We start from the raw sequence: 72,089 nt of genomic DNA, 5'->3' as shown, positions 1-72,089 counted from the left end.
ATCTCTGTTTCTAGTATAACACAGGTCACATAGCAGGTATTCATTAAGAGTTTGACTACTTTAGATCTGGTGGTTAAGGCAGCTTCTTACTCCACACATTTACATTTATTTTTATTCTTCCTCAGGAATGAGTAAGCTCTTGATGAAAAAGTCAAATGTTTTAATGAAGTTTCTAAAGCACAATAAAATAGGATGTTTCCGTGGTCTCTTCCAGGCCATCCTGAGACTCAGGAGCCATTGTGCTCCTCTGAGGGATAACTAAGAATTGAGTGCACACAGAAAAGCATTTCTTTCGCATGGCGGAGTACACTGGAAGGAATGAGGCAGAGTGGATTGGCTACCAAATCGTAGAGCACAATCAACTTGAAGTAGCAAGATGGCTGCAGAGTGGCTGGAGGTTATATGCCCTTGCTCTCCCCGGGGACTGGATTTACAGCTAAAATACTGTGCAATCAACTCGAAAAACGAAGTGAAGTGTAGCTGATTGGAAATATTATATTGAAGGAGCACTAAAGAAGCCACAGAGAGACTGGTAAGAGGAGGGGCGTCTCGGAAAGAGTGAGCCCTACTTGAACAGGTGCGATGGCTGAAAAGCCCAAGGGATATTGGCTGCAAAACTCCCATCCCCTGGGAAGAGGGGGTCATAACCACAGGCAGGGATCCGAAACCCAGAGTGGCAGAGACAGGAAAGAGAGCTCGCATAGTATCGGGCAGAGGGACACAGGGGTGCACTGTCTGCTGGGAGACTCCAACCACACCTTCCCAGTGAAGGAGCACTCCTAGCGTTAGCAGCCCAAGTCCTGGGCTCTGACTGTGGGAGAAGCTGTGCTGCTGTGATTGGGTCCAGCAGAGGGGTCTGCTGGCTGCACCCAGCAGTGACTTTGCAGGACCTCTTCTTTCTTACAAGGCATTGTACGGAGCCCCAGGAATGACTGAACTGCTTAGCTTGGGGAAAGGTTTCTCCCACCTCACGCACAGGGTCAGAACCCTCCCCCCACCTATGTAGCATCCTAGACTGCTCTATCAACCTTGCTGGGTTGATGGTCTAGGGGAATAGGGCAGGCCAGGAATTTTCAGACCACACTGCAGAGTTGAGAACTGGATCAGAGCTGGGAATTTCAGCCCCCACTTTACTGAGACCAGCTGTGGAGAGATTGGAGACCTGCTTGGAGCTGATTTCTACCCCCTCTTGCTTGGACTGGGGGCATGAGGGTGCTGGTTCCACTCAGAGCTGAGATTTTAGACTCTGCTCCCTGGGGAGGCTTCTGTCAGGGAGACAGACAGGTGAGTGCTGGGCTCTGGGACTGCATGGTAGGGAAGTTTACCTGAGATCCCTGAGAGTTCAACCAGGCAACCCCAGGAAGCAGAGGTAGAGCCAGTGCCTGCCTCCTACAGGCTGTGAACACCATCCCCAACAGGAGACTACTTGGTTCAGTCCTGAGAAGTCTCAGATCCCCTGCTGGGCACACTTCGTTGGGGGATAGGAGAGTGGCTCAGAGTAGAATACAAATGTGAGACCTTCGGTGGCTACTGTCTAGGGCTGGGAAGAAGTGCTTAACCCCCTTCTACAGGCTGGGCCAGCAACATCCTCAATTGGAGACTCTTGATCAACTCACCTGAGCCCAGGGTGGCTGAAACTGCTCCTTCAGAGGAGGCTGCAGGCTGTACCCAACCTGAACCTGCAGCAAGCCCTCTTAAGGGGGAATAGAGTTGGAGTCTCTGGTGGAGGTTGAAGAGTCTGGCTTTGGAGCAGAGACTAATTTCTGTTCATTGAGTGCCTGACTGTGCAATCTCTAAACAGGGGGCCCATGAGCCAGAGCTAGACTAGCTTGGGTCCATCCTACTTCAGAAGTCTCTGGAGGACCATGCAACCTCAGAGGGGAGGCAGAGTAGCTGACAGGTGGAAGCTGACCTCATGGAATCTCGTTCTGACCACAGACCTGCTCCCAGCTCTAAGCTAAAAGAAGCCGACCCATTTACAGAGATTGGTCCCTCTCATGTACACACTGGTCTAGTAGATGCAGTCCAAACAACGAACAGAGTGGTAACTACACACAGGTAGCCAAAGGCCAGTTACACACACGTCTGACAGCGGCCTACATCTGAAATCCACCCAAAAAGACACAGAACCAATACAACTAGTAGTGGGCCTCAGACCACACCAGATTTCAGTCCAACTGGACACACAAACAGCACACACGAAGGTGGATCCCAGCAGGATCCAGACCTGCTGGAACAACCCCACCTTGGGGGACAGCCTCTGTACAACATCTCATACATGGTTTACTACATAAACACATAGCCTGAAGGGTTAATTATTGTGCCACCACGCCCATCAAGTCATCTCAAGACTGCACCTGCACAGCATTTTGCACGCCATGGTTGGAGTTGAGCCTCATAGTCAACCAGCCTAAAAGTTGATCTCAACCATGAAAGTGCCATCAGCAATCATGACACTATAACAAGAGGGTCCAAGCAACTCAGACAGGAGATATTCCTAGAGAACCCAGCTCAGGAGATCAAGGAGACTGCACCACTGGCAACCACAGGACACCTACAATAGAAGGCCACACCACCAAGACTGAGAGTCCTATCTCAGTCTTGGGACTCCTTATAGTAGTCCTATCTAATACATAGAAACAAACACAAAGAGATAGCCAAAATTGAAAGGAAAAGGAACAGCAGGGGACTCCAGAAACAGAGCTAAATTAAGTGGAGGCAAGAAATTTATCAGATAGAGAGTTCAGAGTAATGGCTATAAGGATGCTCAGGGAATTTAGTGAGAATAACAAAGCATGAAGAAGGATATAGAAACCATGAAAAATAATAAGCCAGAAATGAAAAATGCCATATCTGAAATACAGAATACATTGGAATGAGTAGCCAGTAGGCTGGATGAAGCAGAGGACTGAATACAAAATTTAAAAATCACTCAATCAGAACATCAAAAATAAAGTAAATAATAAAAAAGCAAGAGGATGGGACTTGAGAACCAAGATGGCAGCATAGGCAAATGTGGTACTTGCCGCCTCCCACAACCAAATTAAAATTACAACTAAAATACAGAACAACCATCATTCAGAACCACCTGAAATCTGGCTGAATAGAAGTCCTACAACTAGAGAAGTAAAGAAGAAAGTACATTGAGACTGGTAGGAAGGGCAGAAGCACAGAATAACTGGTCCAACACCCATGTGCAATGTGTTTTTAATTTGGAGGGATATCTCAGCTGAGGATGCCTCCTGTGAGGAGCAAGGGGTCTAAGCCCCACACCAGCCACCTCAGCCTAGGCTTCCAGTGCCTGGAAGAGAAGTCCCTGTAACTTCAGACTGTAAAAATCATTGGGGATTGTGGCTGAGTGACACGGAGACTGCTGGACACCCAGGCAGTTCCCTTTAAAGGGTTGGTAGACACACTTGGACTCGCACCTCTGATCTTCAGTGCCGGAGCAACAGCTTGGGGGGATCCAGGGACATACCATGAGAAACTGGATTGTCTGACAATGGAACAAGAACTTTGGAGCAGCTTTCTCCCAGACAGGGGTGGTCACAGCATTCACTGTTCCTATGTTGAGATCTCCCCTATCAGAGCTGACTGGCAGCCATATCTGAGTCTCCATCAATCTGGCTAACACTGTTTTCACCACCATGGTGATTCCCTGAGATCCCTTCAGATCCAATTTGCAGCCACACCCAAGCTGTTTGGAGCAGCCTTCCCATATGAATGACCTGCCCTAGCTTTAGATTTGCATAAATTTCTCAAACAAGCATCAGCTAGTATCAGTGTGCCCCATAACTATCAATAAGTGGCCCAGGACCTGACACTAGCAGCAGTCTGACTTGCTCCATAACTTGGCTTCACCTGCGCAATTCTAAGCCCAACACAAGTAGCAGCCATCTGCAGATCACTCTGTAGCTCCTGCAAGGCAGACTCAGGCAGTGGTTGACTTTGCTCCTCCTGGGAGACCCCAGAGCCAGTGCACCTGATGGGCAGCTTCAGACCATACCAGATTACAACTTTACACATCCAAAAGTGACACAATCAAGGAACAGACTCAGGGAGCACCAAAGCCCCACTGAAGTGAGTTCTGCTCCATAGGGTGGTCTCCTGCATGGCAACTCTTCCACTATACTTGCATATGACCCTCACAACCAAATAGCTTGGAGGTCAATTCCTCCCAGTGATGCCAACAGCAATCAAGGCTCAACTACAACAAGACTGTGTGCATAGCCCACACAGGGGTGTACCTAGAATGCCCAGCTCAGGTGACTGGGGAGATTGAGCCACTGGGCCTAACAGGACACCTAATACACAAGGCCACTCTACCAATTCCAGAATACGCAACAGTTTTACCTAATACATAGAAGCAAACACAGGGAAGCAGCCAAAATGCAGAGACAAAGAAACATATTGCAAATAAAAAATAAACAAAAACAAACAAACAAAAACAAAACAGAGGAAATATCCAGAAAAAGAACTAAGTGAAATGGAAAGAAACAAACTACTAGATACAGATGTAAAACAATGGTCATAAGGATCATCAAAAGATCTTAATGAGAGCTTCAAGAGACATAGTGAGAATTTCAAGGATCTTAGTTAAAATTTCAAGAACCTTAGTGAGAACATCGAAGACAAGAAAAAGGACCATTCAGAAATGAAGGTTACACTAACTGAAATAAAGAATAATTTAGCAGGATTCAACAGTAGAGTAGAGAATGATGAGAATCAAATCAGTGATTTGGAATATGAGGAAGCAAAAAACACAATCAGAAGAGCAAAAAGAAAAACTAATCCAAAAATATGAAGATAGTGTAAGGAGCCTCTGGCACAACTTCAAGCATACCAACATTTGCATTATGGGGGTGCCAGAGAGAGGAGAGAAGAACAAGATATTGAAAACCTATTTGAAGAAATAATGACAGAAAACTTCCCCTACCTGGTGAAAGAAATGTAATTACAAGTCCGGGAAGTGCAGAGATCTCAAACAAAAGGAATCCAAAGAGGCCCACACCAAGACACATCAAGGATTAAAAACAAAGAGAAAATCTTAAAAGCAGCAAGAGAAAAGCAGTTAGTTATCTACAACAGCTGATTTCTCAACAGAAACTTCCAGGCAGAAGGGAGTGGTAAGAAATATTCAAAGTGATGAATAATAAGGACCTACAACCAAGATCATTCTGCCCAGCAAAGCTATCATTTAGATTTGAAAATCAGATAAAAAGCTTCACATACAAGAAAAAGCTAAAGGAGCTCATCACCATCAAACCAGTATTATGTGAAATGTTGAAGGGTATTCTTTTTTTTTTTTTTTTAATATATTTTATTGATTTTTTACAGAGAGGAAGGGAGAGGGATAGAGAGTTAGAAACATCAATGAGAGAGAAACATCGATCAGCTGCCTCCTGCACACCTCCTACCGGGGATGTGCCCGCAACCAAGGTACATGCCCTCGACTGGAATCGAACCCGGGACCTTTCAGTCCGCAAGCCGACGCTCTATCCACTGAGCCAAACCGGTCAGGGCTTGAAGGGTATTCTTTAAGAAGAGAAGAAGAAGGAGAAGGAGAAGAAAGAAGAAGGAGAAGACAGAAGAAGAAGAAGAAGAAGAAGAAGAAGAAGAAGAAGAAGAAGAAGAAGAAGAAGAAGAAGAAGAAGAAATATGAGCAATAAAATGGCAATAAATACATATCTATCAACATTTGAATCTAAAAATCAAAATAAATGAATAAGGAATCTACTGAATGAAATAAATGGATGAATAAAATAGAACCAGAGGCATGGAAATATGGGATTGAATGATAAATCTCAGAGGGAAGGGGTGGGAAGAGATTAATCAAAATATTTATATGCATATATGAATAATTTAAGGATACAGACAATAGGGTGGTAAAGGCCTGAGGTTGGGTGGGAACTGGGTGGAAGTGGGCAATTTAGAGAAAGAGGAGGGGCATCTCTAATACTTTCAATAATAAAGATTTTTAAAAAGCAGGAGGATAGTTTAAGACAACATAAAATATATGAACTTCCACATTACAGGGGTACCAGAAGAAAAAGAATATGAGCAAGGGATAGACAACTTGTTTAAAGAAATAATGACAGAAAACTTCCCTAGCCTGGTGAAAGAAAATGCCACATAAGTTCAGGAAGCAGAGAAAGTCCCAATCAAGAAAAACCAAAGAGAAGGACACCACGACACATATGTTTAAAATGACCAAGATTAAAGGCAAATAGAGATTCTTAAAGGCAGTCAAAGATAAGGAAAGTAACCATAAAGTCGTCAGCTGATTTTTGCAACAGAAACAATTCAGGTCATAAGAGATTTGAATGAAATATACAAAGAAATGAAAAGCAAGAACCTACAATCAAGGTTGCTCTATCAAGCATGGCTATAATTTAAAATAAAAGGCAAAATAAAAAGTTTATCAGGCAAAAGAAGACTAAAGAAGGTCATTACTAACAAACCAGCATTGCAAGAAATGCTATAGGGACTGCTTTAAGAAGAAGAAAGAGAAAAAGAGGAAAAGATGAAAATAGGCATAAAAATGGCAATAAATCTCTATCAATTATAATCTTAAATGTAAATGGATTAAATGCTCCAATCAAAAGATATTGAAAGATGAATGAATAAGAAAATAGGACCCATATATATGCTGCCTACAATAGACCCATCTCAGAGCAAAAGATACATAGAGGCTGAAAGTAAAGGGATGGAAAAAACATTCAATGTAAATGAAAGCAAAAATCAGCTGGGGTTGCAATACTTCATATCTAACAAAATAGACTTCAAAATAAAGGTCATAAAAGAGACAAAGATGGTCACTACATAATAATAAAGGTATTGGTGCAACAAGAAGATATAACCCTTATAAACATATATGCACCCAATACAGGAGCATCTAAATATATAAAGAAAATAAAGGTGGACTTTAAGGGAGAGATCAATAGTAGTACAGTAATAGTAGGGAACTTTAAAAACCGACTGTGAGTACTGGATAGAACTTCCAAACAAAAAATCAACCAGGAAACAAGGACCTTAAACAACACACCAGATCTCATGAATTTAATTAATATTTACAGAATATTTCATCCCAAATAAGCAGAATATACATTTTTGTCAAGTGCACATGGAACAATCTAAAAGATAGACCACACCTTAGGACACAAAATGAGGCTTAACAAATTCAATAAGATTGAAATATCAGCCATAACCGGGTTGGCTCAGTGGATAGAGCGTCGGCCTACGGGCTGAAGGGTTCCAGGTTCGATTCTGGTCAAGGGTATGTACCTTGTTTGCAGGCACATTCCCAGTAAGGGGGTGTGCAGGAGGTAGCTGATCAATGTTTCTAACTCTCTCTTCCTTCCTCTCTGTAAAAAAAAAATCAATAAAATATATACATATATTTTAAAAAGATTGAAATATCAAGCATCTTCTTGGACCAAATGGCATGAAACTAGAAATCAAGCATGTTAAAAACATAAAAGCTCAAAAATATTCAAACACATGGAGGCTAAGATAATGTTATTTACCCATGAATGGGTTACCAATGATATCAAGGAGGATGTCAAAAATTACCTGGAAACAAACAAAAATGAACATACAAACACCCAAAATCTATGAGTCACTGTGAAAGCAGCCCTGAGAGGGAAGTTCATAGCTTTACAGGCCTACCTCAAGAAGCAAGAAAAATCTCTAGTAAACAACCTAGCCCTACACCAAAAAAAGAAAAAAAAAAAAAAAAAAGGAAAAGAACAACAGAAAAGCTGAGAGTAAGTAGAAGGGAGGAAATCATAAAGATCAGAGCAGAAATATATTACATATAAATTAAAAAAAAATCAATGAAACCAAAAGCTGGTTCTTTGAAAAAATGAATAACATTGATAAACCTTTAACTGGACTTCATCAAAAACAAAGAAAGGACCCAAATAAATAAAATCAGAAATAAAAGAGGAGAGGTAACAACTAGAAAGTTTGTAAGAAAATGTTACAAAATATCATATGACAACAAAAATAGAAGACCTGGGTAAAAGCATCAAATTCCTAGAAAAACACAGTCTTCCAAAACTGAATCAGGAAGAAGCAGACAATGTAAGTAGACCAATAACAACTAATGAAATTGAAGCAATAATCAAACAACACCCAGCAAACAACAGTCCTAGAAGTGATGGCTTCACAGGTGAATTTTATCAAACATTCAAAGAAGAACTGACAGTTATCTTCCTCAAACTATTCCAAAAAACTCAAGAGGTGAGAAGATTTTTTATGAAGCCAATGTTATCCTAATGCCAAAACCAGATAAAGACACTTCAAAGAAAGAAAAATTATAGATCAATATCCTTGATGAATATAGATGATGCAAAAATCCTTAACGAAATATCTGATTCAGCAATACCTTAAAAAGATCATACAACATGACCAAGTTGAATTTATTCTGGATATATAAGGCTGGTATAATATTTGCAAATCATAAAAGGTGATATATCACATAAACAAAATGAAAGATAGAAATCACATGATCATATCAATAGGTGCAAAAAAAGCATTTGCTAAAATCCAGCACCCATTTGTGATAAAAACTCTCAGCAATGTGGAGATAGAAGGGTCATATTTCAATTAGTAAAGGCCATATATGAAAAACTGACAGGCAACATCATATTCAGTGGGCAAAAACTATAATTGCTTCCCTTAAGATCATGAATTGGATGGGGATATCCACTTTTACCACTCTTATTCAACATAGTGCTGAAAGTTCTACTCACAGCAATCAGACAAGAAGAAGAAATAAAAGGCATCCAAGTTGGAAAGGAGGAAGTAAAACTGTCTTTATTTGCAGATGACATGATATTGTACATAGAAAACCCTAAAGACTCCACCAAAAAACTACTATATTTAATAAATTAATTTGGCAAAGTAGCAGGATACAAAAATCAATATCCAGAAATCAATGGTATATATATATATATATATATATTTTTTTTTTTTTTTATTTTTTTTTTACAGAGAGGAAGGGAGAGGGATAGAGAGTTAGAAACATTGATGGGAAAGAAACATCAATCAGCTGCCTCCTGCACACCTTCTACTGGGGATGTGCCCACAACCAAGGTACATGTCCTTGACCAGAATCAAACCTGGGACCCTTCAGTCAGCAGGCCAATGCTCTATCCACCAAGCCAAACCGGTTAGGGCCAATAGTATTTTTATATACCAATAATAAACGATCAGAAAGAGAAACTAAATAAGGTACTATAGCAACCAAAAAATAAGGTACCTAGGAATAAATTTACCCAAGGAGATAAAAGACCTGTACTCAGAAAACTATAGGACATTGAAAAAGGAAATAAAGGAAGATACAAACAAATAAAAGAATATGCCATGTTCATGGATTGAAAGTATTAACATTAGACTGTCCATATTACCCAAAGCAATCTATAGATTCAATGCACCTCCTATTAAAATACCAATGCCATATTTCACAGATATAGAAAAAATATTACCAAAATATATATAGAACCAAAGACCCTGAATAGCCTCAGCAATCTTAAGAAAGAAGTACAAATTGGGGGTTTCAAAATACTAGATATCAAATTATACTACAAGGTCAATCTGGGATTGCTGGCTCCTAACCACTCATCTGCCTGCCTCTAACCCCTTTGCCTGCCTGCCTGATCACCCCTAACTGCTCCCCTACCAGCCTGATTGCCCCTAACTGCTCCCCTGCTGGCCTGATTGCCCCTAACCACATCTGCCTCACCCCACACCTGGGACCCAGGATGGATTCCCTCCTCCGGCTGGTCGCAGGCACCCGGGACCTGGGCTTCCCTCCCTCTGGCTGGCCACAGGCATCCAAGACCAGGCTAGCTTTGCCAGGGACAGCTGCAGCCGCAGGGGACCGTGGGTGGGTGGCTTTCCCCTCTCCTGGGCCGCAGCTCCAGCCGCTGGCACCTGCGACCATAGAGCGGATGGCTTGTCCCTCTCCTGGGCTGCAGCCTGGCTGGTCCCCATTCCTCTCTCGCGAGCTCATTTGTGACTGGCTGGTCCACATTCCTCTCTCCCCAGTGTTGAGTGTCTGAACTGTTACAGTGTGATGGTATGAGGGCGTGACTACTATTTGCATATTAGCTCTTTATTATATAGGACTAGAGTCCTGGTGCTTGAAATATGTGCTAAGGTAGGGTCCCTAGGTCTGGCCTGAGATCAGGGCCTGCCAGGGCCTTCCTTTGTTCCATGCCACCCCCTGGTGGTCAGTGCATGTCATAACGAGCAGTTGAACTCCCGGTTGGTCGAACTCCCAGTTGGTCAAATTCCCGAGGGGACAATTTGCATATTACCCTTTTATTATATAGGATTGTTTCCCAGATTTCTGACTTTCTGAAAAATTGAAATGTTTTGGGATGTGAATTTCCCTTTCTTCATACTTTTAAAAATCTGTTACATCTTTGGAGTCTTCTTCATCATTTCCCAAAAATCTATTTTTATTATATTATCACTTGGTTCCTTTCTCTTTATTTTTTAATCAATTTACTTTTTGTTGTTGTTGACAGTGTTCAGATATACCCCATTTGTGCCCCTCTTTGCCCCACTCCATCCAGCTCTCCCCCATGACCCCAGTCCTTCACCACAATATTTTCTGTGTCCATGTGCTATAATTTATACATATATGTTCTTTGGTTAATCACTTCCAGACACCCACCCGCCTGCCAACTGAGATCTGTGAGTCTGGTTCATGTCTCCATGCTTATGGACCAATTTTTTGGGGTTAGTTTATGTTGTTCATTAGATTCCACCTGTAAGTGAGATCATATGATACTTGACTTTCCCTGACTGGCTTAGCAAAATATTCTCCATGTTATTCAATGCTTTTGCAAAGAGTAAGAGATCCCTCTTTTTTACAGCTGCATATTATTCTATTGTGCAAATGTACCACAGCTTTTTAATTCACTCATCTATTGATGGTCCCTTTCTCTTTAAATTTCATGTTCTCTTTCTCTTCGTGTTCTCTGGAAATCTGAGTAAATACACATTAGACATCATCCCTTTATCTTCAACTTATCTCAATTTTACTTCCACTTTTGTTTTCTCTAAATTCTGTGTTTTGAGTAATTATTCAGATCTTTTTACAGTTCACTAGTTCTCTTCTTAATTACATATAATCTGTTTAATGTATCTGCTGGGATTTTGATATCACAGGTGATATTTTAAATTTCTATAAGATCTATTTAATTGTTTAAAATAATTGTTTGGTGATTTATATAGCTATTTCCCTTGTTTACGCTTTTGATTTAGTCTTTTATGCTTAACTTATTATTAAGTACTTGACTTTTGTTAAAAATAATGTACCTTAATTATAATAGATTCTCTCTCTCTCTCTCTCTTTTTCTCTCTCTCTGCCTCTCCCTCTCTTTTACTCTCTCCAATACACTGAAGTCTTCTGGATTAAAACTGCTTATTTATAACTTTCATTTGACATTCATTTTATTCTTAATTTTTAAATGTATTTTCATTAAAGTATAGTTGACATATAATTTTATATGTGTCCAATGTCCAACATATTGATTAGACATTTATATACCCTACTAGGGGCCCAGTGCACAAATTCATGCACCTTGAAAGGAACTGTGGAACACAAGGCTGTGGTGGGCACAGGGTCAGGTCTCGGCCCATCCTCCGCGCCCCTGCCTAGCCCCTCCCACCGCAGACCGAAATCTCCTCTCTGCCAGGAGCCCTGTTCCCGCTGCAGCCGCTCACACTGCTGATGGTGGGGAGCAATTGGGGCCAGCGTCAGCAGCAGGTGTGAGTGGGGCCGGTGACATCAGTGGGTGTGAGCAGCGGCTGCTGCCTCGATCACCGCTCAGGAGCAGGGGGAGGTGGAGAATCCCTCAGGGAAGATCGGGGCCAGCAGGCATTGCTTGCACCTGCTGACAGCACCAGGCAATCGGGACCGGTGCTGGGCACCGGCTGCAGGTGCGAGCGTGGTTGGCATCGCCAGCAGGTGTGAAGGCTGGGTTGGACCGTGGCATGCGAGAGCAAAGAATTTTCAGTAACAAAATAGAGGCTTGCCCTGATGACAGTGACCAGCACCCCGCCTTGGTCTGGTACCCCTGCTCACCTGCTCCACCATCCCGCTGCAGCCAATGGATGCCATGTTCTGCACTCTGCCACCTGCTGCCAGTGCCCACTATGTTTCGGTTCACGCCCCCTGGTGGTCAGCACATGTCATAGAAACCAGTTGTTTGGTTGTCCAGTTGTCCCACCATTCAGTAATCTTCACCATGTCAGAGTTTCCCTGGGCCCTACCCCAGGCCTCCTGAACATATGCTTTTCTCTAGGACAATGAGGGGCCACACCCCCTAGGCTTTAATCAATCAGGAAGCCTCTCCTCCAGCTAATGGTAGCTCTGGAAGAGAAATTCAGACATCATAAAGCACCATCCTGACACTTTCATGGAGAGTGGTGAGGAGGCTGAGATGCTTTGGTAAGAGAAAGGGGGCATTTCTTTAGCACTCCTAAGCCTTCTCAAACTTATTGACCCCATGTTCAATTCTGATGGGTCACATGGTAGGGAGATGATGCTTCCTCCAAATGCTTCCCTAGGCCACCCATTTCAGTGGTTCATTGTTCTTTCTCATCCTTCACCATTAGCTAGATTTCATAAGATTTACCCCAAATCTTTTCAAGGTAATGTGACTGTCTCTGTGGAGATGTGAATCATCCTGCTTCCCTAGTACAGGTTGCTCTTATGCACCTTGAAAACCATTCACTTCTTGGCTACTACCAGAGAAATTTTTCATCTCACCCCCCTTTTTCAACTGTGCATGTGGCTCTCCCCAGCTTTCTGTTTTCAAGGTTGAAATCATTGCCTTTAGGCTGTCTTTAATGAATAGAGTTGCTTAGCTTTGTTTAAAATCTTGGGGGTGATCATAGTAGGTATAGTATCTAGATTTGGGGTTTAACAGTATAAGGTGAATGAGGCAGGAATTTAAATTCCCGAGGTTGGATTTCCTGTTTATATGTTGAAAACTGCACCTCCCCCCACCCCACCTACTTAGGGAACTCTGGTAGTCAGATCCTTGGTCTGAGGATTGCAGACTCAGGTTCATAGAGGACAGGAGTCCCAGGCCTGTCAAAGTATGGATCAGAGGGAGGGCTAAAGGACCCTACAGAATCCATCTCAGCCTTCAGGCTTTGGAATTGCTGGGCTTGGTACCACATGGGATGTACACTGACTTCCTGCAGAGGACTCAGGGCAGTGAGGCCTTGATCTGAGGAGTCCGGCCTTGGGTCAACAGAAGGAGGAACCCAGGACCTTCCAGGGCTCAAGGTGAGGAACATGAGGGAGGAGGGAGGGACCTTGGACCCTAGAACAGAATCATCCCAACCAAGGTGGGAAGACGACAACAGGCGATTTCTGCACCTGGGTCTCAGAGACTTGGGGGCTTTGGTATAGGGAGCGGGACCTCAGAAATGCAGAGGACCGGCCCAAGTCCTGCCAGATCCAAGGTGAGGACTCTGAGGAAACACTGAAGGGACTCTGGACACCACAGCAGAAGGGACCCCATGAAGGCCCTCCCCCAGTGTAAGCCCTGGGAGTCCCCAGGGCAGGATGACGACAACAGACGATTTCTGCATCTGGGTCTCAGAGACTCGGGGGCTTTGGTATAGGGAGTGGGACCTCATAAATGCAGAGGACCAGCCCAAGTCTTGCCAGAGTCAAAGTGAGGACCCCAAGGAAACACTGAAGGGACTCTGGACACCACAACAGAGGGGACCCCACCAAGGCCCTCCCTACTGTAAGCCCTGGGACTCCCCAGAGTGGGATGATGGCAATAGATGATTTCTACATCCGGGTCTCAGAGACTCAGGGGGTTTTGGTATGGGGAACAGGACCTCAAATACCCAGAGGACTGGCCCAAATCTTGCCAGAGTCAACATTAGGATGTAGTGACCCTGGATTGCATAACAGAGGGGACCCCACAGAAGCCCACCCTTGCTGTCAGCCCTGGGAATCCCCAGGGCGGGATGACCACATACAGTGTTTCCTGACTTCCTCAAAAGGTTCGAGAGATCCTGGGAACATGGTATCAGGAAAAGGGCTTCTGGTCCACAGAGGGGAGGGCCTGGGTCCTGCTGGAGTCAACCACCAAGGCAGCAGGCCACCCAGGCCTGAGGCTAGCGACCTCGCCACGCCCACCTTGCCCCACCCCGCCAACCCCACCACCTGGCGTTCGGTCTAGCCTTTGGTCATTTTGGACATTACAGACCCTGGCTCTTTATATATATACTAGAGGCCCGGTGCACAAAATTCATGCATAGGGGGTGTGTCCCTCAGCCCAGCCTGCACCTTCTCCAATCTGGGACCCCTCGAGGGATGTCCAATTGCCCGTTTAGGCCCGATCCCGGTAGTATCAGGACTAAACAGGCAGTCGGACATCCCTCTCACAATCCAGGACTGCTGGCTCCCAACTGCTCACCTGCCTGCCTTCCTGATTGTCCCTAACCACTTCTGCCTGCCAGCCTGATCACCCCCAACCACTCCCCTGCCAGCCTGACTGAGGCCTAACTGCTCCCCTGCCAACATGTTTGCCCCTAAATGCCCTCCCATGCAGGCCTGGTCACCCCTAACTGCCCTCCCCTGCAGGCCTGGTTCCCCCCAACTGCCCTTCCCTGCAGGCCCAGTTGCCCCCAACTTCCCTCCTCTGCTGGCTTGGTCACCCCTAACTTCCCTCCCCTGCAGGCTTGATCGCCCCCAACTGCCCTCCCTTGCTGGCCATCTTGTGGTGGCCATCTTGTGTGTTGGAGTGATGGTCAATTTGCATATTACTCTTTTATTAGAGAGGATAGAGGCCTGGTGCACCGGTGGGGGCCGGCTGGTTTGCCCTGAAGGGTGTCCCAGATCAGGGTGGGGGTTCCCTTGGGGCGTAGGGTGGCCTGTGCAAGGGGCCTGTGGTGGTTTGCAGGCTGGCCACGCCCCCTGGCGACCCAAGCGGAGACCCTGGTATCTGGGATTTATTTATCTTCTATAATTGAAACTTTGTAGCCTTGAGCGGAGGCTAAAGCAGGCCAGGGTGTGTGGAAAGCTTGGCTTCCTCCATCGCCGAGGGCAACCCAAGCCTCTTGCTCTCTCCAGCTCCATGGCTGCCACCATTTTTGTTAGGATTTATTTGTCCTCTATAATTGAAACTTTGTAGCCTTGAGTGGAGGCCTGGGCCTGCTAGGGTGTGAGGAAAGCTTGGCTTCCTCCATTGCTGGGGAAACCCAAGCCTCCTGCTCACTCCATAGCCACAGCTATCTTGGTTGGGTTAATTTGCATACTCACTCCCGATTGGCTGGTGGGTGGGGCTTGTGGGTGTAGCAGAGTGATGGTCAATTTGCATATTACTCTTTTATTAGATAGGATAGACTAGAGGCGCAATGCACAAAATTTGTGCAAGGGGGGTGTCTCTCAGCCTGGCCTGCACCCTCTCGCAATCCGGGACCCCTTGGGGGATGTCCGACTACTGGTAGTTGGACATCGCTCTCTCAATCCAGGACTTCTGGCTCCTTACTGCTGGCCTGCCTGCCCACCTGATCGCAACTAACCCACTTGCCTGCCTGCCTGCCTGATTGCCCCTAACCACCTCTGCCTTGGCTCCCACCATTGCGGCTTCATCCGGCAGGACAGCTGGAATGACACCTGGAAGGTCTTTCGCCTGTCTGGTCTAATTAGCATATTACACTGTTATTATTATAGATGATGTGCTCACCACAATAAATCTAGTACCCATCTTCTATCATTCAAAGTTATTATAATACTAGAGGCCTGGTGCATGAAATTCTTGCACTGGGGGGGTATCCCTCAGCCCAACCTGCACCCTCTCCAATCTGGGATCCCTCTCACAATCTAGGACTGCTGGCTCCCAACTGCTTGCCTGCCTGCCTGACTGATTGACCCTAACTGCTCTGCCTGCCAGCCTTATCACCCTCTAACCACTCCCCTGCCAGCCTGATCTATGCCTAACTGCTCCCCTGCCAGCCTGATCACCCCCAACTGCCCTCCCCTGCCAGCCTGGTTGCCCCCAACTGCCCTCCCCTGCATATTCCCTCTTTATTAGGTAGGGTTTTTTTCTTTAACATATTGGACACTGTACCTGCTGTGGTCTTAACAAACCAGTAAAAATGTAAACCCAAACTAAAAGTTTCATAAAATAAACTCCTTAAACAGGAATTTCATGAGACCTTGGAAAGGTGATGTCATATGGTTGTTTCCTCCTTTTTTTCATTCTCTTTCTTTTTCTTGATGTTTCATCTTTTGTCCTTTCTTTCTTTTCTCCTTTTATTCCTTTTCTGTCCTCTCTTTCTCTTAACTTTTCTGTTGGTAGAATCGCCAGTACTTGAATCTGTTTCGCTTCCAGAAGACGAAGAAGAGGGAAACACACCATCATCTGAAGAAAAAGATGATCTATGTTGGGATCGGTGGTGTTTCTGGTTTTGCTCTTTCCCCCATTTGTTTGTCATTACTGCCGCCCCAGCATCTTCAGAACTTGTGTGTGGGCACTTCTTATTCATGTCTACAAAACCTGCCTGCCTTGGTGAAAACTGTAGGAGACAAGGCCTTCCTGATTGGGCTCAAGCCCAGCCCAAGGTGCTGAGGAACCAGGGTGGGGAGTGCCCAACACCGCCACTGTGGAGCCCAACCTCTGGACCACAGGGTACTCTCCAGTAATGTAACTGCAATGTCCCCGTTTGCCTTCAGAAATTAGTTGTAAGTTACTTCTGATGTGAAACCCTACCTCAGACATTTCCTTTGCGGTTTGTAAAGATTTTAAACAAAACCCATTTACCTCCCTAACCCAGTCACAAGTTTCTGCCCAATGGGAGAGGTTTGCTGGGTATCGTGCAGATACCCCCAGCCCCCTCCTTCCCCTCCATCTCCAATCACTCGGCTGGGGGTGAGGGAAGTTCCAAGGCTGACTCCCTGAGGCTGCCGGTGGGGCAGGATCACTTGCCCTGGTCACTGCGCTTCTGAGGCTGAGACCCTGAGGCTGCAGGTGTGTGTGTGGGGAGATAACTCTGTGGGGAGTGAATTTGTTTTTGTTTTTTTATAAAGGGTCAGGAAGGCCTCTGGGCAGCATTCTGAGAGGCCGCTCACACTGCCCGCTCTCAGTGGCTGCCCACCCCCCCAGGATTGGGGGACTCCAGCAGGGCTGAGAGGAATGGGTGCTGCCATCTTGTGGCTATGGATGCCACCATCTTTGTCATGGGGTGATGGTTAATTTGCATATTACTCTTTTATTAGATAGGACTAGGGGCCCAGTGCATGAAATTCGTGCACTGAGGGGGTCCCTAAGACTAGCCTGCCCCCTCTCACATACTGGGAGCCCTGTGGGGAGCGGACCTAAGCCGCAGTCTGGCCTCCCTTTGTGGGAGGTGACGGGGCTGATCAGGGGAAGGCGCCAGCCCCATCACCCCGCTGCTGCAGCCACTGCCAATCACCACAACCACCAACGTGTTTTCCTCAACACTGACTCCATTCCCTTCACCATGAAAAAATAACAACTTTATTTAGGCATTTTCAAGATGTGTCTTTCATAAGATATGACATTTCTTTATTATTTATTTTTATCCTCACCTGCGGATATGTTTCCATTGATTTTTAGAGAATGTGGAAGAGAAAGGGAAAGACAGAGAGAAACAGCAAAGTGAGAGGAACACTTTGATTGGTTGCCTCCTGCATAAGCCCTGACCTGGGCCCCAGCCAGGGAGGAGCCTGCAACCTAGGTACATGCCCTTGATCAGAATCGAACCCGGACCCAGCGGTCAGCAGGCCTAGGCATTATCCACTGAGCCAAACTGGCTAGGGCAGGATATGACATTTCTTAACCCTCCAGCAGTGGACCTTGGGGCCTGGCCAGGGGCCCCCCAGCTTTCTCCCATCGCCGGCTCCACGCCTGCCAAGGCCTAAAGCAGGGGTGGGTAAACTTTTTGACTCGAGGGCCACAATGGGTTCTTAAACTGGACTGGAGGGCCGGAACAAAAGCATGGATGGAGTGTTTGTGTGAACTAATATAAATTCAAAGTAAAGGAGCAGAGGGGAGAGCAAGAGAACTGGATAGAACAGCCGGATCCGGCCCGCGGGCCGTAGTTTGCCCACGGCTGGAAGCCTCAGGGCCTGGGCAGGGGCCGCACCAGTTCCCTTCGATTGCTGGCTCTGCCCCTGTCCAGGCCCCAAGCCTCTGGCAGAGGCTTGGGGCCTGGGCAGGGGCCCCCCAGCTCCCTCCAATCACTGGCTCCACCCCTGCCAAGGCCTAAAGCCTCTGGCCAAGGCTTGGGGCCTGGGCAGGGGCCCTCCAGCTTCCTCCCACCTCCGGCTCCACCCCTGCCAAGGCCTAAAGCCTTGGAGCCTGAGCTGGGGCCCCCCAGTTCCTTCTGATGCCAGCTCTGCCCCTGTCCAGGCCCCAAGTCTCTGGCCAAGGCTTGGGGCCTGGGCAGGGGCCCCCCAGCTTCCTCCCATGGCTGGTTCCACCCCTGCCAAGGCCTAAAGCTTCTGGCCTAGGCTTTAGGCCTGGGCAGGGGTCCCCTTGGCTCTGATCGCAGGCTCGGCCCTGCCCAGGAGCCCCCTGGCTCAGGCCCTACCCAGGTTGCTCAGGACCCACCCGGGGCCTATGATGGAGTTACCTGGGTGCCGAGAACATTCCCGGGACCCAGGCTACTGGGCACCTATATATGCAAATTAACCACCATCTTTGTTAGGTTAATTTGCATATTCACTCTGATTGGCTGTGGGCGTAGCAGAGGTACAGTCAATTTACATGTTTGTCTATTATCAGGTACTAGAGGCCCAGTGCATGAAATTCGTGCATGGGGGGGGTGTGTTTCTCAGCCCAGCCTGCACCCTCTCCAATCTGAAACATCCATCTCACAATCCAGGACTGCTGGCTCCCAACTGCTTGCCTGCCTGCCTTCCTGATTGCCCCTAACCGCTTCTGCCTGCCAGCCTGATCACCCCCTAACCACTCCCCTGCCAGCCTGATTGATGCCTAATTGCTCCCCTGGCAGCCTGTTTGCCCCTAACTGCTCTCCCCTGCAGGCCTGGTAACCCTTAACTGCCCTCCCCTGCAGGCCTGGTCACCCCTAAATGCCCTCCCCTGCAGACCTGATCCCCCCCAATTGCTCTCCCCTGCAGGCCTGGGTCCCCTCCCCAACTGCCCTTCCCTGCAGGCCCAGTTGCCCCCAACTTCCCTCCTCTGCTGGCCTGGTGACCCTTAACTGCCTTCCCCTGCAAGCTTGATCACCCCCAACTGCCCTCCCTTGCAGGCCTGGTCCCTCCCAACTGCCCTCCCCTGCTGGCCATCTTTTGGAGGCCTTCTTGTGTCCACATGGGGCAGTCATCTTTGACCACATGGGGGCAGCCATCTTGTGTGTTGAAATGACAGTCAATTTGCATATTATCCTTTTATTAGATAGGATTAGATAGGCTAGAGGCCTGGTGCATGGGTGGGGGCCGGCTGGTTTGCCCTGAAAGTTGTCCTGGATCAGGGTGGGGGTTCCCTTGGGGTGTGGGGCGGCCTGTGTGAGGGGCCTGTGGTGATTTTCAGGCTGGGCACGTCCCCTGGCGACCCAAGTGGAGGCCCTAGTATCTGGGATTTATTTATCTTCTATAATTGAAACTTTGTAGCCTTGAGCGGAGCCAAGCCTCCTGCTTGCTCCAAGGCCGCAGTCATTTTTGTTGGGATTTATTTATCTTCTATAATTGAAACTTTGTAGCCTCTAGTGGAGGCCTGGGCCTGCCACGGTGTGAGGAAAGCTTGGCTTCCTCCATTGCTGGGGGCAACCCAAGTCTCCTGCTTGCTCTGTGGCCACAGCCATCTTGGTTGGGTTAATTTGCATACTCACTCAATTGGCTGGTGGGCGTGGCTTGTGGGTGTAACAGAGGTATGGTTAATTTGCATATTACTCTTCTATTAGATAGGATGACTAGAGGCCTGGTGCTTGAGATTCATGCACTCAGGGGCGGGGGGTCCCTCAGCTTCTTGCGCCCTCTTGCAGTCTGCGAGCTCTCAAAGGATATCTGACTGACAGCTTAAGCTGTCAGTAGGACATCCATAGTGCTGCTGCAGAGGTGGGAGAGGCTCCAGCCACCGCCATTGCTCTCACCAGCCGTGAGCCAGCTTCTGGCTGAGTAGCACTCCCCCTATGGGAGCGCACTGACTACCAGGGGGCAGCTCCTGCATTGAGCATCTGCCCCGTGGTGGTCAGTGTGTATCATAGCAACCATTGCAACCATTCTGTTGTTCGGTCAATTTACTTATTAGCCTTTTATTATATAGGATTTTTGATGTTTTTTCTCTATTCTATACATTACTGCACAGGACTTATTTATTTTATAACTACATGTCTTTAAAATACTCATTTGTTTAATAAATTACCAGTAAGTGTAAACTTGTTTAGTATTTTATATTGGAAACTAGAGGCCCGTTGCATGAAGAGATTGGTGCAATAGGCCTTCCTTCCCTTGGCTTCCAGCACTGGTTTTCCTCCGGCACCTGGGACCTAGGCCTTCTCTCTGGCCAGAGTCTGCCTTCTTCGTCTTCGCTGCAGACTCCGGAGTCTACAGTCTTGTCTTCGCTGCGGCACTCCGCTCCTGTAGATCCCTTTGTCCCCCACCCTCCCTCTCATAGCAGGTGTCCTGCCCCGCTTGGCCACTCCGCTCCTGGAGCAGGTGGGCGGCCACCATCGTTGGCCTTCTAATTTTCATACTCACTCTGATTGGCTGTGAGCGTAGAGGAGGTATGGTCAATTTACATGTTTGTCTATTATTAGGTAAGATTGCTTTGATTTTGCCCAACATTTTAATGACTGTTGGCCTTGATATATAATTCTAGGTTGACAATTATTTGTTTGTAAGAGCATGGATTCAATTGTTCTATTTTCTTTTGGCATTTATTTGTCTTAATGATAGTACATTCTAATTGTCATTCACTGACAAGTAACATGCCTTTTCTCTATAGAATATTAAATATTTTGGAGGGAGGTTGTAGGTTTTTCTTTAATAGCTTTGATGTCCTGTAGTTTTATTAGCATGTGTTTACTTTAGATTTATTTAGATTTATATGGCTTAACACTCATTGTGTTCTTTCAATATGATTTTTTTTGGATTCTTGTAAATTCCAGAAAACTCAGTCAAATGTCCATTATGAAGATTGATTTTGTTTTCATTTCCTTCCTTGTCAACTTCTGGAATTCTCATTAGGCATATATCAGAGTTTTTAAATCTATCCTACTGTTATTTAACTTTCTTTTTAAAATATATTCCATTGTTTTATCTTTCTGATGTTGTTTCAATACTCCAGACTTTACATAATTTTTAAAGACTTTGTTTTTCTGGTCATATTTTTCTTTTCCAGAGTTCTACTTGGCTGTCTTTCTTCCTTTATTCACGTCATTTATCATGTCACTGTCTCAGTGAGACCTCTTTATAGCACTTTATCTAATAACCCTCTTCATCTCTCTTAATACCATTTTTCTTGCTTTCTTTCTCTTCATAGTTTTTCCTACCACATGAAATCAAATTTTCTTCTTTTCTGTTTTCCTCCTGCCTTCTTTATTTTTTTTTTTCTCTTCCAATTCTTCCTCCCTCACTATCAGTCATTGGTAGCAGACTTATCTTTTTATTCATGGTTAAATTTCTAGCACCTAGAACAGTGCCCTGATAGTAGTTGCTCAATAATCTTTGATGAGTTGGTGGTTCTCTTTTATTTTACCTCTGATGAATCAAATTTGTCATTTGGTTTTTAAATTTATTTTTTATACTAGGGGCCCGATGGTCAAATTCATGCACCTTGAAAGGAACTGTGCCGCAAGGCTGCAGTGAGCACAGGGGTGGGTCTTGGCTCATCCTCTGTGCCCCCAACCTATCCCTCCCACTGAGACCCCTGGTCCCCTGTCTGCTGGCAGCCCCGCTGCTGGTGCCACTGCTCCCACACACTGATGCCACTGACTCTGCTCACACCCACTGATGGTGCAGAGTGAATGGGGCCAGCACCAGCAGCGGGTGCAAGCAGGGCCAGCATCGTCAGTGGGTGCAAGTGGTGGCTGCTGCCTCAATTGCTCCTGAGGAGCAGGGGGAGGTGGAGAAGCCCTCAGGGGCGATCAGGGCTGGCAGCTGTCACTTGTACCTGCTGAAGGTGCCAGTGATAGGGACTGGTGCTGGACACCAGCAGCGAGTGTGAGCAGTGGCTTCGATGCCAGCTGTGGGTGTGAGTGGGGCTGGCACTGGCAATGGGTGCGAGTGGTGGCTCTGGCACTGGCAGGAAGTGCGAGTGGAGCCATTGCTGGCAGCAGGTATGAGAGGTGGATTCTGGCCCCAATTGACCCTCTGGAGCAGGGAAGGTGGAGAAGCCCTGAGGGGCGATTGGGGTCAGCAGCGGGTGTGAGCAGCAGAAGCTGCAGCAGGTGCAAATGGGGCTGGTGCCAGCAATGGGTATGAGAGGGGTCAATGCTGGCAGCAGGTGTGAGTGCCGGGTGGGACCATGACAAATGGAAGCAACGAATTTTCAGTTTCTACCAGAGGCTCCCCTGGATGACAGCGACCGGTGCCCCATCTTAGTCTGGTGCCCCTGTTCAGCTGTTCTACCATCCCACCACAGCCAATGCCTGCCATGTTCCTTGCTCTGCTGCCTGCTGCCGATGCCCACCATGATCCACGCGCACCCCCTGGTGGTCAGCACACATCATAGTGATCAGTTTCTTGGTTGTTCTGCTGTTCTATTTGCATATTAGAGTTTTATATATATTCTAGAGGCCCAGTGCATGAAATTCGTGCACTGGGGAGGGTGTCCCTCAGCTCAGCCTGCACCCTCTCCAATCTGGGACCCCTCGGGGGATGTCTGACTGCAGGTTTAGGCCCATTCCCTGTGGGATCGTGCCTAAACCTGCAGTCGGACATCCCTCTCACAATCCGGGACCGCTGGTTCCTAACCACTCACCTGCCTGCCTGATTGCCCCCTAACTGCTCCCTTGCCAGCCTGATTGACACCTAACTGCTCCTCTGCTGGCCTGATTGCCCCCGAGGTTTTTATTAGTATAGATATGACCCTTCACAGAAAATTTTACTAACCCTGCTTTACAATAAGGGCTTAATGATTGAATCATTGGGACCAGACACCAAGATTTCCTTTCTTTGAATAGTGGAGGGAATAATTATCTTGTCTTTAAGTTACCCTGAAATTAAAATGAGATAATGACTTAGAAAAGTATAAAAGCACCATATAAAGACAACTGTCTTTTTCATGTACTGAAAAGACAATAAAGTGGTAAAATGAAAACCACTATTTTTATTCTCCCCCTTCTTTCCTTTACAGCCTTTATTTAAACTTTGAAATTTATAAAAATATCACTCCAATTTTCATTTCTTTACATTCAATATTATTTTGTATTGGTTTCAGGTTTTATATTAGTTACAGAATAGTGGTTAGACAATCATATACTTTACAAAGTGTTCCTCGATATTCCAGTACCCACCTGGCATCATACCGTCATTACAACACTATTGACTATATTCCCTATTTAAGTGACAATGGGTCTACAGGTTCCTTCCAGTCTTTCTTTTGTGTTGTTGGCCTTTCCTTTTCTTTCTCACTTCTTCCCTCATTTTCCTTATATAGTATCTCAATTGGCCATCAAACTCAGTGAAGGACTGGGACCCATTTAATCCATTTCACAGACCAGGAAACTGAGGCCAATTCCAGTTGGCTGTGGAACTTGATTCAGTGTGCAGGGAGGCCTCAGAGCCATGCTCTCTGCTCTTCCTAAGGGGAAGCCACTGGGCAAACAGAACAAACCTTCCTGGCAGGCTTTCGAGCCTCTTTCTCAAGCACCTCTTCATTGCGGATGCTCCAGATTCTCTCCTCTCCCCGGCCCCCTGCCCCCATTCTTTACTGCCCCACCCTTCTCTGGAGCAGGTGGAAGGCTTCACACTCACTGCCTGGGCATGCTCTGCCGTGGGGCAGGGTGGTGCAGACCTGCTTTTGGGCCAAGGCGAGAGCAGGAGTTGCCACCTCTGAAGTGTGAAGGCCGCCTGGGCGAGGCCAGTTAGCACCGGGAGCTTGTCTGAATCACATCAGTCAGTCCGGTACCCTGCAGTGCAGCACCCCTCCACTGAGGTGGCACCACATCTCAACCCCTGCCTCAGGGCTGCAAGTCCTTGCCCCTCCACCATGGTGTCCTTCCATGCCCCTTGATCCCTGGCCAGGCCCACCTGCATCTTGGGGCCACTGCAGAACCTCTATCTCTCTCTGCAGTTGAGGCAGATTCCTGCCCTTGGTCTCTGTGAAGCTGTGAATCTGTGACCAGAGGCCCGGTCTGGGTCTCAGCAACTCCATGCCTGTGATGTTCTCAGGGCCCCACAGGAGTGGCTAGGTGGGTCCGCTGCCCCTCCTGGGGCCTGTGATGGACCCAGACCCCGTAGGTGGCGTCTGGCACTGCCCACTTTGCCTCCCAGGGCCCTGATGGACTGGTACCTTGTGGGTGGCATCTGGCACTGCCCGCCCAGCCTCCCCTGCCCCCAATGGACCCGGACCCCCAGGAGCAGGCCATGGCACTGCCCGCCCCACCTGCATATGCAAATTAACCACCATCTTTGTTGGGTTAATTTGCATACTCACTCTGATTGGCTATGGGTGTAGTGGAGGTACAGTCAATTTACATGTTTGTCTATTATTAGATAAGACTAGAGGTTTGGTGCATGAAATTTGTGCATGGGAGGGGGTCCCCTCAGCCCAGCCTGCACCCTCTCCAATCCAGGACCCCTCGGGGGATATCTGACTGCCGGTATAGACCGGCAGTCGAACATCCCCCTCACAATCTGGGACCACTGGCTCCTAACTGCTCACCCGCCTGCCTGCCTGATCAGCCCTAACTGACCCCCTCTGCCAGCCTGATCACCCCTAACCGCCTCTGCCTGCTGGCCTGATTGCCCCTAACTGCCCCCCCTGCTGACCTGGTTGCCCCATGCAGCCTGCTGTTCAGTCATTTGGTCATCCCTCACTAACACCCATGACAGCCTTGTCACCCCAGGCAGCCTGCTGGTCATTACTGTTACTGTGACGGCATCCCAGACAATTTGCATATTCCTCTATTATTAGTATAGATATATTATTTTAAAAAATGTTTGAGGATTTTAAAGATATAATTACTCTTTTAGATTATTTTTGCTCTGTTAAATTAATTTACTGACTTTGAATTGGTTGGCTGCCTCCCTTCACCTGACTTTATTGAGATGACTTGGATTCTCAGTTTGTATCTCTCTTTTGAGAAGCATTTCTTTTCTTCTTTCTTCCTTGTGATCCACTCTCTCTGCCTAGTGGTTTAATGATTGAAGACATATTCCCAAATCAGGTGTTAGAGTGGCACTTTAGGCTTCTAACCTCAGTACTATCACAGTTCATTCACTAGTCCTGATGGTGCTTAGTGAGATCCTGATTGTCAAAATTTCTCTGTATCTCACACAACCCTAGTCCTGTAGGTTGACATGAAGCGGCTCTGACAGTAGTAACTGCTTTCCCTTCCTACTTTTTCATGCATGGGAGCCCTGTCTTAGCTCCACTTTAGACAATGAGTCTAGACCTAGTCTTCCCCATGCATGGGAAGATTTTTTCCTTCTGTTATGATAAGAAGAAAATCTCCCAGGTAATTCTACCTATTTGGGGATCAGGAACTCAGAATATCAGTTTGCTGCCTCAGTGCATTTATTGATAACTTTTAATTAAAAACATAAAATGACTGTTTATCAAATGTATGTGCTCAGACTAGAAGGGTAGAAGGGAATTTAAAACAAGAATTTATGCAAAGTTTATCAATGTTAACTCTAATCCAATATCTCAAGAAAGTATACAAATTAGGGAGTTGTTACAATATAAACACCAGAATAAAGATCGACCCTGGCAGGAAATAATATGTTGCCCGCCCCCAACAGCTACTTCTGTGCCCCTTCTCTTTTTATGCATAGCTATAATTTGCTTTTCCTGCTGTAAAATATATTGGGGCAAACTATGACCAATGGGTCAAATCTAACCCACTACTTGTTTTTGCGAATAAAGTTTTTTTGTAACAACCATGCTTTTTAATGTACCTATTGTTTATATCTGCTTTTGTGCTAAAATAGCAGAGTTGACTACTTCCAGCCGAGTATATCCCTGCAGGGGTACACTTAGGAAAGAAACGGTTGCCCTTTGGTACACATACCTTCAATGTTATGAGATAATTAAAATAGTTTTCCAAAGGGACATATCAATTTTCATTTTTATTATCAATTTGTTGAAATTCCTGTTATGCAATATCCTTAGAAACACTTTATATTATCAGACATTTTAAATTTATTCATTTTGATGGGCATGTAGTCTGAATTTGCATTTTTGAATGGCTAATGAAATTGGTCATATTTTAATGGGGTTATTGGTTATTTGGACATTCTCTTTTCCAAAGTCTATATTTCAAATTTCTTACCTGCTTTTCTTCTGGATTATCTCTTTATTTTCAGGATTTACATGTATAAGTTATTTGCTAGTTATATAAATATACACACATATGTACAGGGTGGGCAAAAGTAGGTTTAGAGTTATGAGTACTAGAAACACACAATTTATACTTGTATTACTATTTATTATTGTATTATATATACTTTCCAACAAACAACTCTAAACCTACTTCTGCTCACCCGTATATATACATATATGTGTGTCATGTATATCACAATCACCATATTCCATTATTCTCCTTGGCTTTTCATCTTTAAAAACTTTTTTTGATGGCAAAAAATTCATAATTTTAATATGGTCCAATTTATCAAGATTTATCTCAAAGAATAGTTTCCTATATTATGCTTTAGTTCTTGAAGTGGTACTGCTTCACATCAAAACTTGCCCCTATTGTTTCATATGCCACACATGGCCCTGCTCGCACTCACTGCCAGTGCTGGAGCTGCTGCTCGCACCTGCTGCCGGTGCCCGGCGCCAGTCGTGATTACTTGGTGCTGTCAGTGGGTATGAGCGGCAGCTGCCTTCCCCAACCCCCCTTGAGGGCTTCTCCACTTCCCTTTCCCATCAGCGTGTGGGAGCGGTGGTGGCGGTAGCGGGGCTGCCATCAGACAGGGGACTGGGGGCCACAGTGGGAGGGGCCGAGAGGGGGCATGGAGGATGGGCCATGACCCGTCCCTGTGCCCACTGCAGCCTCGTGGCCCACAGTTTCTTTCAAGGTGCACAAATTCGTGCACTAGGCCCCTAGTATATTTATAAACCGAGTAGGTGTTTCCAGTAGATAAGCCTATGTTGAGTTGAGAGCATTGATGGTTTAGTATATAATATGGAGACAGAGCTTCTTTAAATGCCAATAACAGCATCCCCTGTAGCCTGGAATAATACACTGAGACTTGTATATGAAGTCACAGTTAATTAATTCCTAAATGGATCATGAGTATGTGCCTAAGTCTTTGTATGCTGTCATAGAATTATGCCACCCTGTGGACATGGATTGATGTGAACATGCAGTTTAGACTTGTTTGTTTTTTCATGTGTGTGTGTGTGTGTGTGTGTAATCCTCACAAATAATTCAGTCCTTGGTGAACAATGACCTAGGTATGTGTCTGTTCTCACTAAACAAACAGAAGATATATGCCAGATTAAATTAATGAAGCAAAAGGCAACATATTTGGTAACCACATTAATTTTCAAATATGAACTTAAAACCTTATTTCCATTTATTTTTATCTTCAAATGTATCACTATGATAAAACCTCTGAAAAAGGAAGTTTTTAAGGCACTTTTAAAGTAAACTTTGCTGTATTTGTGTGTCACACGATGGGCATTTTATCATTTAATATTTCACCTCTCTATGCCATCCAGGAGTTAAGCAATGATGCCTATTTTAAAAATTACAGATGTTGAAATCAGCAAATTTAATATAAATTACAAGTCACTGAGCAAGCAGGAGCAGAGTTTAGACTGCAATCCTGGTTTTGGACTTTGGGCGGGGCCTGCAGACCCTTCTTTCCATCATTCACACTGTCAAAGGGACCTTAAAGACGAGGGTGAGGGAGATGGAAACACATCTGTGATCTGAGAAAACCACTTAATTTCTGTGTGGAACAGATAATAATTATTTCTATTCTCTTCACTAAAATGTTATGGCTTAAGTAACATTTGTAAAGATGTTATGGATGAAATCACTGTAATCTCGGACAGGCATTTATGTCCAACAGTCTCTTTGAGATTATGCCTTTTATCTTCTACTCTGATGTATCAACATTACGTGCATTTACAAACACACCTTGGGTTCTTTTCTATCTGGTGTTCAGAACACCTACATCAGAAATTGTCTTCAAGCTGAATAAGGTTTGGCTCTTTGTGGTAGAAAGAATGTGAACTAAATGAGCCAGAGACACCTGGTGTCACCAGAGAGAAGAAGCACAGACCTGCCTGGGCAAATGTATGAGAATCGCTGTCCTGGTTAGGATCGCCAGGGGTATGTTTGGCACATTCAACACCTGAAGAGGGTCATTTTTAACAACCTTCATCTAATATACAAAAACATTATTTTCAGTAATAGTTATTGAGTTACCAGTGAAGATAACTTTTTGATTCATTACTTACTTTTGTTAAAACAACTAACAACTAAATAAGGGTATATCCTGTCTCATAAAGAGGGAATATGCAAATTGACCATCACACTGTCAAAAATATGGCGGCGCCCACAGCAGAGGTGGGGTTTCTGTAACATAAGATGGCTGCACCCACAGTGGAGGTCAAGTTCCCATAATGAGCCTTAATGAGCAATCAGCGGGGACCTGAGGCTGCTTAGCTCTGGGCCGGGGCAGGAGACCTGAGGCTGAGCCCCTTGCCTGGTAGAGCTTGATAGGGGACCTCAGGCCACCCCCACCCTGCCCCGGCACTGGGCCAGGGAACCTCAACCAAGGCCCCCACCTGGCAGGGTTTAATGGGGGACCTCAGGCCGCACCCCCTACCCTGGCATTGGGCTGGGGGACCTGAGGGTGCGCTGGGAGACCTGAGGCTGTGCCCCCCAGCCAGTGCCAGACCAGGGGACCTGAGGCTGAACCCCCCATCTAGTGAGACTTGATGGGGGCCCTGAGGTTGCACCCCATCCTGGCACCAGGCCATGGGACCTGAGGCTGTGCCCCCCCACCCAGCGTGACTTGACAAGGGTGGGGATGGCCAGGTCTGGATCTCACCCAATGTGGGTGGGGCCAACTGGGTCTGGGTCTCGCGCGATTTTGAAGTGCTGCGGGTGGGTGGGACTTGACTCTGAGTCCTGCGGCAGGCCCCAGACTCTGACAGGAGGAAGATTTTCATATACATTTTACTAATTTTCTTTCATCTCTGACACTTCTATTATAGAGAAAGGCAAATAGCAATATTAAAATATTTCCTCTAATTAATCCCCTTTTAATGTGCACAAATTTTGTGCACTGGGCCACTAGTTTAAATATAACATTCATGGAAAATATTGTATGCAAAATTAAAGTTTCTGCTTAAGAAACAAGAATATTACACTTAGCAGTTTGCATTCTGCTTTACTGTGATACATTTCAAACAGAAATAGGGCAAAGAAGTAAGATGTGACAGTCTCATTAATAAATTTTATTTTAAAAATCAAACAGGTATATGTGAAAAACTATCTTTATGGATATGCTTCCTTGAGCAAGGAAAACAAAAATATAAGTTACTACATCAAATTAAAAATAAAAGTTCTGCACAGTAAAATAAACCATCAACAAAACAAGAAGACAACCTACTGAATGGGAGGAGATATTTACAAATGGCATGTCTTATAAGGAACTAATATCCAAAATTCATAAAGAACTCATAGCACTCAACACCAAACAAACAAACAAAAAAACACAAAAAAAGCACAACCCAAACAATTCAATTAAAAATTGGGCAGTGAGCATGAATAGACATTTCTCCAAAGACAACATGCACATTGCCTACTGACACATGAAAAGATGCTCTGAATCACTAATCATAAGAATTCAAAATGCAAATTGAAACCACAATGAGATATCACTTCAAACCTGGTGGAATGGCTAGCAACAAAAGGTCAACAACTAACAAGTGTTGAAGAGGATGTGGAGAAAAGGGAACAATATGCTCTATAAGGGGGATTGTAAATTGGTGAAGTAGAATACAGTATGAAAATTCCTCAAATTATTAAAAATATAACTACTATCTGACCCAGTAATTCCACTGTGTATTTATCTGAAGAAATCAAACAAGATACTTGAAAAGATATATCCACCCTTGTTTATCTCAGCATTATTTATAATAGCCAAGATAAAGACATAACCTAGGTGTACACCAATAGATGAATAGGTAAAGAAGGTATGCCATATATATATATATATATATATATATATATATATATATATATATAATGGAATGAAATTCAGGAATGAAATCTTAACATTTGCAACAACATGGATGAACCTAGAGGATATTATGCTAAAATAAATGTCAGACAAAGACAAATATTGTATAATTTCACTTACATATGGAATCTAAACAAAACCAAAGAAGTGAACAAATCAAACACAAACAGACTCATAGAAACAGAGAAGGAAATGATGGTTGCCAGAGGGAAGAGGATGGGTAAAGGGTGAAAAGGTAAATGGAAATAAAAACAAACATAATAAACAGAGATTTTAAATTGTCACATGAATAACAGAATGGCAGTCACTTAAGGTTAAGTTCTAGTTCTTTCTTTTTGCAGTTCCTGGGCTATCTCGTTTATTTTTACTCTACTGTTTAAACACAAGAATATGCATCACTCCAGGCATTGAAGATATGGCTTTCACCTTGAGTGAGCTGTGTGCAGACTGAGCTCAAACGACTCCAGATTCCTATAAACTTACTCGGAAAACACCTGTAGCTGAGTTTGTATGTGTCAGGGCTGATTGTATAATTGGGACTTCTTAAATTAACTCCCATGTAGAGTTCAATGTTTATTAATAAAAATTTTCTCATTGGACATGCATGTGTAATGTTGAAACAGCAATAATTCTAACAATTGTTTAGAACTTACATATATATTTTAAAGGAGTATTTTCTCATTAAAATTATTTATAATTGATGGATCATGGTAATAAAAATCAGGCTAAATTTAAGTCAGCAGCATCCTATAAAATAAAAGGCTAATATGCAAATCAACTGAACAGCAGAATGACAGGTTGCTACGATGTGCACTGACCACCAGGGGGCAGACGCTCAATGCAGGAGCTGCCCTCTTTTGGTCAGTGCCCTCCGGCAGAGGGAGTGCCACTCAGCCAGAAGCTGGGCTCATGACTGGCAAGTGCAGCGGTGGTGGCGGGAGCCTCTCCTGCCTCCACTGCAGTGCTAAGGATGTCTGACTGCCGGCTTGAGCTGTCAATCCAACATCCCCCAAAGGCTCCCAGACTGTGAGAGGGTGCAGGCTGGGCTGAGGGACCTCCTCCTGCCAGTGAGCAAATTTCACGCACCGGATCTCTAGCTGTTTTATAAAATTATCTAGAGACAATGAACACCCTTATTGCCTGTATTTGGGGCAGATCACTCCCACACCTTGGCTTACCTCTATAACTGTTCTGTTACCTCGATCCTGGAGATCTTGGAAAAAAGACACTTTCGTACAGAAAAATCTTTGAAGAAGCCAAGCAAACATACTAAGCTTGCATAGCACATGACAAGGTTAAGCAAAAATAGATGCAGGTTTCCTTGAGAAATCAGGAAGATACAGAGTATCCACCAAAGTAATCTGTAAATGACTGTTGGGTTTACAACATCTGGTGGCCCCTGGTTCCATATGAAGCTGGGTGTCCTCTCTGAAGTAAGTTTACACACAGATGACCAGACAGCAGGGATCACTGCAGTTGCTCCCTCTCTACATATGCTCTAGGTACAATAATGCAGCTAGATATTAGCTGAGTGTCTAGAGATGAGGTGTCGGAGTCCTGCCTAGGGAAGCTCAGGACAGGTATATCACAAGCATGATCACTGGGAGGCGGGGAGGGGCAGGCAGACACGTGGACAGGGCATTCTGAAGCATGCCGACAGGGTGGCAGCATGGATTGGTAAAATGATCATAAAAATAAGACACCAAGCAGGGCTGGGCCTGAATTCAGGCTTTCCCATCAATTAGCTATTAGCCAGTTCACCTAACTCTGATCTCCAGAGTCTTTCTTCATCTGCAAAATAGAGTAATGCTATCTAATGTTCATGAATTGTCACAAACATGATGTAATAATATATCCAAACCACCTGTCATGTTAAGTGTATTCAGATAATATTACCTATCTAGCAGTGGCAGGAATAAAAATTAGCATGGAGGGCCAGAGTGAGAACTGAGAGAAGAGCCACAACATCATATTGCAGAGCTGAGAGAAGTTGAAAGCCATGTGTGGGGGCCCGTTAGTGTTCTTTCTTCATGCTGAAAAACTGGGACTGAAGTCAGAAGAGCAGGTTTTAGCCCTATGTCTTCCACTGCCTGGCAGTGTGACTCTGGGTAACACACTTCTCTTGTTTGGCCTCAAATTTTCTCTAGGGCAAGGTCATTGTCACTGAGCCATCTTGAACCAGCCACTTTATTGCCAGGAACATTTTGATTCAGATAATCTAAGTAACATTTGTTCCCATGTTTAAGCTGTGATACTATCACACTTTTTAAAAAACTTTTTTTAATTGATTTCAGAAAGGAAGGGAGAGGGAGAAAGAAGAAATCATTGATCAGCTGCCTCCTGCATGCCCCACTCTGGGGATGGAGCCTGCAACTGGGGCACGTGCCCTGACCTGGAATCAAACTGTGACCTCCTGGTTCATAGGTATACGCTCAACCATTGAGCCATGCTGTCTGGGCAACACACACTTTTTGAAGGTTCTTGTTAGTGTACCTGAATCACATCCCCATCCCTTGTGTCCTATCTGACCCCATACTGATGTCATCGCCACCCCACCTGAGAGCCTCACTGCACTTTCGTCCCTCTATCCATGTGGGTTTCAAAAATCGTGTGGGACTTTCTTTGGGGCACAATAATTTGTAATAAGAAAAAAAATAATTCTTTAGACTGTAGGTTCCTTGAGGTTGGAGACTTAGACTTCCTCTGGACAAGCAGTCTTTAGGGATGGAGCAAGCTCAGGGATACTGTTAGGATGCCCACTGTTCATATTATCTGGTAATGAAAATTTTCTCATGTGCAATAGTTGTTCTCAGAGTCCCAAAGTGGTGATGCTGTTGAAATTCCCCTGGTTTTATTCAAAGGGTACATTCTTATTATCCATTTATATATTTTATAATCCATTCATACATTTAGTCGTTTGTTAATTCATTTAGTAAATACTCATTTAGTGCCTGTTATGTCCTAAGTGCTGTTATAGGTGTTAACAATAAAACAATAGCCAACAATGGAGAAATAAAATAGAAAAAGAGGTAACAGTATATAGTAGTCACAGGTTGTTAAGTGTTCTGGAATAAATAAACCACGGTAAACAATCAGCATTGCTGCTATGATAAGGCTGCACACTATCTTCAAGTTTCAGTGGCTTCTAATAACAAACACTGATGTCTTGTACTCACAAGCCTATAATTATCTGTAATAAGTAACTGTGGTGGTTTCCAGGTTTATATCTTCCCAAATCTGTCTCATCCTACTTGCACTAGTGGCCTCCCAGAGCATACTCTCCTCACAAAGAAATATAGAAACACAATAGGCTGAATGGAAGTCCAGCAATGAGCTGCCACACTCTAGCTTACATCCCCAATGTATTGGCCAAATCAAGCCACATGGGAAGGCACCCAGTCACATGGGTGACATTGCAACATGCATCATATGACCAAGGTTTGGATGCATTATTCTATTAAGGGAAGAAGTAAACAACTGAAGACAACAATGCAATCTACCACACAGGGTAAAAATGATGAGTTCCGTGCCATTTTGATACAAGAGTCAAGGACAGCCTTATTAATAGATGACATCTAAGGAAGTGGGCTGGGTAAATACTTAGGAGAATATTTCAGACAGAGGAAACAGCTGGTAACCTGAGACAGGGGTTTGCTTTTGAGAGGGCAGTGTGGCTTGAACAGTGTCTAAGCTGGACAGCTGAAGAAGATAAAGTTCAAGATGCACTGGGGCAGGGAGGAGTATGGTGGGGGCTGGAGCAAATAAAAGACAACTGAGTAAAGTCTCCTTCTCTCTGAATGAGATGGGAAGCCACTGGCAGACTTTGAGCAGGAGAGAGGTATTATTTCATTTAAGAGGTAAACATACAATGAGCATGTCTGTACTGAGGAAGAATGTTGAGAGATACAGGGGGCTAATTAAAGGTTATTGCAGCGATCATCTCCATTGGGAGTGATGATAGTGTGGCCGTGGTGGAGCAGAGTGATGGAATACTGGATATATTTTGAAAGGATAGGTGACAAGGTTTGCTGATGAGAGACAGGAAGAATTCAAGGGTGATTCCAAAGTTTTTGGCTTAAGACTGGAAAAGTTCTTGACCTCATGACCAATAATTGAGGTGGGGGATGTTGACAGCCATGACATTTAGGTTATCATTGGTGGTGATGGTGACCCCTCTTCTCCTGATCATTTATGGTAAAAAACAAAACAAAACAAAACAAACAAAAAACCTCTATCAAAATAGTGTGAGCACCAAAATAAAATGATTGCTCAGGGTTTTATGTATTTTACTTAAACCAAGCATTTCCTATCAGTTGAAATGATGTCCACTTTTGCTCTTCCTTGATTTTAAAAGTCATGAAACAAGGATCCTATAAGTAAATAATTCATGGAAACTGTATTATAAAGTCAATTCTAACAAATAAAATGTCATGAAATAAGAATGCACAAATAGTTCAATTTCATTTTTAATTAACTATTCAGAAGTAATAGCTGGCAATGGTCCTTGATGAAGTCAAAAGCTTTGTTAAGTGCTTGATGGTTTTTAAGTCTTTGGTGAAAATCAATGGGAGCACCTTCCTAAAAGGTATTATTTACTTTTGTCTTTCAAGTTTTTTGGGGGGAGTTTGTTAACCCTCACTCCTGGATATTTTTCCATTGCATTTTTAGAGAGAGTGCATGTGAGGGGGAGAGAGAGAGAGAGAGAGAGAAGAGAGAGAGAGAGAGAGAGAGAGAGAGAGAGAGAGAGAGAAGAGATGGGTTGCCTCCTGCACAGGCCCTGGGGCCTGGGATCCAACCTGCAACCCAGGTGGATGCCCTTGACCAGGAATGAAACCTGCAACCCTTTCGTGTGCAGGACAATGCTTTAACCACTGAGTATACTGGCCAGGGCCTTACTAGTTTGTTTTTAAGAAGGACCAGCACTTAATACTAACTTCCAAAAGACTCTCTGGTTAGAGTTGTCTTTTTTCCCTGATAAACTCACAGTAGGTACTTTCCTCTCTGGTATCTTCCCCCAAAATATCCAACCCCTATTCACCAATTTCTTTTCCTTTTTTTTCTTGCTATCTACATACCAACTTATCTTTCAAGGGTCAACATAAATTCCACTTCCTAAAATCAGTGACTCTGACTCTACTACCTCCAGCCCACACTGATCTCATATACTCCAATATAATATTTTATATGTAAATTTTTTACTTTTACATAATATTGAAATATGCTTTGAAAAATTATTTGTAAGCAACCATTCTAAGAAAACAAGTATTCACATTTTATATATTATTTCTTTTTTTTGTACCTTCTTAGTAACAATTTTTGGAATTAGTGTTCTGGAATGGAAACATGACAAGTTCGTGATTCTAGTGGGCCCTGGTTAATCTCTTACTTAAATATTCTGAACCCTAGACCATCAGAATGCCTGATTCTGGACTTTGGAGACCAGCTGGAGCAGGGAGGCAAGGTGTGCGAGCTGGGTTAGGACACTTGTGTTCCCATTGCCTGGTGTGGTCCTGGTATGCTGTGGAAAAGAGTTGGGTTTAAGGACTGAGCTGCTTTGCTGATATCTATGGCATCGCTTACTGCATGAAACTAGCAATGAAGGGCTGAGATGTGCACAAACTGGATCCTCCGTGCTAATGGCTATTAATGGAGAAGGCAACAACTACAAACCCATGCACCTCAACAGTCAGTTATTGCACAAAGGGAGAGTAGCTGCCCGAGCCATAGTTCATGGAGTAAGAACCGGTCTGCCCTCTCAGCATGCACCTGCCCCACCAGGGTGATAAAGTATGAGGAGGAGGAAGAATGGTGTGGAAAAGCAGACCCTGCTCCCTCTCTGCCAGCCTACTAGAGCTACAAGGGTAGTCATGTCTGGAAAGTTTGAATGGGAAATGAGATTAAGGTTTATAAGTGAACAACAGTGAGTCTTAAAAAGCAAAACTCTTCTAATAATACACAAGTCCTAACTTTATGAACTCAGGATGATGTTGTGTAAGGGGGACCCACTACTCAGTGATTGATAACAGAAAAGTTTGACATAAAGCAGAGTTATTTGGGAGGGCAAATAGAAACAGTGAGTGCTTATAGCCCCATCATTTGAGTTTTCTCATTAAAATGTCCATTTTTTAAACCTAGTTTTATTTTTCACAAAAGGGAATAATAATACCTTGCAAAACTGGTAAAATAATTTTATCTTGAAAAAGCAAAAAGCCAAAGGTACTAATAGTGATCTTGGACCACTGACTCCCCATACATGCCTGGCAGCTTCAAAGACACAAGTGAACAATAAGAGAGATTCTCTTTCTCTCTATCTCTCAGCATTTGTAATGTGCATATATTTAGTAAATAAATGTCATTTCATGATGTGTCTCTTCCTGTAGTTGTTCCATAAGGTACACGCATCCCACGAGTGTCATACACTTGGTCTATGTTAAAGGAAAACTGTACTTTGATCTTTCCATTTACATTCTCTGTTCTGAAGTTTGTCTTGATGCTTCTTACCTCCTATTTGTACTGCCAGTATCACAACCTCCTAAATCATTATTCATTCTCAAATTCCTTCCCTAGCTTTTTCTTCACTCTTGGCACTGCTTTCTAGCATAACACCATGGTTTTTCTTCAATCGCTGAGCAGGTGTTTTGAGTCTCAGATGACCTTGGGACGCATCATTCAGTTCTCTCCGGCAAGGTGTATCGTCCATGCCTGTTCAGGCTTATTGGAAGCCAACTGATCATTCATGGTTTTTCTATAATTTATATGCACTAAATTCTATGTAAGGTCGTTGTGGAAATACTCTCAACACTCTAAAGGAAAATAATGCTCTCTATTCTGATCCACTTTTGATTATGTTGGGAAGCCATCCATATAGATTCTGAATATGTAAACGTAAAAAATCAACACCAGTTTTCTAACATTAATGGAAAGAAGAATAAGGACATTCATGTTTGTCATCAATAAATTAAAATCATAAAAGAGCATATTGTCTTCAAGCATCAAGGTTCTTTCTCCTCATCTCTTGTAATGCAATGCTATTTATTCATTTATAGTATTGAAACTCCAAATCAAAATGATTAAGTCCAATAATTCTGAGTATATGCTTTGATTATTGCTTTTACAAGTTGGCTTGGTGAAGAGAAGTTTATTTATTGTCTGCTTTTATTTTGCTGTATTCTTTTAGTTAATATCTTATAATTTTTATTTTTTTATTTTTTAATTCTCACTCTAGGATATTTTTCCCATTGCTTTTTAGAAAGAATGGAAGGGAGGGAGGAGGGGGAGAGAAACATCAATGTGAGAGAGACACATCAATTGGTTGCCTCCCACACTTGCCCCTGCAGGGGCCAGGGATCAAACCTGCAACCAAGGAGATAAAATGTGGTTCCTTTGGAACAAGGGAGATTTCTCATGTAAATCAATAGAAAGAAATTCAATCAACATATACAAAGATTGTTTTGGTTGATTCTCTGGGATTATTTTCACCCAGAAAGCCAGCAAGTAAATTTTCTTTGTCCTCTACCTGATATTAGACTCATTCTTTTCTCATTGTGGAAAGAGGCAGATAAGATATGCTTAGGATCTTTTTTTTTTTTTTAAATATATTTTATTCTTCTTTTACAGAGAGGAAGGGAGAGAGATAGAGAGTTAGAAACATCAATGAGAAACATCGATCAGCTGCCTTCTGCACACCTCCTCCTGGGGATGTGACTGCAACCAAGGTACATGACCTTGACCAGAATCAAACCTGGGACCCTTCAGTCCATAGGCCGATGCTCTGTTCACTGAGCCAAACTGGTTAGGGCATGCTTAGGATCTTTTAAGAGGCAGCAAAGTAGATGAAAAATTGCAGTTTTTGGAGTTGGCCAAATCTGCATTTAAGTTCATATTTTACCACATCATAATTGAATGTTTTTCTGGGACATATTAATGAGCCTCTCTGAGTCTCAATTTTCTGTTGTTCAAATGAGGTTAATAATGACTCCTACTCTTCAATAGACACTAGCCTCAGGCACTTATATGCTATTGAACCATGTGGGGCACACTTTCAAATACATTATAATACGTTATTGAATACATACAGTAGATATATCATATTTTGTCATAACCATTTTGAAGGAGAGCCATTTCAATTCATCCTATATAAAAAGCCATCATAAAACTTAGACAAATAACTATATTGCTTAAAGTCATACCCTAGCGGTACAGTGGTAAGTTCTGACTCTTGGTGTCATAGGCTAATATATATTTCTGAGGTATGTTTAATACAGGTTATGTGAAAATAGTAGATAATTTAGAAAACATTAAGTCTTTGTCACAGTTGGATGTTTGATTAATTATATGGACTAGTTCTTTGTATTATAAAAATTAACAATTATATTTCCAAAATAAAATATTTCAAAATAGAATCATAAAAGTATGTGACCAGTGATGTTTCTGATTATATTCACAATCTACATACTATTTTTAATATATTATATTTAACATTTTGTTTAATCTTAGCACACTATTAAGCAAAATCAGTAATAAAGTTAATTTTTATAGTTATTTTCTCTTACAGGTCTTTTTTCCTATGGGAATTTGGGCTATTTGGTTTCTAAGGTTGCTTTTAAGTTTGTTGATCTTGAACAAAATACTTGGAGCATTTGCCTCTATGGAGAGGGAACCCAATATATTTTTGATTATCCAGTCATGCTTCTTTCTTAGAAATTTCTTATGCTCCACATATTCTTGGAGGTCTGTTACATTGTACTACATATACCCAATCCTCTGGTCATGATTGATTGCTCCAAGATGGGAACCTGGCAGAGACTAGAATTAACCTACACTGAGTCTTTCAGATAATTCTTTTGAGAAATACAATTTGATCTACTCATTGAATTGTAATATCATATAGAAATAAATGAATATAGTTGACAGAAACATGAATGAAAACTCAGGAAGAATCATTTTGAAGATTTGAGATTGGAGCAGATTTGACAAGAGACATGTAAGTCACCAGAATTCTTGTACTTCTAGAAAGAGAAGAGTGATTAGAATGGCGGGGGGTGGGAGGGGGGCAGACAATGAGTTTTCAGTCCTCACTAGACCCAGCTGAAATTCCTGCTCTGTGTTTTGTTGACATTTTAGTAAATCTTTAAAAAACAACAACAAAAAACAAAACAAAACAAAACAAAAAACCCTTGTATTTGGATCAATTTGAATTGGTTTTAGTCTTTACAACCAAAGAGTAATGATCCTAAGACAATTTTTATTGCCAATTAAATACATGGCTGTCTTTAAATTCAGTGGTGAAAAGTAAAATTGCCATATAATTCTAGAAATTCCTCCATTTTTGTCACAGAACATTGAACTAAGTAGATTCCTAATAAATATTTGATTTGAACCCTCAACATTGTGAAGAAGTGTGTTCTGAAATGATATAAATTAAACTTTTATTAGCAGCCATCTTTTCTAGTCAATTTTTTTGTAACATAGAACAGAGAAGATTTTACAAATCTGTTGGTAAGAATCATTATCATGATTGGAAAAGAAAAGATCCAGTGAGAAGAGAATGAGGGCTTAATAATAAATAAATAATAAATAAACAAACAAATAAATAAATATAAAAGACACAACATCAAGAACAATGGATTTTCTGCTGAGTACAGAATTGAACAATTGGAACCCAAGGTTGGAAGAAGCTCATTTATTAAGAAAAGTAAAAGCAATACATACATATATATTTTTATTTAAATATGTCTAGTAGATAATAAAACACCTGGTAAAAATGAAATCTTCAGAGTTACATCTGGATATTTGCTCCATAAGATGTCAAATATGAGGATAATTGAAAATATAGAGCTAAATTACTTAAATGTTAAGCTTTCATCCAGATGCTTGTTGCTATATTAGACCAAAAATTATTTTATTATATTAAAATAATCAGAAATACATAACTGCCACAATATATAAAATAACATTTCCAATATTGTTCATTGGAGAAAGGTATTAACCAATGATTAGAGACTACACAAGAAATGTGCTTGTTTTTAAGTTTTTATTATCTGAGTAGTAGTAACTGGTAAATCATTGGAACATAGAAATTTCCTGGAGGATAACTTGCCAACTTGACTAAAAAACAAGTTTATTTCCATTCTAGGTGCTTTTTAAAAAATGTTTTTTAGTTTTTATACATAGAAGTATCAATGAGCTAAAGTTTTTGGCTATTTATTAAAGAACAAAGGAATTTATTTATTTTTGAAAATGCACTAGAGAAACTTATGAGTTTCAATCCTTTGGCAATGTTTATTTGTAAAGAACAGAGTTCAAGTAGGTATACTGTACAGCTAAAATTCAGCTTGAAGAAGTACTAGATGGCATAACCAGAGCTGGCTCACAAATTATATCCAATGGGAGAATGGAGAGAGTAAGACCCAGACAGTCAAGGATAGCAGAAGGCATGTGGCTGCCACTCAGACAGTGTTCAGTCCAGCCAGTACAGTGGGTGCAGAGAAGGAAGGACTTTACATCTTGTGGCATTTACAGTTGAAGGGGCAGAGGAAGTTAAAGGGGTCACCAAGTCATTTTAGTGAGCAGTAGCAAATAGTCCTCAAAGGCAAATAATCTCTGTGTTCTGTGTTAGGTGTTTTTATGGCTTTACTAGAGGTCCTGTGCACATATTTGTTCACCAGTGAGTTCCCTCAGCCTGGCCTGAGGGGATCGGGCCAAAACTGGCTGTGCGACAACCCCTGAGGGGTCCTGGATTGCAAGAGGGCTCAAGCCAGGCCAAGGGACCCCACTGGTGCATGATCAGGGCCTGGGAGGGACTGCGGGGGGGCTCCAGGATGTGTCCAGCCCATCTCACTCAGTCCAGCAGCAAGCTAACCTACCGGTTGAAGCATCTGCCCCGTGGTGGTCAGTGCACATCATAGCAACTGGTTGAAAGGTTGAACCAGCGGTCAGACACTTAGCATATTAGGCTTTTACTATATAGGATTTATGTAGGCTGAATTAAAATATGTTTAGATTATACCACTCTAATTTTGAGCTGAAAATAAACATTACACTCATGACCAACATTTTGTTCAGTGATAAACCACACAGTTGATGATGGTCTCATAAGATTACAATGGAAAAAATTCCTATTGCCTGATGACCTTGTAGCTGTCAAAACATCATAGCACGACACATTACTCATATGTTAATGGTGATGCTAATATAAACAAATGCACTTCCCTGCCATTCATATAAAAGTATAGTATATACAAAAACAGTAGTTGTCTATACCATTTAGGTTTTATGTGAGTACACCCTATACATTGTGAAGAAGTGTGTTCTGAAATGATATGTCTGCATAAGTATGAAACTGCCTAACAATGACACATTTCTCAGAACATATTCCCATTATAAAGTGGCACATAAATGTATTTATAAAATAAAGGTGATACTAAAACTACTTTAAAACTACTTATTCTGTAGACCGTCATCAATTTAAAATATATTTTTTAAACATGTAACTTCATTGGCCTAAGTGCATAAAATTATATATATATATATATATATATATATATATATATATATACACACTAGAGGCCCAGTGCATGAAATTTGTGCATGGGGGGGTTGTCCCTCAGCCCAGCCTGCACCCTCTCCAATCTGGGACCCCTAGAGGGATGTACGACTGCCTTGTAGGATCGGGCCTAAATGGGCAGTCGGACATCCCTCTCACAATCCAGGACTGCTGGCTCCCAACTGCTTGCCTGCCTGCCTTTCTGATTGCCCCTAACTGCTTCTGCCTGCCAGCCTGATCACCCCCTAACCACTCCCCTGCCATCCTGATTGATGCCTAATTGCTCCCCTGCCAGCCTGATTGCCCCTAACTGCCCTCCCCTGCAGGCCTGGTCACCCCTAACTGCCTTCCCTGCAGGCCCGGTCACCCCCAACTTCCCTCCTCTGCTGGCCTGGTCACCCCTAACTACCCTCCCCTGCAGGCTTGATTGCCCCCAAGTGCCCTCCCTTGCAGTCCTGATCCCTCCCAACTGCCCTCCCCTGCTGGCCATCTTGTGACAGCCATATTGTATCCACATGGGGGCAGCCATCTTTGACCACATGGGGGCAGCCTTCTTGTGTGTTGGAGTGATGGTCAATTTGCATATTACTCTTTTATTAGATAGGATAACTAGAGGCCCGGTGCATGAAATTTGTGCATGTGGGGGTGGGGTCCCTTCAGCCCAGCCTGCGCCCTCTCCAATCTGGGACCCCTCAGAGGATGTCTGACTACCAGTTTAGGCCTGATCCCAGGGATTGGGCCTAAAACGGCAGTCAGACATCCCTCTCACAATCTAGGACTGCTGGCTCCTAACTGCTCACCTGCCTGCCTGTTTGATTGCCCCTAACTGCACCCCCTGCCAGCCTGATCACCCCTAACCATCTCTGTCTGCTGGCCTGATCACCCCTAACTGACCTCCTGCCGGCCTGGTCACCCCCAACTGCCCCACTGCCAGCCTGGTCACCCCTCACTGACCCCCTCTGCTGGCCTGATTGCCCCTAACTGACCCCCACCCCCGCTAGCCTGATCACCCCCAACTCCCTTCCCCCTGCCAGACTGGTCACTCCTCACTGCTCCCCCTCTGCTGACCTGGTTGCCCCTCACTGCCCCCTCTGCCAACCTGGTTGCCCCACGCAGCCTGCTGTTCAGTCATTTGGTTGTCCCTCACTAAACCCCCTGCCGGCCTGGTCACCCCACGCAGCCTGCTGTTTAGTCATTACTGTGAGGGCATCCTGACCAATTTGCATATTACCTTTTTATTAGTACAGATAGCCTAAGTGACTGTTACAGCAGAACAACCAGTCGCTATGATGCACACTGACCACCAGGGGGCAGACGTTCAATGCAGAGCTGCCCCCTGGTGATCAGTGCGCCCCCACAGGGGGAGTGCCGCTCAGCCAGAAGCCCAGCTCAGGGCTGGTAAGTGCACCCTCCCCCCTCCAGTGCACAAATTTCATGCACCGGGCCTCTAGTTAAGAAATAAATGACCACCAGAGAAAGTTAATTTTACATCTATCTATATTGAAAAATACATAAATTTGTTTCTTTATCAATGTTTCTCTCAAAGTTAGGTGAGGATTTTATGTTTTATCTCATTTAGTAAACCATTTCAGGCATGGGTCAAGGGTTAATCCTCTTGCCAGTAAAGGAATGGTTTTGCCCATCTAGACTCTCCTTCAGAGTATATAAGGCTTTGGGAGGTGTCCAGATGGGCCTTGTGTCTGTAGCAATGCCTTTATCTAGGCCAATAGGTATAGAGAGAGTTTAAATTAAACTTGCCTGGGTCAGGTCCAAGACAGCATAAGCCAAATAACTTGAGGAACCTCTCAGCACTTAAGAGCAATATTAAAATATTTTAATGTTCACCTCTCATTTTATATTCAGTGATAGCTTCCCATGTTTTATTTTCTTGTGTGATGATTTTTAATAATGACAGTATAGGGAAGTAGAGTAAGGGAAGGATTGTGTTTTTATGGTGAACTTTGGATCAGAATCTGGCTTCTGCAGATTTTAATTTATTAATTTATTGTTTTTATTGTGATGCCTGAGGTTTGTGATAGAAATATATAAAAATTCAGTCTTTTAAAATATTAGCAAAAAGTCTTCACTCACAGGCATTTGTATTTTACCATTTTCATAAGAGATTTATTAAAAGAAGCGGGGGGAAGAGGTGATGTTTATAAAGAGATAACTAAAATCCTTCAAGTGGTTGATAAAACGTGATCTTTAAAATCTGTTGGCCATTCCACAGTGGGTACTTTTTCCATGTCATCATATCCCTAGTCTCAGAACATGTCCTAGTTTGGTTCTCTCCCTTTTCCTTCCCCCATCCCTCCTTCTTTTTTCTCTTTCCACTTATGTTCTTGCATAGTACTACTTATCCATCTTTTGTATGCTCTTGGCTGTTGTTTTTAGGGTCTGAACTTCTACTGAAAGATGATTATCAATTATTTTCTAAATGAGTTATCTTCCAAAATAAATTTGTGGTGGAGCTATTATTTTATTATTTTGTCTCCAACTCAGTGTAAATTATCTCTTTCTGATATTCACCTAGGTACTTTTCAAATATTTAATATTTGCAACATGTGATTTTTAGATTTTACTTTTTAAAGTATATATATATATATATATATATATATATATATATATATATATATAGGCACAGCCTGAATATTTAATAACACCTAGATCAAATAGCTTCAGGAAAAGCAGGGATAGTGAATTATATAATTCAGTTACAATTTTATTTTTCCAGTGCTAATATGTAAGTATTCTCATCAAAGAAGGTAGCTATGAATTGGGATGCTGCTTCTTTTATATTCTCATTTGAAGTAAAAAGTGTGAAAGTCTGAGCTAGATTCAGTAATTGGCCATCATACACTATTAAAATGCTGTTTTGAAGAAAACCCACTTCGTTTTCCACTGTTTTCTATTTGCATCACAAAATATTTGAAATGAACTGATCAAAGTGGAATGTTCATTTTTATTGCTTCTTTCTAATTTCTGATACTTATTCTAATCTTTTTTGGAGCAAGGGCCAACATTTTTTGGAATTTGAAACACAAAATAGAATTTGAACAGAGACTGATCAGGTCTGTTAGTGACCAGGAGACTGAAGACAAATCTAAATGACAAGAATCCGACTGTAATGTTGTAAATGCTGGCAAACTTGTCATGTTGTCTTTATGTAGCTGAAAGCAGAAATTTGCTACATGAGGAAAGTAAGTGCAAGGTCTGCAGAGTGAAAAAGAAGAGTAAGATAGTCTCATTAATTCATTTGATGGGTGATTGGTAAAGTTATTGATTATATGTCTGTAATCAAAGATGGAAGGCTCCTCTAAGAGATTGCCTTCTCTTGACCTTGAACACAACTTACTTCCAAATACAGGGATGTATTTGTAAGAAGACTGGCTATATTATAGAGGTTAAGGAAACAGTTAGTTTGCCTCATAGTTATTTCCCTCACCCAGGGAACTAAACATCCAATTTTTGGTGTAGGGGACTATTCTCCAACTAACCCAGCCACACTGACCAGGGTGTTGCAGAGATATTTGAAATATAGGCAAATTCATTAATTCAGAAGCCCCAGTTTCTTCATGTTTAAAACAGAAATTATAACACACTAGTGACCCAGTGCACAAAGTTCGTGCATATTAAAAGGGAATTAATTAGAGAAGATATTTTAATCTTGCTATTTGCCCTTTATCTATAATAGAAGTGTCAGAGATGAAAGAAAATTATTAAAATGTATATGAAAATCTTACTCCTGTCAGAGTCTGTGGTATTCCACAGGAAACACAGTCAAGACCCCGCCCACCCATGGGCGCCTTGAAATTGCAAGAGACTCAGACCCAGCCGGCCTCACCCCCATTGGCCTAGATCCAGACCTGGCCAGCCCCACCCCCATCAAATCCCGCTGGGTGGGAGGCGTGGCCTCAGGTCGCCTGGCCTGGCACCAGGGCAGGGTGCATGGCCTGAGGTCCCGCAGCCTGGGCCAGGGCAAGGGGCACACCTTGAGGTCCCCTGTCAAGCCCCATGTGCGGGGGGGGGGGGGGGGGGAGAGTGGCCTGAAGATCCCATCATGCCCCGCATTGTGGGTGGTGTGGCCTCAGGTCCTCTGTCAAGCCCCGCTGGGCAGGGGGCATGGCCTGAGGTCCCCTGTCAAGCCCTGCCAGGCAAGGGGCACAGCCTCAGGTCCCCTGCCCTGGCCCAGCGCCACGCAGCCTCAGGTCCCTGCTGATTGCTCATTAAGGCTCGTTACGAGAACTTGGCCTCCGCTGTGTGTGCAGCCACCTTGATACGGCATGATGGTCAATTTGCATATTCCCTCTTTATTAGATAGGATAATTTGTAGTTTTAAATGGAGATTAATGAAGATTAAGTGAAATGTATTCAAGCATCTTGCAAAATACGAAGTACATAATACTGAGTCTATAATTGTTAGTTACAATTTTCTTTCCTTCTTCCAATTTTAATACTCAACATTTTCCTGGGAGTGAAAGATGAGAGAAGGCTTGGGGATTTTAGGAAGACCTCTTCCTCCTCTAACCTTCACTAATCCAGAATAGAGATTGGTTCTTCCCAACCCCCCTCCCAGCCTGAAACAATAGACTTGTCATTTGCAGCCATGGCCACCCTCAGACATTACTTTTTTTAAAAGCATAAGCTATTCAACATTAATTTCCATAGTCATCCTTATCAGTTGTCCTCCTCCATGTGGAATTTTACTACAAAAAATAAAACCGTACACAACAAAACAAGTTAATAAAAAGGCCTTATAAGTAATTGATGCATTTCATACTTTAAGCATTGGAAGATGGTGGAGGCCTTTAAAACTGCAGAAATAGGAAGGTAATTTGTCTTAGAACAAATAAGACTTCATCTGTTTACTTAGTTATGCCTCAGTAACAAACAATAAAAAAAGTTAGAGGTTTACAACAAGAAAGGTTGATTTTTTTTAATAGAAATCATAGACTTTCTTACTAAGAACCGTATTAGACATATATAAAGCCTCTCTGTTGCACCTGATATATAAATATGAGGCATACATATAATATATAACATATAACATATACATCTGTACTATATGTACACATATAAAACATATTATATAACTTTTTGAAACATAAAATAATAAAGAATCGCTCCTCTGTATACATGCTTTTTACATCATTGAATTCTGAATCAGATTACCAGTTACTAATGCAGGTTTTTTTCAATAGATGGAGTTACACATCTGTTGATATATATGCAATTTGATATGTATGCAATTTTGTTGTATTGACAGCAAGCTCCAAAACTTCATATGTCAAATTTTCTGAAGGTGTTAACATCATAGATATTTTTATGCTTAAAAATGTCGAATTTCATGCCAAAAAGCATTTGCAGCAAGTTTTAATTCATGACTTTATTTTGAAGAAAAGTGCTGCTGAAAGTTATTGTATACTTCAGAAAGCTTATGGGGAACATGCTCCATCTCAAGATACTTGTGAATGCTGGTTTAAATGCTTTAAAAGTGATGATTTTGATGTGAAAGACAATGAACATCCAGGTCAACTGAAAAAGTTTGAAGACCAACAATTACAAGCATTATTGGATGAAGATGCGTATCAAACTCAAAAACAACTTGCAGAAAGATTAAATGTTGCTCAACAAACAATTTCTGATCGTTTACAAGCAATGGGAAAGATTTTAAAGGAAGGAAAATGGGTGCCACATCAACTGAACTAAAGACAAATGGAAAACCAAAAAGTCATCAGTAAAATGTTGCTTCAATGGCATGAAAGTCTTTTTTGCACTGAATTGTGACTGCCAATGAAAAGTGGATTTATTTTGAGAATCCCAAACACACAAAATCATGGGTTTATCCAGGTCTACCATCAACATCGACTGCAAGGCCAAATCGCTTTGAAAGAAGACAATGCTCTGCATTTGGTGGGATCAGGAAGGTGTATTATGAGCTTCTAAAACCAGGTGAAGCCATTAATACTTATCACTACTGACAACAAATAATCAATTTCAACCATGCTTTGATTGTGAAATGACCAGAAGGTGCCAGAAGACACAGCAAAGTAATTTTGCTTCATGATGATGCACCATCACACACTTCAAAACCAGCTAAAGACACGTTAAAAGATCTTGCCTGGGAAGTATTAACCCACCCGCTATATTCACCAGACCTTGCTCCTTCAGATTACCATTTGTTCTGATCGATGGCACACGCACTTTCTGAGCAGCACTTCAAAACGTATGAAGAAGTGGAAAATTGGTTTTCCTCAAATGGTTTGCCTCAAAACAAGAAAAGTTCTATTTGGCTGGTATCTACAAATGGTTTGCCTCAAAACAAGTAAAGTTCTATTAGGATGGTATCCACAAATTACCTGAAAGATGGGGAAATGTGTAGCTAACTATGGACATTACTTGAATAAAGCACTTCTGATGTTTCTCTTGAAATTATCATGTTTTCTTTAATTACAAAATTCCCATTACTAACCCATACACTAGTATAAAGGTGGGGACAGATTTTCTGAAACACCATAAAACTATGTAGTCTTTTTTTTTAATTAACTGATTTTATGAAGTAAATTAAAAATTAAAATATTTTTATTTTTCTATGTTTAAAAATAATGTCAAGAGCACTGCTCTAGAAAACTAATGTTAAAGATAACATTGAAATGACATATTCTTATACTTAAATAGAGCACTAAAATATGAAGCATTTAAATGCTTTATATTTTAATACCTTTTATATTAAGATTTTATAATATGTGATATACCATTCAGGGTAGGATAAGAAATATTTTAAGTATAAAAGAAGAAACTATGCAGAAAATTAAAATTTCAGTAATTACGGGTGTGTTGAGTTATGCAAGTTATGTTTCTTCTTTAGACTTTCTTTTTAAAAAAATCTTTATTGTTGAGAGTATTACATTTGTCCCCATTATTCCCTCACTTGCCCCTCCACCCCATTCCCACCCCATTCCAGGCCTTCACCACCCTACTGTCTGTGTCCATAGGTAATGCATATATGCATAGAAGTTATTTTGTTAATCTCTTTTTGCCCCCCGCACCCCCCTTCTTCCCTCTGAGATTCATCAGTCTGTTCCATGTTCCTATGTCTCTGGTTCTATTTTATTCATCACTTTATTTTTTTCATTAGTTTTTTTGTTTGCTGAAAGATTATATATATATATATATATATATATATATATATCCTATCTATTAAAAGAGTAATATGCAAATTGACCATCACTCCAACACACAAGATGGCTGCCCCCATGTGGTTAAAGATGGCTGCCCCCATATGGAAACAAGATGGCCAGCAGGGGAGGGCAGTTGGGAGGGACCAGGCCTGCAAGGGAGGGCAGTTGTGGGTGATCAGGCCAGCAGGGGAAGGCAGTTGGGAGGGACCAGGCCTGCAAGGGAGGGCAGCTGGGGGCGATCAAGCCTGCAGGGGAGGGCAGTTAGGGGTGACCAGGCTGGCAGAGGAGGGAAGTTGGGGGCAACTGGGCCTGCAGGGAAGGGCAGTTCGGGGGGACCCAGGACTGCAGGGGAGAGAAGTTGGGGGTGACCAGGCCTGCAGGGGAGGGCAGTTAGGGGCAATCAGGTTGGCAGGGGAGCAGTTAGGCATCAATCAGGCTGGCAGGGGAGTGGTTAGGGGGTGATCAGGCTGGCAGGCAGAAGCAGTTAGGGGCAATCAGGAAGGCAAGCAGGTAAGCAGTTGGGAAGCCAGTAGTCCTAGATTGTGAGAGGGATGTCCGACTGCCCGTTTAGGCCCGATCCTACTGGGATCGGGCCTAAACGAGCAGTCGGACATCCCTCGAGGGGTCCCAGATTGGAGAGGGTGCAGGCTGGGCTGAGGGACACACGCCCCCGTGCACGAATTTCATGCACTGGGCCTCTAGTGTGTGTGTTTGTGTGTGTGTGTGTGTGTGTATATGTATGTGTATATATATATATATATATATATATATATATATATATATATACATACATACATATACACACACACACATATATATATATATATATATATATATATATATATATTCATTTTATTGTTCATACTAGAGGCCTGTTGCATGAAGGGATTTGTGCAATAGGTCTTCCTTCCCTTGGCTTCCAGCACCAGTTTTTCTCTGACACCTGGGCCCAGGCCTTCGCTTTGCTGCAGACTCCAGCTGGAGTCTGTCATTTTCACTGCAGACTCTGGCTGGAGTCTGCCATCTTCGTTGCAGACTCCGACCAGAGTCTGCCATCTTTGTCTTTGCTGCAGCCAGAGTGCCCTCCTGTAGATCCCTTTGCCCCCCCGCCCAACCTCTCATAGCAGGCATCCTGCCCCACCCGGCCACTCCATGCCTGGAGCAGCTGGGCAGCCGCCGTCTTTCTCCTTCTAATTTGCATATTCCCTCCTGATTGGCTGGTGGGCATAGCGGAGTGATGGTTAATTTGCATGTTTCTCTTTTATTAGTGTAGATTTTTTAAAAATAATTTTTATTGAGGAAGGGGGAGAGAGAGAGAGCAACATCAATGATGAGAGAGAATCATTGGTCAGCTGCCTCCTGCATGTCCCACACTGGAGATCAAGCCCACAATCTGAGACCCTTCAGTCCTCCGGCCAATGCTCTATTCATTGAGTAAAAGCAGCTATAGTTCTTTTTTTTTTTGAGCCTCAAACAAGAGGAACCCGCAAAGAGGCACACACCAAGACATCAAAGGTTAAAACATCAAAGGTTAAAGACAAAGAAAGAATCTTAAAAGCAGCAAGAGAGAAGCTGGAAGAAGGAGTTGAAGGAGAGGGAGGAGAAGGAGGAGGAGGAGGAGGAGGAGGAGGAGGAGGAGGAGGAGGAGGAGGAGGAAAGGGTTAATTCTTCCTCATATCATACTTCAGCTCAAAGTAGTTCTCAGTTTTATTTTTTACCAGTTGGAGATAAGAAACAATTATACTTTTCAACACTGCTATTAAACCAGATAATTCATACACACATCTCTCATTTTTATCTTATTTTTTGAGGTATAATCTACATATCATAAAATGAATATTTTTTTAGTGTTCAGTTTAATGAGTTTCTTTAATAGCATTTATCTATGTTACTGCCACTTAAAACACTATCAAAAATACTTTTCTTTATTCCCTTCATGCCTTTCGTCTCCTTCCAGTCAATTCCTGCCCAGGCAACCCCTTCTTCTATGTGTTAGCTTTGTCTAGTCTAGAAGTTCATTTAAATGGGATTATGAAATATGAGCTCTTGTAAGACTAACACTTTTTAGTCAGCATAATGTTTGCATAGTGTATATTCATACTTTTGTATCACTAGTTAACAACTTTGTATTGCTAAGTAGTTTTCCATCAAATTAATATTTAGTAATATCACCATGTTTTCACTCACTCCCTTGTTAGTGAGCATTTGAGTCATTTCCACGTCAGTCTATTATAGATGAAGCTGCATATTAATCTTGTAGGAATAATTGTGAACATATATTTTATATCTTTTAGGAAAATACCTAGGAGTAAAAATGTTGACCCTTATGATAGGTGTATGTTTAACTCTATGAAAATCTGCTCAAATGTTTCCCAAAGTATTTGTACCATTTCACATTTTTACCAGCACTGTCATAGAGTATGGCTGATCCACATTCTTGTCAACATTGTGCTTGTTAACTATTTATATTGGTGCAGGAGACATTCCTGTGGATATAAAATGGTGTCTCATTGGGTTTATGATTTGTATTTGTCTGATAATTAAAATTTGGCAACTTTTCAGGTGCTTATTGTCTACTCATATATCTTCTTTTGTGAGTTTTCTGAGCAGTTTTGGCCATTTTTATTGGGTTGTTCATCAATTTATTGTGAATAAGTAGGAGTTCTTCGTAGTATCTAAACATTACTGCTTTGTCAAATGTATGTACTGTGAACTATATTCTGAGTCTGTGAAATGCCTATTAATTATCTTAATGGCTTTTTTTATGGTCTTTTAATTGTTTTGTGTTTTTTATTATATTTGTTCTTTCTTGGTAACTCTGAATATAAACACTTTTTTATACAGACAGCTAATATTGTCTACCAGTATTTAAGTTGTCTTTTCACTATCTCAACAGTGTCTTTCAAAGAGAAGAAATTTTTATTATATTTTATTAAATACTAGAGGCCCAGTGCATGAATTCATGCATGGGTGGGGTCCGTCCAACCCGGCCCCAATCAGGGTGGATTGGGGCTGGGCCTGTTGGGAGGAGAAGATGGTGGGAGGTTGGCCAGCTGGCCTGCCCCAATCAAGGCCCAATCAGGGCCAGGCCAGCTGGGGTAAGGGATTGTGGGTGATTGGCCAGAGAGCCCTGCCCTCGATTGGGGTTGGGGGGCCAGTTGGGGTAGGCCTGGCCATGGGGAGGGGCTGTGGGTGGTGGGCCAGCCAGCCCTGCCCCTGATGTGGTGGGGGGGCCGATCTGGGGTGGGACTGGGCATGGGGAGGGGCTGTAGGAGGTTGGCAGGCCAGGCCCACCCCCTATTGGGGTGGGGGATGCAATCAGGGATGGGGTAGCCAGGGGGAGGGGCTTCAGGAGGTTGGCTGGCCAGCCCTGACCCCTATTGGGGTGGGCAATGTGATCAGGGGTGGGCCGGATGGGGGGAGGGGCTGTGGGCCTATTGTGGTGGGGTGGGCTGATCGGGTCGGGGCTGGCGGGGGGAAGGGAGGCAGCATTTGGCCAGTGGCCAGCTCTTGATTGGGGTGGGAGAGTCTGATCAGGGCCAGGCCAGCAGTGGGGAGGGGTTGTGAGGTTGGCTGGTGGCCCCACCGGTTCGCTGGTCACAGTGGGTGTCATAGTAAACAGTCATTATGGTCATTATGGCCACTGGTTTTATATATATATATATATATATATATATATATATATATATATATATATTTCATTATATATATATATATATATATATATATATATATATATTCTTCTCCCTTCCTTCTGAAATATATTTTATATATATATATATATATATATATTTCAGAAGGAAGGGAGAGGAAGAGAGAGAGAGAAATATCAATGATGAGAGAGAATCACTGATAGGCTGCCTTTTGCACATCTCCTACTGGGGAATGAGCCTGAAACCTGGGCATATGCCATTGACCGGAATCAAACCCGGGACTCTTCAGTGAGCAGGCCGATGCTCTATCCACTGAGCAAAACTGGCTAGGGCAAAGAGCAGAAATTTTTAATATTCAGGAATTCCTTGTAACCAATCATTCTTTTATCAACTGGACTTTTGGTAACATATATTTTAAAAATTGTCTAATTCAAAGGCACACATATTTATCTTCATGTTTTCTCCTAATGTTTTTGTAGTTTTTTATTGTTACATTTAGACTTGGTACTCATTTTGAGTTAATTCTTGTATATGCACAAGGAGTGGATTTGAGTTTTGTGTTCGGTTGGTTATGTTTTCTTTTGCATGTGAATATCTAATTGCTCCACTGTCATTTGTTGAAAAGACCTTCTGTCTCCACTGAACAGCCTTTGCATTTTGATGAACTTCAGTAATGTGAGCCCATTTCTGTGATCTCTAATCTTTTTCATTGACCTGTTTATCAGCACAAACACCAATTCAAATGGGCTTAGTTAATACATAAGTCTTGAAAGCAGATAATATTAGTTTCAAATTTTTTTTCTCAAATTTGTTTTGGTTATTCTAGTTCCTTTGCTATTTACACAAGTTTTAGAATTAGCTTTCTAATATCTATAATAAAAACTTCTGTGATTTTTATTCCATCACTGTTGAATTTTATATATATACTAGAGGCCAGGTGCACAAAATTTGTGTACAGGGGTGTGTGTCCCTCAGCCTAGCTTACACCATCTCCAATCTGGGACCCCTCGAGGGATGTCCGGCTGCCCGTTTATGACCAATCCCAGTAGGATCGGGCCTAAACAGGCAGTCAGACATCCCTCTCACAATCCAGGACTGCTGGCTCCCAACTGCTTGCCTGCCTGCCTTCCTTCCTGATTGCCCCTAACTGCTTCTGCCTGCCAGCCTGATTGATGCCTAACTGCTCCCCTGCCAGCCCAATTGCCCCTCACTGCCATCCCCTGCCAGCCTGGTCACCCCTAAATGCCCTCCCCTGCAGGCCTGGTCCCCCCAACTGCCCTCTCCTGCCTACCCGGTCACCCCTAACTGCCCTCCCCTGTCAGCCTCATCACTACTAACTGCTCTCCCCTGCTGGTCTGGTCCCCCCCAGCTGCCCTTCCCTACAGGCTCCGTCACCCCCAACTTCCCTCCTCTGCCAGTCTGGTCACCCCTAACTGCCCTCCCCTGCAGGCTTGATCACCCCCAACTGCCCTCCCCTGCAGGCCTGGTCCCCCCCCCAACTGCTCTCCCCTGCAGGTCTGGGTCCCCCCCAACTGCCCTTCCCTGCAGGCCCGGTCGCCCCCAACTTCCCTCCTCTGCCAGCCTGGTCACCCCTAACTGCCCTCCCCTGCAGGCTTGATCGCCCCCAACTACCCTCCCTTGCAGGCCTGGTCCCTCCCAACTGCACTCCCCTGCTGGCCATCTTGTGGCAGCCATCTTGTGTCCACATGGGGGCAGCCCACTTGACCACATGGGGGCAGCCATCTTGTGTGTTGGAGTGACAGTCAATTTGCATATTACTATTTTATTATATATATATATATATATATATATATATATATATATATATATATAAATTTAAGGAAAATTGACATCTTAATACTCTGTATTTTTAATTATAAAAATGATATATTTCTGCCTTTTTTAAGTCTCCTTAATTTGCTTCTATACGTACTTTGTAGCTTCCAATATAAAGTTACTTCATATATTTTGTTAGACCTACTCCTAATTATGTGATGTGTTTTGAATGGTAGATGATATTTTAAATTTTTTCAATTTTCTATTATTTTCTGCTAGCACATATAAATAAATTTTTATTTTATTTATTTTTTTAAAATATATTTTATTGATATTTTTTACAGAGAGGAAGGGAGAGGGATAGAGAGCTAGAAACATCGATGAGAGAGAAACATCGATCAGCTGCCTCCTGCACACCTCCCACTGGGGATGTGCCCGCAACCAAGGTACATGCCCCTGACCAGAATCGAACCCGGGACTCTTCAGTCCGCAGGCTGACGCTCTATCCACTGAGCCAAACCGGTTTCTGCAATAAATTTTCATTTTGTATGCTTTTATTTATGAATTGAAACTGATAAACATTAATTCAAGTAGCTTTCTTGTGGATTACATTAGACTTTACAAAGATGAAGACATCACTGATTACAGACAGTTCTTTCTTTCCTTCCAATTGTGATGTCACTTATTCTTGTTTACTGCATTGACTAGAACAGTGGTCAGAAAACTGTGGCTCATGAGCCACATGCGGCTCTTTGGCCCCTTGATTGTGGCTCTTCCACAAAATACCACGTGCAGGCGTGCACGTACAGTGCAATTGAAACTTCATGGCCCACAAACAGAAGTTGGTTTTCGGCTCTCAAAAGAAATTTCAATCGTTGTACTGTTGATATTTGGCTCTGTTGACTAATGAGTTTGCCGACCATTGGACTAGAACCTTCAGTACAATTAAAGAGAATGGTGAAAGCAGAAATCTCTGACTCCTGACCTTTGGAAGAAAGCATTACTTTTTTTTACCATGAAGGTCATTATTAAGTATAGAATTTTTCTTATGTATCCTTTACTAGATTAATAATTCTACTTATATTCTGGGATTGCTGGGAGCTTTTATTAGGAAACTAGGGGCCCAGTGCACAAATTTGTGCACCTTGAAAGGAACTGTGGGGTGGCAAGGTGACAGTGGGCACAGGGGCAAGTCTCAGCTCATCCTCCACGCCCCCTCCTGGCCCCTCCCACCATGGCCCAGGTCTCCTGTCTGTCAGAAGCCCTGCTCCTGCTGTTACCACTCCCACACACTGATGATGATGGCCCCACTTGCATCCACTGACAGCACTGAGCAATGGGGGCAGGCACCAACAGTGGGTGAGAGAGGTGGCTGCCAGACCCAATCGCCCCTCAGGAGCAGGGGGGTGAAGAAGCCCTCAGGGACAATTGGAGCCAGCAGCCACTGCTTGCACCTGCTGATGGCACCAGGCAATCAGGACTGGCGCCGGGTGCCAGCAGAGGGTGCGAATGGCAGCTCTGGCACCAGCTGCGGGTGTGAGTGGGGCACTGGCAGCAAGTATGAGCACTGGGTGGGACCGTGGTGCATGGGAGCAAAGAATTTTCAGTAACCACCAGAAGCTCACCCCGATGACAGTGACTGGTGCCCCACCTTGATCTGGTGCCCCTGCTCACCTGCTCCACCATCCTGACATGGCTGATGCCCACCATGTTCCACACTCTGCTGCCTGATGCCCATGCCTGCCATGTTCTGTGTGTACCCCCTGGTGGTCAGCGCATGTCATAGTGACTGGTTGTTCGGTTGTTCTGCTATTTAATCTATTTGCATATTAGGGTTTTATATATATAGACTAGATATCTGGTGCACACAATTCGTGCACTGGGGGGTGTCCCTCGCCCAGCCTGCACCCTCTCCAATCTGGGACCCCTCAGGGGATGTCTGACTGCCTGTTAAGGCCCAATCCCGGATCGGGCCTAAACCGGCAGTCAGACATCCCTCTCACAATCCGGGACTGCTGGTTCCTAACCACTCGCCTGTCTGCCTACCTGCTTGCCCCGTAACCACTTCTGCCTGCCAGCCTGATCACCCCCTAACTGCTCCCCTGCTGGCCTGATTAACACCTAATTGCTCTCCTGCGAGCCCGATCACTCCCAACTGCCCTCCCCTGCCAGCCTGATGGACCCTAACTGCGCTCCCCTGCAGGCCTAGTCCCCCACAAGTGCCCTCCCCCACTGGCCTGGTTGCCCCCAACTGCCCTCCCCTGCTGGCCTGATTGCGTCCCCAACGGCCCTCCCCTGCCAGCCTGATCTTGCCCCCAACTGCTCTCCCCTGCTGGCCTGATCACCCCCAACAGTCCTCCCCTGCCAGCCGGATCACCCCTAGCTGCCCCTGCCTGCTTGATCACCCTAACTGCCCTTTCCTGCAGGCCTGATCTTGCCCCCAACTGCCCTCCTCTGCTGGCCAATTTTGTCCTGATTGGTCAGTTTCTATGCCAGTCAGTGTCTCTGGGCCTATCAACGGGGCCCAATGAGAAAGGCGGGGCTAATCAGCATCCCCGGTGGAGGCCTGGAGAGAAATGGAGGCGCGGCTGCTGGAGAGAAAGAGAGAGGCAAGTGCTGATCAACAGCTGCCACAGAGACTATGGATCAGACCCTGCTTCTCTCTTCAGGCCTCTCTCCAGGCCTGATTCGCAGTTCCCTCAGCAGTCAGTGCTGGGTCACTGCGCCTGCAGCTGCAGCAGTCAGTGCTGGGTCACCACAGCAACCCAGTGCTGACTGCAGGACTGACTTCTAGTTGGTCGAGCCTCTGGTTGTGATGGACCCAGGGTTTTAATATATTAGGATACTATCAGAATTCTCAAATGTTTTTCTCCATTTGTTTAAATTTTTGGTGTGGTTTATTAAGACAGTGAAATATATTGATTGACTTTCTTTAAAAAAATAATTAGGTGATACTAAATATAAAGTAATATATTAAAAAAAATAAAATTAATTTCTATAAATTAGTGTTGTGTCTAGTAGCTGTTAAGCAGTTTGACTTTCAAATGTTAAACACATTTTGTGCTCCTGGGAAAAACTTACTTGTTAATCATGTATTAGCATTTTTATTTATTGCTTGAAACCATTTACTTACTATTATAAACATTTGATTATAATTTTGACATCTATATTTATGAGAGATATTGGTCTTTAGTTACCTTTTCTAGTAATATCTATTTCTGGTTTTCATATCGGAGTAATTCTGTGGTTCATTGGCATTAGGAGTTGACAGATATTCCCTTACTCCTTAATTTTCTTAAGAGTTTCATATACTTTGCCAATGAAATCATTTGGGTCTGGAGTGTTCTTTATACAAGTGCAATCTCTTTAATACGTTTATGACTATTCAAATTATCTATTTCTTCTTGAGTATGTTTTTATGATTTATATATTCCAAGAAATTTGTATATTTCATCTAAACTGTAGAATATATTGACATAAAGGTGATCATCATATTTTCTTTATAGTTTTTAAAAATATCTCAGAATATGTGGTAATTCTCTTCCTATTGTTATGGGTAATTTGTACCTTCTCTCTTTCCTTACCAATCTGTCTAAAATTTTTATTAATTTCATTGATCTTAAAAAAGCAGCTTTTGGTTTGTTTGAATTGTTTATTGTTTTTTTCTGATTTATATTTTATTTCTCTCTATTCTGATACTTATTATTGTCTTTTTTCTACTTATTTTGGGAGTAATTAAGACATTTTAAAATGTTTTATTCAATATATCTCCTGAGACAAGGGAAACAGAAGAAAAAGTAAATACATGGGATTACATAGAACTAAAAAGTTTTTGCACAGCAAAGGAAACATCACCAAAATTATAAGAAAACCCATATGGGAGAACATATTCTCCAATGACAGATGTGAAAAGGGGTTGATATCCAAAATTTATAAAGAAGTTATAAAGCTCAATACAAACAAAAACAAAAACAAATAACCCAATTAATAAATGGTCAAAGGACCTAAACAGGTACTTCTCAAAAGAGGACATACAGATGGCAAAAAGACACATGAAAAGTTGCTCAATGTCACCTGTCAGAATGGCTATCATCAACAAATCAACAAACAACAAGTGTTGCTGAGGAAGTGGAGAAAAGGAAATTCTCATGCACCACTGGTGGGAATGCAGATCGTTGTAGCCACTTTGGAAAGCAGTATGGGGTTACCAAAAAAAAATTAACAATGCTATTGCCTTATGACCCAGTGATTCCACTCCCGGAAATTTACCTGAAGAAACGCAAAACAATAATTTGAAAGAATATATGTTCTTTTATGTTCATTGTAGTGTTATTTACAATAGCCAAGATTTGGAAGCAGCCCAAGTGTCCATCAGTAGATGAGTGGATACAAATGCTGCAGTATGTTTTCACAATGGAATACTGTGCGGCTGTAAAAATGAAGGAAATCCTACCCTTTGCTACAGCGTGGATGGACTTGGAGAGCATTATGCTAAGTGAAATAAGCTTGCCGAGAAAGACAAGTCCCATATAATTTCATTCATATGTGGAAACTAGTGGGCAAAATGAACTAACAAGCATAATAGAGACAGACTCAAAAGAGCAGGCTGACAGCCGTTGCGGGATGGGGTTTTTGGGAAGGAGTGAAGGGATTGAACAAATAAAGAAAAAAAAAAAAAAGAGAAACACTCATGGGCACGGACAACAGTATGGTGATTGCCAGGGGTAGGTGGGTGGTGAGAAGTGGAGGAGGGTAAAGGGGGAATAAATGTGATGAACAGAGACTTCACTTGTGATGGTAAACACAATACGTTGTACAGATGATATGTTGTAGAATTGTGCACCTGAAGCCTCTATAATTTTGTTACCCAGTATCACTCCAATAAATTCAATAAAAAGAAAAAATACACTAAGTCAAAAAACTAAAAAATAAAGTACAAATACCCAGTGGTTATTAGGTACCTGAGGAAATACAGTCAGAATGAGCTCAGACATGGCTTCCCGGGAACCTTCATTAGAATTAGGACGATATTTCAAACAGTGTTTTCAAAGTCCCTCCTTTTATCTTGACCTCCTCACATAACCCGCTAATAAAAAGAACCTGGCTTGGTGGCCTATGTGATCCCTTGCTTTTAAAAATAATATTTAGTAATTAAAAATTAGTCTGGTCAAGAAATCTGCCAAGAATAATTGTACAGCCACAGGGTGGGCACTACAGTCTGAAAGTCCTAGGGCAGGAGCACCAATGTTCGTGGATTATTTCCCGCTGGGAGCTGGGATCCCACTCACACCTGTTTTGTCTCCCAAGTGTTCCTTCTGTGAGCTTCTGCTCACACTGCACTTCTTGGACTCTCCTATTTTCCTGCCATTTCTTCCCTTCCTTGCCAGATTTTACCTAAAATTTCTCCAGATTTCTGCAGCTAACTACATTCAATATTAGGATAGTTGCACATTTGTTAGAAAGATCTTAACTCATATTCTTTGCCAGATGTAAGGTATATTGGGAGGGAATTATGGAATATTAGGAACCAGCAAGAGCCTGAGAATAATGAAATCCATCATTCCAATCTCTCAATATAAAATTAACCCATAAGTTTAGCTCAGAGTTGTGATTTTTATTACAGCTCCTACTGTTTAAAATAGATTTTCCTTTTGTCTTGACTTTAAATTTCTAGCTCTAGGGTGCATGAAAGTCATGCATCCATCGTCAAGGGAATAATCTCTGGAATTTGAATCTTGCTTTATGCTTTTACACTGGTTATTTTAAATTAAAAAATAAAATTGTTTCTTATGGTAGATATTGATGACATGCTTGAGACTATTTTTTTTCCTAATATAGAGATTTAGTGCTACAAGTTTCTCCCGAATACTGTGGTAGCAGCATCCCACGCCTTCTGATACATTGTGTTTCGTTATACTTCAGTTTAAAGAATTTCTATTTTCCATGTTGATGTTTATTTAAAAGTCTATTATTCTATTTCCAATTATGCAAACATATTCCAGAGACTTTTCCGGTTTTGATTATAATTTAATCCTACTGTGAGAAGGCAGTAAATTTTTACAACTTGAATCCCTTTAAGTTTATTGAGAACTGTTTTATGGACCAGAATATGATCTAACTTAAAACATTTCCATGTACATTTGAAAATATTGTGTAATCCACATTTGTTGCATGGAGTGTTCTATACACATTAATTATATCAAGCTGATTGATAATGTTTTTCATATCAATGTTCTTATTAATTTTCTGTCTACTTCTTTTTCCAATTGCTGAAACAAATGCATTAAAATATCATACAATAATTGTTAATTTTCTTATTTATCCATGTTCTTCTGTCAATTTTTGCTCCAGGTATTTTGCTACTAGGTGCATAAACATTATAAACGATTATGCTCTCTTGATGTATTCAGTCCTTCATTTTAATGAAATGACTTTTATTCCTTTGCGCTTACATCTACTATTTATATTAATATTGCTTCAGTCTCTTTTGGCTAGTGTTATCATGACTTCTATTTTTTTTTACCATTATTTCCTTTTATAAATATTTATGTACTTATAATTAAATAGTGTTTCTTGTAGGCAGCTGTATTAGATTTTTAGTGCTCCTTGAATTATTACCAAAAGCTGGATGGCTTAAAACAACAGAAATTTACTCTCTCACAATTCTGAGGTTAAAACCCTCACATCAAAGTGTCAGCAGGACCATCTCACATGAAGTTTTAGAGAACGATCTCCTGGCATCTGTCAGCTTCAGGTTTCACTGGTAATCCTTGTCATTCCTTGGCCTGTCGCTGCTTCTCTCCACTTTCCCCTCCATCTTCCGTCTGAGTGTCTGTGTCTCTGTGTCTTCACATGATATTATTTTATTTAAAAAATGTGATTGGATTTAGCGCCTAGCCTAACCCAGTACAATCTTATTTTAAATAATTACATCTGCAAATTACATTTCAAATTATGGTCAGACTATAGTCATTAACATATCTTTTAGGGGGATACAATTCAACAAACAACAGTCTACCTTCTGGCCCCCCAAAATTTTGTCCTTCACATGTACAAAATTAATTCATTTCATGCCATCTTCTCCCAAAGTCTTAACCCATTACAGCATCAGTTCTAAGACCAAAATCCATCTAAATATCATCAATTAAAAAGTACCAAATCAGATTTTTGTTGGTTTGAAACTTATACAATTTGATGGCCCTCTTTAAGAAAAAGAATATGAAACTATGAATACAAAATTAGGTACAGACCTTAGAAATACAAAATTAGGTAGAATGCTGTGCAAGTGAGGGGTCTCTGAGGTTTCATTAAATTCATGGTAAATCCACCCCTGATAGAAGTTTTAACATCAGAAGCATCATCTATTATTTTCATTTTTAATGCTGATAGCCTAAAAAAAAAAACACAAAACAAACAAAAAATATCTAGTTCATGCTGAAAGGTAGGCAACATGTACTTACAGTACAGATAAGTTTGCATAATATTATGAAAGCTGAATTTTTGTTAATCAAATAATTTCACATGCATAAAAGGGCCAAAGAAATCCTATAGCCAGTGTCTTTTATAATGTCATGAATTCTTTTACAAAAATGAATAACCTATTTTCAAAAGTTAGATTCTTCTGACCTGTTTTCTTTATTCTATTTTCTTTATAATGCAGTAATTATAACTACTTTTAAGTTCTCTCAATTAGTCACTATGAGACAGAACTTTGTAAGAACTTATCAGATCTAAGTCAGATACACCATAATTCCTAAATTAGCCTTGACCATAAAAAGACACTTCTGTTTGGAGCAAACATTTTCATCACCTAACATTATTTTCTTCACAGTACTCTTAGAAAATAAAATTAGCCTACATCAAGAGAGGTGTATGATGATAAACCTATCACCTGTTATTGTAGCCAACCTATATTTCTAAACTAATACTATATATTTAATGACATACAAACTTTATATGTTTCATAAATTGAATCGACTTCTTAGTGTCAAAATCTGTATTATTTTCCTAAGGCTGCCATAATAAATTACTACTAACTCGGTGGCTTAAAACAACAGAAAATTATTTTATCAACAGTTCTGGAGGTTAGAAGTCCAAACTTTTAGAAAGGCTAGGTCCCAAAGAAGGGAGTGGAATTGCTGGGTCATATGATAATGCTACCTGTGCCTTTTTGAGGGAGACACTGAACTTTCTTCCACAGTGGCTCCATCATCTTACATTCCCACCAGCAGTGGCTTCATCATTTTACATTCTCATCAGCAATTCACAAGGTCCCAATTTCTCTACACCTTCAACAATACTTCTTATTTTCTATTTTTTTTGTTTGCTGTTTTTTTAATTATAGACATCCTAATAGATATGAATTGGTATCTCATTGTGTTTTTTATTTGCATTTTCCTAATGATTAATACTATTTTGCATTTTTGTGTGCTTATTAGTCATTTGTATATATTTTTGGAGAAACATGCATTCAAATTCAGTTATTTTTTTAATTAGGTTGGTTTGGGGGTTGGGTAGGGGCTCGGTGGAGTGGAGTAAAGGGGGGTAAACAGGAGACATCTGTAATACTATCAACAATAAAAATATACCAAAAAAAAACTAAAAGAAACATATAATTTGAAAATATTTTCTACTTTTCTGGCCAACTATCACACATTTTCTTGCAAATATATTTTGCTACACAAAGAAAAAATAATTTTTATGAAGTCTAATTTATCTATTTTTTCTTTTGAGGCTTGTACTTTTGGATGTCATATATAAGAATCCATTTCCAAACCCAAGGTCATGAAAAGTTATCCCTAAGTGTTTTTCTCAGAGTTTCATAGTCTTTGAGCTCTTACATTTAGGTAACAGATCCAGTTTGTGTTAAGATTACATTTTTTTTTTTTATGTGGAACCCAGTACTCTTAGCACCATTTGCTGCAAGGGATCTTCTTATTGAATGGACTTGACACCTTTGACAAAAATGTATGTCATAGAGATATGAGTTTATTTATGGACTAACAGTTCCATTCCACAGGTCTTATGCCAACAGCACACTGCTTTGATTGCTATAGCCTTGTAGTAAGTTTTGAGATTGGAAAGTGTGAACCTCAACTTTTGTTCTTTTTCAAGATTGTTTTAGTTATTCGGGGACCATTTTAATTTCCTTTGCCAATAAATTTGACAATTATTTTACTTCTGAAAACTGACTTTTGTAAATTTGATAGGGATTGTATTAAATCTGTAGATACTTTGGGTGGTATTGGTATCCTAACAATACTAGATCTTCCTATTCATGAATATGGAATATCTTTCCATTTACTTAGGTCATTTTAAATTTCATTTATCAACATTTTATTCATTTATTTATTTTCAGTTTTCAGTATACAAATCTTTCATCTCATTGGTTAAACTCATTCCTATGTATTTAGTTAGTTAGGAGGCTGTTATAATTAGAATTTCTTTTTAATATTTTATTCAAAATTGCTTATTTGTATATATGAAATTTCAGTGAGTTTTGTGTGTTGATCTTGTACGTCTTATACCTTGCAACTTTGCTTAATTTTTTTTATTAACTCTATTAGTTTTCTTGTATTTTTAAAAATTTTCTATGTATATGGAATCATATAATTTGTGAATAGAAGTAGTTTCACATTTCTCTTTTTAATTGAAATGCCTTTTTTGTTTGTTTAATTGCTATGAATAGAATATCTATTGCTCATATTTGGGTGAAATTTTCTGTCTTTCACTATTGAATATGATGTATGGGTATTTTATAATACCCTTTATCATATTGAGAAAGTTACTTTTTATTCATAGACTAGAGGCCCGGTGCATGGAATTTTGTGCATGGATGTGGTCCCTAGGCCTGGCCAGCGATTGAAGTGTAAGCATCTTGTGTGGAAGGGCAGTTCCCAGCTGACTTCTGGGCCCTGGGCTGCACCTAGGCCCTGGGCCCCCACACGCCCCTTCTGCCTGAATCATTGGGATCTGCACAGCTCCCTCAGCACCTGGGAGCCAAGCAATGGCCCCGCCCACCACCACCACCACTGGCCGCTGTCTGTGGGGCAATCAGTGGGGCAATCAGGCCCCGCTCGTACCCTCCTTGGCCTGGCGCCACCTGTTCCACCATCCTGCTGGGGTCCTGCTCTCATCAGGGTCAGCAGCATCCCCAAGCTGCCCACTGCCAGTGCCATGTGGCCAATGCCCGCCATGTTCCATGCCACCCCCTGGTGGTCAGTGCACATCATAGCGAGCAGTTGAACTGGTCGAACTCCTGGTAGAGGGGACAATTTGCATATTAGGTTTTTATTACATAGGAATTCTAATTTTTTTACTATGAGAGATTATTAATTTTTTTCAAATGTCTTTTCCACATCAATTGAAATAATTATGTTCTTTCCTTTGTATCATTAATGTAGTATATTAAATTTTTATTTTAATACTAGAGGCCCGGTGCACAAAATTTATGCATAGGGGGGAGGTGTCCCTCAGCCCGGCCTGCACCTTTTCCAATCCAGGACCCCTCGGGCGATGTCTGACTCCCAGTTTAGGCCCGATGCCTGTGGACATCCCTCTTACAATCCAGGACCACTGGCTTCTAACCACTCACCTGCCTGCCTGCCTGCCTAATGCCCCCAACTGCCCTCCCATGCCAGCCTGGTTGCCCCCAATGGCCCTCCGCTGCCAGCCTGATCTCACCCCTAACTGCTCTCCCCTGCTGGCCTGATCGCCCCTAACTGCCTGTGCCTCGGCCCCCACCACCATGGCTTTGTCCAGAAGGAAGTCGGACGTCTGGAAGATTGTCAGTTGACACGGTCTAATTAGCATATTACCCTTTTATTAGTATAGATTATTAGTATAGATGTGAACCACCCTTACTTTTCTGGGATGAATCTCACTTAGTTCTTTTAATATGCTTCTGAATTCAATTTGCTAGTATTCTGTTGGTTTTTTAAAGTGTATATTCATGAGGACTATCAGTCTGTAGTTTTCTGTGACATCTTTATCTGGCTTTGATATTAGGGTGATTGTTTGCTTTATAAAATGAATAAGAAGACTTCTACCTTCTACTTTTTATTAATTAGGGGGCAATTTTTGTTAATTATTATTTAAATGTAGAATTTAATAATAAAGCTACGTGCTCATAGAATTTCTTAGATGGTAAGAGGTTTTTTATTACTTATTCAATCTCTTTACTTGTAAGTCTGCTGATATTTTCAATTTCATAAGTCAGCTTATTAATCTGTGTGTTTATGTAATATATATTTTTTTCATTTCATCTCAGCCAGTGGTTGGCAAACTCATTAGTCAACAGAGCCAAATATCAACAGTACAACGATTGACATTTCTTTTGAGAGCCAAATTTTTTAAACTTAAACTTCTTCTAATGCCACTTCTTCAAAATAGACTCGCCCAAGCCATGGTATTTTGTGGAAGAGCCACACTCAAGGGGCCAAAGAGCCGCATGTGGCTCGTGAGCCACAGTTTGCCGACCACGGATCTAGGCTATAAAATTTGATGGTATGTGTTTTTATTTTATTTTATAATACACTAGAGGCCCAGTACACAAAATTTGTGCATGGGGGGTGTCCCTGAGCTCAGCCTGCACCCTCTCCAATCTGGGATCCCTTTCACAGTCCAGGACTGCTGGCTCCCAACCGCTCACCTGCCTGCCTTCCTGATTGCCCCTAATCACTTCTGCCTGCCAGCCTGATCACCCCCTAACCACTCCCTTGCCAGCCTGATCAATGCATAACTGCTCCTTTGCAAGGCCAATTGCCTCTAACTGCCCTCCCCTGCAGGCCTGGTCACCCCCAACTGTCCTCCCCTGCAGGCCTGGTCACCCCCAACTGCCCTCCCTTGCAGGCCTGTTCCCTCCCAACTACCCTCTCCTGCTGGCCTGATCGCCCACAATTGCCCTCCCTGCTGGCCATCTTGTGGTGGCCATCTTGTGTCCACATGGGGGTGGCCATCTTTGACCACATGGGAGCAGCCATCTTGTGTGTTGGAGTGATGGTCAATTTGCATATTACCTCTTTATTATATAGGATTTTATTTTTTGTACGGTCAGTAGTAATGTCCCTACTTTTATTTCCTCTTTTTATCTGTGTAATATATGCCAATTTTTGTTCTTTAAAAAAACAATTTTTATTTCACTGATTCTGAAAGAGCAGAAGACAAAGAAAGCAATGAGAAAAATAAACAAAACAAAAAGAGAGAGAGAAAGGAGAGACAGAGAGAGAGAGAGAGAGAGAGAGAGAGAGAGAGAGAGAGAGCTGGTGTCCTCATTGATCACGTATCCAGGTGTGTACTGACCCAGGCAGCAACCCATGGTGAAGCTTAGTCTTCCCAGGTCTTTTCTGAGCATGTTTTTCTCTGGGCATGCATGTGGTTTTCTAAAATCCCCAGCAGACATGGCTACTTCTAAAAGTTTTAATTTCCAAAAGAAACTCTCCCAGCTTTTGCTCTGGACCTTATATGGCCAATGGTATACTTTGTAATCTTTTGCTCAAGCATTTGAGGGTTGTTAGTTTGGCTTGCATTATTTTTGACCAATGCTCACTGCTTTTCCAGCCTGAGTTATGGGTTAGAGCAAATAGAGCTGAACATCTTGCATTAGACATTTGATGTTATAGCTCAGATTTCTGGTACTGTGTCTCTATTATGTCATTCCTTTTAGCTTTGTATTTTAGTTTTGATAGTTTCTATAGATGTGTTTTTAAATTCATTGATCTTTTCTCTGCTCTGTACAGTCTGCTAAGCCATCAAAATAATTATTTATTGTATTTTATTTACTTCTAATGTTTTCATCTGTTCTTTTTAAATTTGTTTCATCTCTATTGAATTCCTTATTTCTTTACCTATGTTGTTGACAATTTCCAGTAGATCTTTTAACATTGTTATTATAGTTATTTTATTGTAATAAATTTAGACATGACACATATTTTACTTTAATTTTTATTGAGATAACATTGGTTAATAACATAAATTCCAGGTGTACACCATTACAATTTGATATCAGTATATTCTACGGAGAGCTCATCACCAAAAATTTAGTTTCAATCTATTACCATCTATTTAATTGACTTTACCTCTTTTGTCATTTCCTTACCCCCCTTACCATCTAATAACTTCCTTTCTGTTTTTGGTATTTATGAGTTTGTCTCTTTTATTTTGTCTAATGATTTGTTTGTGAGTTTTTTTGCTTTATATTTCATATATGAGTTAAATCATATGTTTGTTGTCCTTTTTAATCAGACAGAATTTTTTAAAATCTAAATTTATGGCTTGTATATGGTCTTTGATGACTGAGCTTCATTTCCCTGCTTTTGATCTCTGGAGTTCTAGGGACTTTGGCTTCAACTTACTCCTTATGGCTATCAGATAGTCCCAAGCTTTGGGCCTTGGACCAAGCTTAGTCAACTTCAGATTCTTTTTGTGAAACATTATAGATGTACAGAGCAAAAATCCTCTGTGACCTGTATCTTCTCCTTTTAGGCTCATGTAGTTTCTTGCATGTAGGAAGACACGTAATTATGATGTTAATGCATTGAAATATAGTGGTGATAATATAAGCTTAGAATAGATGTATTTGGATATAAATCTCATCTTTACTTCTTATGAGCTGGTTGACTTTGAGGAAATTATTTCACTCCTCAAGCCTCAGGTTTTTCATTTATAGAACAGAAATTAGGTAATCCATCTTGTACAATCATTATAAAGATTAATTAAATAAAGAACCAAGAACCATAGTTTACAACATTCATTAAGCTCTACTTGTTATATTTACTTTATGACTATAACCTCAGTGAGTTTTATTTCTTTATGTGAAAAATGCATATATGCATAAAATTATATTGTCTCATGCCTTTCTATATAAACTAACATGATGATTTTAATTACTGAAATTCATAATATAATTTACAAGTTGGAAGGCATCCTTATTTAGATAACATCCCAATAGAACTCTGGAAGGTGGCTGTAGTTCTCTCAGGTTTTGGAGGGGGAAACTGATGCCAGGCAGGGAATGTCATTATTTCTCAGTAGTCAGGGGCAGGCCAAAAGCCAACGACCATGTTTCTTTAATCCTGGCCCTGTAATTATTATACAGCATGATTCTAAATACTGTAGCAACAAGCCTAGGAGTACTCAAACATTTCTATTCCTTAGGCCAATATACACAAATAGTTTTATAATTTTCTTTTGTTTTGCTCAATACTTTATAAACATTTCCAATCTGCTGTTTTATGTCATTCTCAGCTATGCTTCTGAGCATATTTTATGCTGCACTTCATATCATCATCTTGAATCTATTTCCAGCTGTAACCATTTTTTCAGCATGGTTTTACTCTATGAGGTATCATTTACAATACCTGCTAATTTATTTATTGTTCATTGGAAATTGAGAAGCAATTTGCATACTTTGACATATGATTGAGAATTCAAGCCTGGAATAACTCAGTGATGACTAGAATACTGCTTTTTATTTAATAAGTGCCATATCCATATACAGTGATATATATATATATATATATATATATATATATATATATATATATAATATATCCTAGAGGCCTGATCTATGAAATTTGTGCATGGGTAGGGTCCCTAGGCCTGGCTAGTGATTAGGGCCAATTAGTGCAATTAGTGGGGTGACCGGCAGGGCAATAGGGGGGCCCCCACTGGCACCCGCCACCGCACCACCAGCCTGGTGCCGCCCGCTCACCTGCCCTGCCATTCCCCGCCCCGGCCGCCTCTGCAGGAGGCGATTTCCCTGCTGCTGCCACCAGTTGCTTTTCCTCTGCAGGAGCTGACCGGCGGGGCAATCGGGGGGCCCCTGCTGGTACCCACCTTGGCTGGCCTGGGGCCTGCGGGCTGGGGGCAGCTCCTGTGTTGAGCGTCTGCCCCCTGGTGCTCAGTTTGTGTCATAGCAACTGTTCGTTCCACCAGTCATTTTGCCATTTGGTCGATTTGCATATTAGGCTTTTATTATGTAGGAAATATATATATACTAGTGGCCCAGTGCACAAAATTCGTGCACAGGGGTGGGGGGAAGGTGTCTCTCAGCCTGGCCTTCACTCTCTCCAATCTGGGACCCCTAAGAGGATGTGCAGGATCGGGCCTATGCCGGCAATTGGACATCCCTCTCACAATCCAGGACTGCTGGCTCATAACTGCTTGCCTGCCTGCCTGCCTGCCTGCCTGCCTGATTGTCCCTAACTGCTTCTGCCTGCCAGCCTGATCACCCCCTAACCATTTCCCTGCAGGCATGATTGACACCTAACTGCTCCCCTGCTGGCCTGATCGCCCCCAACTGCCCTCCCCTGCCGCAACCTGCCTTCTCTGTCGGGACCCGCCTCCTCTGTGTGAGGCAGAGGAGATGCTGGGACCCCCAGGCCTCACCACACAAAGTGGCTTCTGGGGCCAGCCTCTTCTGTGCACTTGGCCATCTTGTGGAAGCCATCTTATGGCAGCCATCTGGTGGCAACGTCATGTGTGAGGGCCACCTAGGCTTTTATTAGTATAGATACTAGCGGCCTGTTGCATGAAGATTTGTGCAATAGGCCTCCCTTCCCCTGGCTGCTGGCACTGGTTTTCCTCCGGCACCCGGGACCCAGGCCTTCGCTCCTGGCCAGAGCCTGCAGTCTTCATTCCTGGGCAAGAGCCAAGCCTGCAGTCTTCACTCCCCTGCAGTCTTTGCTCCCATCACCTCCTTCAGTGGTGGCCAAGGTGGGCGGGAAGCTTGGCTTCCTCCATTACCAGGGGCAACCTAAGCCTCCTACTCACTCCAGCTCCGTGGCCGCTACCATCTTTGTTGGGTTAATTTGCATACTCACTCCTGATTGGCTGGTAGGCATAGTGGAGTGATGGTCAATTTGCATATTTCTCTTTTATTAGTGTAGATACATATATGTGCACAAAAATGAACAAATATTATTCACAAAAATTGTGATTGTTTGCAAGCCCTATTTACCATGCAATAAAACTAAAATATATTCCCTTGTCTGAGGCTTCCAGTTAAGATGATGGAGTAGGAAAACTTAGGTCATCTCCTCCCACAATCAGATCAAAATTATAATTAAATTATTGAACAACCATAACTGAGAACTACCTTTAGACAACCTGGACAGAATCCCTATGACTAAAGGTCACCTCTAGTCTGGTAGGACAAGTGGAGATGCAGATGGAACATGCCCCACACCCATGGTGTGGAGGTGAATAATGGGGAATGTCTCAGCTACAGAGTTCCCGTGAGAAGTGAGGGCCCAGCACAACACATGGCTCTCTAGCCCAGGGCAGTCATGCTGAGAAGAGCAGCACCCGTAACATCTGGCTGCCATTGCCAGTAGGAATTGCATGAAGCCCTGTACAGGTGGATCAGTTGTTTGGATCATCATCTTGTACACCAAAAGTTTGTGGGTTTGATACCCTGTCTGGGAGGCAACCAATCAATGTTTCTCTCTCTATTCCTCTCCCTTCTTCTCTCTCTCTAAAAAAAAAAAAAAAATCCTCAGGAGATGATTAAAAAAAAAGAGAGAAATAGTAGGAATTGCATTAAGAAAGACAGGGCTGCTAGAGCCCATGCATAGACTCACTTGCTCACCGACTCACTCACTCTAAGATCCCGTGCAGTGATAGCAGCTCAAAGAATGCCAGAGACATAAGAGGAGGAACTGAATGGACTAACTTTAGGGCAACAACTGAAGGAGCAAAAGTCAGGGCACATTTCTTAAAAAATTGAAGCACTGGCAGGTGCCACGGTGCCTTTGTTGTGGCTTCTGTTTCCTCAGTTTCAGTTACCCATTGTAAACCCTGGTCCAAAAATATTAAATGGACAGTTTCAGAAAAAAAATTAAGTTTTAAATTATGTGTCATTATGAATGTTGTGATGGAAACTGGCTGTGTCCTCACTGCAGTCCTGCTCTGGCCCACCCAGACATGCATCACCTCTTGGTCCAGTATATCCCTGCTGCATGTGCATCCCACTTGTTAGTAGCACTCTCAGGTATGAGTAGTTACAGAATGAGATGACATTCACAAAACTTATTACAGTATATTCTTACTAGAGTATATTCTTACTAGAGGCCTGGTGCACAAATTCGTGCACTGGTGGGGTCCCTTGGCCTGGCCTGTGTCCTCTCACAATCCAGGACCCCTCAGGCGATGTCAGATAGATGGTTTCGGCCTGATCCCCGCAGGCCCAATCCAGACAGGAGGGAGCCTGATCCTGTGTGGTGTCTGTCCCCTGGTGGTCAGTGAGTGTCATTTGGTCGCTCAGGCTTTTATATATATCTATAGATAATTGTTCTATTTTATTATTAGTTGTCATTAATCTCTTACTGTACCTAATTTATAAATTAAACTTTACAATAGTGAGGATTCTAATATCACAATTTTGTGACCAAATATCTAGACCTTTCTGTAATTTGATCTCTGGTCTTGCTCTAGTGACTAAGCAGTTTTGCAGTCTGAACTCTGAATCTATGTAATGAACTGCACTCTCTGAATTGTTCCTTTATCCACAAATCTAGTTTTGCCGA

This window comes from Plecotus auritus (genome assembly GCF_963455305.1).
Source record: "Plecotus auritus genome assembly, chromosome: 5".
Taxonomy (NCBI): domain Eukaryota; kingdom Metazoa; phylum Chordata; class Mammalia; order Chiroptera; family Vespertilionidae; genus Plecotus; species Plecotus auritus.
The sequence above is the reverse complement of the archived record's forward strand: the minus strand, read 5'-3'. Positions refer to the sequence as shown.